Below are 72,089 nucleotides of genomic sequence, written 5' to 3'. Positions count from 1 at the left end.
AAAAATCAATCCATCTGATTGTTTGATTGGGTTGGCCTGTCCATTTGACTGAAACCATGGTGTTTCAACATGAGAAGTGGTGGGTTTGGGGGTTAGTAGGGAACTCCAAATCAGAATCTACCAGGGAAATTGCTTTTTTTCTTTAAAATACACATGTTCAGGGCTTCCCTGGTAGGGCAGTGGTTAAGAATCCACCTGCCAATGCAGGGGACACGGGTTCGAGCCCTGGTCCGGGAAGCTTCCCACATGCCGCGGAGCAACTAAGTCCGTGAGCCACAACTACTGAGCCCACGTGCCTAGAGCCCGTGCTCCGCAACAAGAGAAGCCACTGCAATGAGAAGCCCGCGCACTGCTATGAAGAGTAGCCCCAGCTTGCCCCAACTAGAGAAAGCCCGCACGCAGCAACGAAGACCCAACACAGCCAAAAATAAATAAATAAAATATATGAATTTATAAAAGAAATAAAATAAAATACACATGTTTAGCCTTCTTCCCTCAGTTTTGGATATGCCTTTGGGGTCCTCAAAAGTCACCGAGGTCATTCTGACAGGCCTCCTGACCCTTGTTGAGATCCTTCGAGTTAAATAACCCCATTCTGGCAATTTGAAAGGCTTAAGATAGTTCCTTGCTCCAGGGGTTTTAATAAAAAAAGAGTGAACCGATGGTTGATTTTCTAAAAGAGAAAACATGAATAATATTGCACTTATCCTAAATGACTGGAAGGATAATTTCTTTTGGGGGGCTTAGGGGGCTTGTGCTTCAGCTCGCATTTTAGGAAGGCATCGACGGTGACAGCACAAACATGAACCTTTGGTTCATCGGCATCCTCTACGTCTACTCTGAACTTGGACTGAAGCTGCTTTCGGGCTGGCTCTGACAGTGAGGGGCTTTCTCTTTGGAATGTTTGTTTTATGATCTAAAAACCAGCCTCACCCGCAGAACAGTAAGTCCCCTGTATGACAAGGCTGTGTGCCATCCAGGGATTTACGAATGGCTAAGCTGCATTATGAACAGAGATTTATGATCAACTTCCCAGTCAATTAAAATTCCAGATATGACTAAGGCAGAATTCAATTAAGGTTAATTGGAGCTTCTGAAAACTGCTTTTCCAAAGGGAAACCATGATGGGATTGTGATTCCTAGTGGGTTTCGATCAGTTTTAAATAACTTTCCGTGCCTTTCTTTTCTTGGCAAAAAGATGCCTCTTCTCCCTGCTGCCCCGTTCCTGCTATTATCATTCGATTTAGATGTTGATTTCTCTGTCATAAGTTATCAAGGTGACTTATTTGATTTTGGCTTTGTCTTTTTCTTAAAAACAAAAAACCCCAGAAAAACAAAACAGAACTCCCAAGGCTCTCAGCAGACCAGAACCCTTCACAAAATCGCAACCTGCACTGGGGCGGAACCCACCGTGGTCCGACATGAAAGAAATACAGTCATTTGGAAGATTGTGACAACATTTCAGAAGCAATTCTCCAAACTGGAAAAATAACCCATTTCTTTTCCTTTGTCATTAAGGTGGATGTACAGGTTCTCAAACATTGTCAACGATGGGGGGAAATGTAGCCAGGGTGGGGTGGTGTGTGGAAAACAGGTGCGGGCCAGAATTACGATGCAAGTCAGACTTTTCCATTCTACCCGAAATTTTATTTTCTTGTCGTCAAGGGCTACTGTGACAGTTCTTAGCACAGTTGATTGAGCTGGGAAAACACATGGGACGGGACCTTAGTCACCGAATGCAGAGCATGTATTCTGTAGCTCGTAGAGCCAAGTGGAGCAAGGCGTGAATAGTAATTTCAGCAGTTTGTTTTCTCAGAGTTTCCAACCTATTGTTCATCACTGGAGATTAATAGCACCGAGCTAAAGAGACATTTTCTTTCTGAAAAGAAGAAGTGGAAATGTGTGAGTGGGGGGAGACATCGCAACCGCTCAGATGTTTCGTTGTTCATGGGTTCTTCCAACTAGCAGAGCTGTGCACTTGCCACGGCAGCTAGGAGCCCGTCAGATGCTGCCTCCTTCTTGAATTAGCAACTCTTTCCAAGTTTCACACACCAGTGCCTCCCCCTGTACGGGTGCTCACCGGGGCACACATACTGGGGACAATTTTGTCCGGAGCGTGACTTTGGAAATGGCCTTGCTTAGGAGGGCAGAGGAAGGAGTTAGGTGAGGCCAGTAGTAAAGGCTGTTGATTTGTGTAATTTCCCTCTTTGTGCATTTCAGCTGATGGTCAAACAATGCCGTGGACAGGCTGTGGCAGGTGGCAATGAACAGGTCTGTGTGGTGTCACCTGTTTTAAAAGAGCTTCTTCCCAGTGCCTCTTCTATTTGTATGTGAGGATAGTGTCCAGATTGCTTCTGCCCCCTCGTAGGAAGGGCCCACATTGGAATTGTTTTCTAGGGATGGTCTCATTGGCACATGTTCCAATGCACTGCTTTTCTCTACAGACAAAGCATGGCTTAGGAAGGAAGGTCCCTATTTACAACCTTATCTTTGCCAATTTCCTCTTCCCTTTCTTTATCTTTTCTTTTTTTTTTAAAAAATAGCATTATTGGAGTATACTTGCTTTACAGTGTTGTGTTAGTTTCTGCTTTATAACAAAGTGAATCAGCTATATGCATACGTATATCCCCATATCCCCTCCCTCTTGCGTCTCCCTCCCACCCTCCCTATCCCACCCCTCTAGGTGGTCGCAAAGCACCGAGCTGATCTCCCTGTGCTATGCAGCTGCTTCCCACTAGCTATTTATTTTACACTGGGTAGTGTATATATGTCCATGCCACTCTCTCACTTCAGCCCAGCTTACCCTTCCCCCTCCCCGTGTCCTCAAGTCCATTCTCTACATCTGTGTCTTTATTCCTGTCCTGCCCCTAGGTTCATCAGACTTTTTTTTTTTTTAGACTCCATATATATGTGTTAGCATACGGTATTTGTTTTTCTCTTTCTGACTTATTTCACTCTCTATGACAGTCTCTAGGTCCATCCACGTCTCTACAAATGACCCAGTTTCGTTTCTTTTTATGGGTGAGTAATAGTCCATTGTATATATGTAGCACATCTTCTTTATCTATTCATCTGTCGATGGACATTTAGGTTGCTTCTATGTCCTGCCTATTGTAAACAGTGCTGCAGTGAACGTTGTGGTACATGACACTTTTTGAATTATGGTTTTCTCAGGGTATATGCCCAGCAGTGGGATTGCTGGTTCGTATGGTAGTTCTATTTGTAGTTTTTTAAGGAACCTCCATACTGTTCTCCACATGGGCTATATCAATTTACATTCCCACCAACAGTGCAAGAGGGTTCCCTTTTCTCCACACCCTCTCCAGCATTTATTGTTTGTAGATATTTTGATGATGGCCATTCTGACCAGTGTGAGGTGATAACCTCATTGTAGTTTTGATTTGCATTTCTCTAATGATTAGTGATGTTGAGCATCCTTTCATGTGTTTGTTGGCAATCTGTATATCTTCTTTGGAGAAATGTCTATTTAGGTCTTCTGCCCATTTTTGTATTTGTTTGTTTGTTTTTTTGATATTGAGCTGCATGAGCTTCTTGTAAATTTTGGAGATTAATTCTTTGTCAGTTGCTTCGTTTGCAAATATTTTCTCCCATTCTGAGGGTTGTCTTTTGGTCTTTTTTATGGTTTCTTTTGCTGTGCAAAAGCTTTTAAGTTTCATTAGGTCCCATTTGTTTATTTTTGTTTTTATTTCCATTTCTCTAGGAGGTGGGTCCAAAAGGATCTTGCTGTGATTTATGTCATAGAGTGTTCTGCCTATGTTTTCCTCTAAGAGTTTTATAGTGTCTGGCCTTATATTTAGGTCTTTAATCCATTTTGAGTTTATTTTGGTGTATGGTGTTAGGAAGTGTTCTAATTTCATTCTTTTACATGTAGCTGTCCAGTTTTCCCAGCACCACTTATTGAAGAGGCTGTCTTTTCTCCATTGTATACTCTTGCCTCCTTTATCAAAGATAAGGTGACCATATATGTGAGGGTTTATCTTTGGGCTTTCTGTCCTGTTCCATTGATCTTCCCTTTCTTTTTAAAGGCAGACTGGAAAAGGAGAGACTGGAAAAACGAGAGGTTCTAAAATGGTAGAGAGGTTTAGGGGAAAAAGTTTCTGTAATCAGAAATCTGGGGTGTAATTATACAATCGCCAGAAGAAAGAAACATGAAACAAGTCTCTGGAGTAAGTTTACTAATGAATTCTCTCTGTTCCTTATGAAAAAGAGCCACATTTGTAAAATTAAAAGTCAATGCCTCTTTGATGAGAGGATTTGCAGGCTCCGCTGTCCTTTTTTCAAATATCGTGTGCTTGGAAAGAGAGCGAGGAATCGAGACCTCTAGTCCAGGGCACTGGAGCAGAGCCAGCAGCTGGCTGCCTGCCCCCATCTCGGGGCTGTGGGAGCCTTTTTCAGAAAGAACTTGATCGGTGCTACGTACATGGATGTTTTGAGGAATGTGGCCTTGTCTAGACAACTTCAGAATCCCCAGTCAATTCAGAGGAGAAAAACACTTTTTTTTTTTGTTTTATTTTTATTTATTAAAAAAAATTTTTTTTATTGAAGTAGAGTTGATTTACAATGCTGTGCCAATGTCTGCTGTACAGCAAAGTGCATCAGTTATCCACATAGAGACATTCGTTTCTTAAAAATATTCTTTTCCATTATGGTTTATCACACTATATTGAATATAGTTCCCCGTGCTATACATTAGGACCTTGTTGTTTATCTATTCTAAATGTAATAATTTGCATCTACCAACCCCAAACTTCCACTCCATCCCTCTCCCTCCCCTCCTCCCCCTTGGCAACCACATGTCTGTTCTCTATGTCTGTGAGTCTGTTTCTGTTTCATAGATAGGTCATTTGTCTCATATTTTAGATTCCACATATAAATGACATCATATGGTATTTGTCTTTCTCTTTCTGACATAATTTGCTTAGTAAGGTAATCTCTAGGTCCATCCATGTTGCTGCAAATGGCGATGTTTCATTCTTTTTCATGGCTGAGTAGTATTCCATTGTATATATGTACCACATCTTCTTTATCCATTCCTCTGTTGATGGACATTTAGGTTGTTTCCATGTCTTGGCTATTGTGAACAGTGTTGCTATGAACATAGGGGTGCATGTATCTTTTTGAATTATAGTTTTTTCCGGGTATATTCCCAGGAGTGGGATTGCTGGATCATATGGTAGCTCTATTTTTAGTTTTCTGAGGAACCTCCATACTGTTCTCCATAGTGGCTGCACCAACTTATATTCCCACCAACAGTGTAGGAGGGTTCCCTCAGAGGAGAAAAACATTTGAGCTATACTAGTCTTCTGGCACGGTGTAGCCCAAACGAGTGGGTGACTGGATTTTTCAGTCACCCACTTTGGGGGCCACACTGACTTTGTGGGTATTGTGAGTATGTGTTCCAGCTGACACGATGTGCAGGGTCACCAGCCACCAAGTGTCACAGCGCAGGAGGCCATTGTCCATGTGGTGGGAGGGTCTCCACTGAAAACACTTAGAATTTGAGAGGAGGCCAAGAAACAGCTACTTCATAGACCTGGCAAGTTACCTGAAATTCATCCTTTCTAGCTCCTCTTTTGGGTCACATGATAAATGCCACCAATTAGCAGTCACCCTAGCAAACCAGAAAGAGGGTGTGGGCGTGTTGGGGGGTTGGGGGCAGTTTGCTGCAGCCAGCGCCTACAGCCAGAGAGAGCCAGCTGTTCAGTTTTCTGGAAATTTGTGAGCTGGCTGTTAAACACAGGTGTCATTTATAAGAATTAAATTATATAAACATATTTCAATAAATTATTATTAGAAACAAAGATAATACTCAGTACTCACACTTTCCTAATTATTTTACTACATTTAACAATGGTCTGTGCCTCGAGGCTCTTTGCACCTGTTGTATCTGTGTGGTGGAAATGCTGGGTAACCACGTGCTGGTGTCTGTCTCTTTCAAACTAGCCCCTCCTGCCCCGCCCCCTTCAGTGATGTCATGTTGGTTGCTCAAAATGAGCCACGGTGGCAGAATTTACACCACTGAAAATGGCAAATCTGACAAATCAGGGTTTTTTCTGTTTTAGAGAGTGGATTGATGAACAATTACTGGTACAGCACTCTGTGTGTGTGTGTGTGTGTGTGTGTGTGTGTGTGAAAGAGAGAGAGAGAGAGAGAGAGAGGGAGGGAGAGAGGGAGTTGGGGGCGGTGGTGGCACTAAGACTTGTGTGCTGGGTAAGCAAAATGTTCATTTTTAAGTTGAGGGAGTGTGTTAGTCAGCTCTTGCTGCTGTAACAAGAATACCATAGGCAGAGTGGCTTAAACAACCAACTTATTTCTCATAGTTCTGGAGAAGTTCTGGGAAGTCCAAGATCACAGTGCCAGCATGGTTGTGTTCTGGTGAGGACCATCTTCCTGGTTTCCTCGTGTGGCAGGGGAGAGAATGAGAGAGAGAGAGAGACAGAGAGAAAGAGAGGGAGACAGAGGGAGAGGGAAAGAGAGAGGGAGAGGGAGGGAGGGAGAGCACACCCTCTAGTGTCTCATAAGGGCACTGATGCCATCACAAGGGCTCCACTTTCCTGACCTAATTCAAAGACCCCATCTCTAAATACCATCACACTGGGGACTTGGGTTTCAATGTATAAATTTTGGGAGGACACAAACATTCAATTCATAATAGCAGGCAGGCAGGCTGAGATGGGCTTCCTGGAAGGAGAAGGAAAGCTATCCAGGAGTAGTAGGCTTCCCGGAGAGGAATGGGAGGATCCAGGATGAACCCCCAGATTTTGCAGTTCTGTCTGGGGCAGGTGGGGTAGGAGGGGGCCTCTCAGACCTCTCCTCTGCTTTCTGCCCACGCCCCCCACAAGCCCTCCGCCCCTCCCCAGGTCAGCGTCAGCCAGTGGTCTTTGCCCATACACAACTTCACTACTAGGGGAAACTTCTGATGGACCCTGGACCTGTGGTTCAGGTTATGTTACAGACTGAATGTTTATGTCCTTCCCAACCCCCAAATTCATATGTTGAAGCCCTAAAGCCCGATGTGTTGGCATTGGGAGGTGGGACCTTTGGGAGATTAGGTTTAAATGAGGTCATGAGGGTGGAGCCCCATGATGGGATTAGTGCCCTTAGAAGAACTGGAAGAGGTGGGAGAGCTCCTTCCACGAGGCTGCACTGCGGAAAGAGTGCGTGAGCTCACAGGGAAGAGGTGGCATCTCAAGCCGGGAAGCCAGCTGTTGCTTGACACTGAATCTGCCAGCACCTTGATCTTGGATTTGCCAGACTCCAGAACTAGGAGGAAGAAAGGTCTGTCATTTAAGCCACCCAGTCTGTGGTCTTTTGTTATAGCAGCCTGAGCTAAGACAGATTATAAGCTTAATTTAGTACAAATAGGTTGGGGTGATTTCAAGGTTATTTGTCCACACACAATGAAGGGAGCATGTGAGGATTCTGGGGTGCTTTGCACACCCACTCGAGTTTCAGGAGGATAATGAGAAAGATGCTGTGCTGGGAACCAGGAGGCCTGGGCTTTAAAGGCAGGCGTTGCACTTCTAGCTGTGGAATGAATTTCGGGCAGGAAGCAAACAACCTCTGTTCATTCCTATATTAAAAGGCATATGGGGCTTCCCTGGTGGCGCAGTGGTTGAGAGTCCACCTGCTGATGCAGGGGACACAAGTTCGTGCCCCGGTCCGGGAGGATCCCACATGCCGCGGAGTGGCTGGGCCCGTAAGCCATGGCCACTGAGGCTGCACGTCCGGAGCCTGTGCTCCGTAACGGGAGAGGCCACAACAGTGAGAGGCCCATTTTCCGCAAAAAAAAAAAAAAAAAAAAAAAAAAAAAAAAGGCATATGCTCATTATGGTGCTGTGAGGATCAGAAGGAAGTTTGCTTGAAAATTTATAAACCTGTGCAAATGGAAGGTGTGAGTAGTCCAGGGGCAATTTTTAAATTCACAGGCCCAGTGCTAAAGGAGATTTTCTTTTTTTGGAACCCACTTACCTCTTTTTCCTCATAGCCTTCCTTCTCTTTCCCTAATATTTAATTTTCCTGCTTTAACTCTCTTATTTATTTTGACCTTCTCTCCTCCTTTCTTCCTCACTCTGTTTTTCTCTCCAAGCTTCTTCCCCTCTCTCTTATTTCTCTAAGAATATAATAGGATGACAGTATTTGAGGTTCATTCTCTTGTGTAGAAATATCCATACCGCCTTATATTTGCTTGCTGAAACCTTCCCCTCCTCTCGCAGTCAGGTGTGTGTTACTATGGTGAGGCCCTGGGTGATTTTCTGACTTGGATGCTCCTCACCCTGGGAGTGGGGTGTGGAAATTGCTAGGGGATCTCCTCTGGGGACAGGCAGGCCAATGCTTGTAGCAGTGGCACGGTCGAGGCTTAGAATCCTAGTTTTCCTTGAAGGAAGGATGGCAATTAACCTTGGCAGTGGAGCAGAACTCGCTTGAATTTGTACTTGTAAATCTGCACCTCTCCTTAAGCAAATATGATGGGAAGAATCCAGATTTTCATCAAAAGTAAATTAAAAATGGAGTCTTCACCTTACGAAAGAACTCGCAGGGAGATTTCCTTAGCGAGTGGCTCTTCCTCCCTTGTATTTAAGGCACGTTTTGATTCAGAGAAATTCATTACCGACAGGGCTTTTTCTAGCAGGAGACCCCCTGAAAATGTGAGGTACAACTGGCTTAAGTGACAGCCCAGCTCACAGCTTCACTGTGTTTACCAGCCGGCATTGATCCTTACTTCTTTTAAGCCCAGGTGAGCCTGTTGTTTTCCTTCTGCCCATTGGGGCTTAAGACACTACCAGTTTATTTGGATTCGTGGCTCTGTTATCTCTTCCCTTAGGCAGGGATTTTGGTTTCTGTGATGCGTGAGAAAGTAGGTCACTAATGAAATGCTTCATGCAATGGATAAATGCTCTGCCATCCGAACGGCACCCAAAGGATGTTTACCAAAGAGACAGTCCAGACGGAGAGCGAGAGGCACAGCCAGACTAGGACGCTTTCCAGGAATTGTCCAGAATGTCACTGCAGTGTGGACGTCAGATCTCTGAGCTGCAGGAACTCTGGCCTGGTGGCAAATTCACACAAAACGTCCCAAAGGCAATAGTGATGCTGGTGGATGCACCACCTCCTTTGGGGCAGAGTTTGCCAGAGGTTACCTGGGGGCGAGTGGAGACATTGAAACTGTTTTTACTTTGCGTTCATCTCTGGTACATCCTGCTACCCTCTGATGATCTGGAATGTTGGGCTCCAGGGAGGAGATGCAGATTGAAGTGAGTGATGGAGCTGGGTATGTCCTTTCTACAGAGACCATGATTCCTCTCTAAGATGTTCTCCGTTCATTGCAGTTACCTTCCCCTCACCATATTCGTCTGTATTAGTCTCCCACTGCTGCTCTAACAAATGACCACAAACCAGGCAGCTTAAAACCACAGAAATGTATTCTCTCACCATTCTGGAGGCCAGAAGTCTGCACTCAGTTTCACTGGACTGAGGTCAAGGTATCTGCAGGGCCTTGTTCCCTCCAGAGGCTCTGAGTGGGCATCTGTTAACTTGCCTCTAGCTTCTGATGGCTGCTCAAAGCAGCCACACCACCTGCTTTCTCTGCCTGTGTCACATCTCCCTCTGCCTGTCTCTTATGAGGATACTGTGATGGCATTTAGGGCCTACTGAGATAATCTGGGATAATCTCCCACCTCAAGACCCTTAACTTAATCACATCTGCAAAGTTTTTGCCAAGTAAGGTGACGTTTACAAGTTCTAGGACTTAGGTCCTGACATCTTTGGGGCCATTCTTCAGCTTACTACACCACCTCTCAATTTTTCAGCAATTCTGTGCTTCAGTGTTAGCAGAGCACTGATCATCTGTAATTATTGAGTGGCACTGGAAAGCTCTTCCATGGACTTCCTGCTAACTAAGGACTCTCCGGCCTCGTAGCACACAGGCACGTGCGTGTGTGTGTGTGTGTGCATGTGTGTGTGATAAAATGCCCTGGTAAGGAGGGGCATTTTACCACAGGCATTGCTTCCAATTACCTTTGTGTGATGCTAATAATAAAACTGGGTCAGTGTTTTGTTGGGCAGACCCCTCCCCCCCACCGCTGCCAGCTTGGTACATCACTGCTCTGGCAGCTTCTCAGTAAAGGAACCAGCTCCTACTTTATGGATCACGCTAGGCTCAGAGGGGTGAGAAGATCTGCCCACAGAGCTGAGACCAGCACTCATGGCTCCTCACTCACAGCTCAGGGCCAAGTCCTTGCCTGTTATGTCCCTCCTCAAGCCCCATGACTGGCTTCCACTTACTGAGCTCTGAAGGCTCCAGAGGTCCAGCTTGACCCTCATGCTTCTCTTCTGAGCTGTCATCTTCTGCTCTTTCTTGGGGGCTTTTCTCCTTCCCAATCTAAGTCTGGTTGCAGAGTGGGAGGTTCTTTCTCTACTTTCCTGTTTCCTGGGGCAGGTGGAACATCTGGTCCAAGGGCCTCCAGGCTGCTCACCAGGGGAAAAGAAAGCCACAGAGATGTAGCAAAGATTCCAGGCATCTTACACCATTCTTACGGCCGTGAGTCACGATCCATAGTTCCGTGTTCCTTCTCTTAAATTGTGTGGGAAGTCCCTCTGGGATGTTCTTGGATGTCCTTCTCACTTTACCTGGCCAGTTTTAGCTACCCAGGTCTGATTAGGCTGGAGACTGCCTAAACCACTCAGACAGATGGGGCTGGCAGATCCTTCTAGTCTTCCTTCCTAATCTTTCTAGGTGTGGGACTCTTAGGCTGGCCCTCGGTTTCCTGGGATGGCTCTTGGGAACTTCTGTGCACAGTTACTTTGCACAGGCCGTGTGTTCCTCTGGTGAGCCCCTGAAATCATATGTACAGAGTCACGTAGAGGCCACTCTCCCTTGCTCTTTGGATTATATCCCAAGCCCCAAAGTAGTCGCTGACAAGCTGGGGTAAAATACTGACTCACTTTTCCTAGGCCAGAGAAGGCCCCTGTGGCCTTTGACACCGAAGGAGGCCAGGTGGCCGTCATGACCCATTTGCCCTTCTGTGTGCTCCCCTACCCCTATCCTGGGCCATTCCTAGGATGGAGACAGATCTCAGCAGGGAACACCCCCAGGCTGTCTTCACTCTAAGATATGCACAAATACAAAAAGAAACTGCCCATATTTACTGCCGCTGACCCCGATGAAAGCTCCAAGCTGTAGCCCCTGAGGCTCCATGAATATTTTAAACTTTGATTCATCCATGTGGACACTCCTCTTTGGAGAGCATGGGGCGGAGCACACGCTACCTTGCAGCCCATCTTTCTGTACAGATTTCCAGGTACCTCTCCCCCTCCCTCCCTCCCTCCCTCCCGTGGTGACCTTGCGGGCTCTAGTCCAGATAACTCTCGCTTTCCTTTCTCCTCTGGAGAAGTGTGACATGTCCTAAATTGGCTCTTAAAACTCCTTTAAGATTTTATGTGGAATCTAGAAAAATGGTAGAGATGAACTTATCAGCAAAGCAGAAATGGAGATAAAGACATAGAGAATAATCTTATGGTTACCAAGGGGGAAGGGGGGGTGGGAGGAATTGGGAGATTGGGGTTGACATAGACACACTACTATGTATAAAAGAGATAACTAATGAGAACCTACTGTTTAGCACAGGGAACCCACCTCAATGCTCTGTGTTGACCTAAATTGGAAGGAAATCCAAAGAAGAGTGGAAATATGTATACGTATGGCCGATTCACTTTACTGTACAGCAGAAACTAACACAACACTGTAAAGCAATTATACTCCAGTAAAAATTTAAAAAAGAAAAAAAAAAAAGATTTTCTCGTTTAGCCTTCCAGGAAGACCCTGGCCCCTGGAAGGCCTCCTCTCTCCTGCTTTCTCCGCTCTCTTGCATTTGCCAGCTGTTCCTCACGGGCCAGTCCTTAAGGCTGATTTGATGTTGGTTGAATGCCGGCATCTTTTTCCGCTACTTTAAGCCCACGGTCCACCCTCTGACACAGCCCGCCCCCCCCACCGGGAGAACCCGTCTTGCTTGACGGGAACCTGCATCCTTTAGGTCTTCTCTCTCCTTCCAGCTCCTGGGACTTTCTCTTCACAACAAGCTCCTGTGCTCCCCAGATGGGCTTCTGGTTCATAGCTCTGCATGGAGCTCAGTGGAAGCATCCAGATCGCCCCAGCTCAGGTTATTGTGGGTTAGGACCCCCTCTTGTGTTACTTTCCCCTCCGTTTTCTTCTATCTCTGCTCCCCCCCCTTCCCCCTGCCCTCAACGGAGCAGTCTTTTACAAGCGCGTCTTTAAAAAAGAAAATACTTCAAAATACGGAGACAATAAAAGACATAAAACCTGCCGAGGGACGAGGAGGTTATTTCCACACATGCGTTTTCTGACAATTTTGGCAAAGCTGCTTCCCAAACATCTGCATTAAATATTCCCCAACACAGGTGTGTGCTTAATGAAGTCTTGGAGTAAATAACACAGAATTGCAGTCACCAGGCGGCTTGGGACTAGACAGGCCCTCTACCTGGGTTCACTTCTTGGGACTCCAGGGTGCAGGAGGCCCTGGGACCTGGGCTCCGGGGCTGCACGGGGATAGATTTACTTTTGCTCAGAAGCACTGGGGAGGCAGCCCGGCCTCAGGCCTTCGAAAGAGACAACGCTAGCTTTTTAATAGCAGCACAGCCCTGAATATCAACTTGCTCTTAATTTAGCCACTGTGCTATCATTCTTCTGCTCCACAGATGAGAAAAACGAGGCAGGGAACAGTCAAAGTTTACCTCCTAAGTACCTCTGTCCCCTCGTCCTCAAGATGAAGAGGATGGACTAAAGTTTCTCCTTATTCTCAAACGGTCTGATTCTGTGAAATCACTCCTTCCAAATTTATACACTCTTGCTGATGAGTGCGGCTGCCTCTCTAATTTCCGAGGGATGTGAAGGGTTTTCTAGCAATCTGCAGGCTGAACTGAATGCGCCTTTGTGCTTTCCATCACGGTCTAAAAGAAAATCTTTGGAATTGTAGCAGGAAAAAAAAAAAAAAAAAAACACCATCTGAAAAAGTCTCAGAAAAAGAAAAGTGCTTTCATGGTAGCCTCTGTTGCACAAAAGGAAAAAGAGCTTGACATTTTCCCAGGAGTGAATGAGCAGGTGCAGCAATTGTAAGGGTTAATGGCAAGGTCTCCCAAGAGCTCTGGGATAAGGATGGGATCATGACTGAACTTCTCAATGAGCTTTTTAAGGGATGATGCACTGGCTGGGACCTAGGATGCCATTATATTTCTCGGGTGGGGAACAAAAAGGCTGTTTTAATGCATCTCCTGTTCTACTCCCCTCTTTGGTAGCCTGTGGATCTACGTATGTACGTATGTACGTATCTCTCTCTGTCAATCCATATATTATACGTATATATCCACCCATCCATCGGTCTGTCCATCTATCCATCCATCTGCCTTTCTTTCCCTTGATCTCACCTGCTTGCTCTGACTCTGCCTCTTCTCATTTTTGTCTCGTCAGGCTGAAATTACTTGTCTTCCCAGTAAGGATGAATAATGAAGTAGCGTTTTCCCACCCGCAGTATGTCAATCTTTCTCCTGAGTGGACTGTTCAGATAATTTTCATTGAATTAAAATTCCAAGTCTGCCCTGAAAGTTGAAGCATACATCTTTAATGCTTCCTAAGGGTTTTCAGAAATTCCACTACAGCTGATCATAGCTGCTGATGGTGGGGCGCCTCTTCTCTGAAGGATCCCCGAGGCCTTTTAGTATGATCATCAAGGAGGTGTCCCCAGGTGCCTGTTGGCAGTAAGGGCCGACATCTTCCCATTCAAATCCTCTTTGTCTCCTGAGGTGTGGATGGAATTTGGAGGCTGCAGAATCCCATGGAGGATGTGTTAATGCCCTTTCTTCCTTAAGGAGCTTGAGGTCTTGGAAAGAAGACACGCATTTCCTGAGAACAAACAGAGTCATGAAGTCTACAAAAAGAATTTTTAAAGAGCACGTCATCTCTTCCAGGTCCCCGGACCTGCTCATTTGACTTGCTGGAATGTAGTGACCATAGCTGGCATCGATTGAGAGCGTAGACATTGTTACAAGTGTTGTACACGCATGAACACACTTAATTCCCACAATAACCCAATGGGGCAGATACTATTAATAGCCTTATTTTACAGGAAGGGGGTTAATGAGGTAACTGATATCTTTTGGATGGTGTGGCACACATTCTGTCATGGGATTAAAGAGACAAGGGAATCCAAAAAGTGAATTTCTGTCCTACCCACATTTAAAATTCCCTACTGGCAGGCAAAAATCATTTTAAAATAATTTTAAAAATAGGGCAATAAGGATAAATAGGGCAGGGAAAAAATAGAGCAACTGTGGCTAGATTCCTGGTCTGCTGGGGTGGACGTGAGTAGGGATACAGGACACCATCTTGAGATCATCCTCGGCCTCTGGTCGGCTGTTGAGCACATCTGTAAGACAGGTGGGTCGCTTCAACTCTGTGTCATGGCCATTCTGAGCCCCACGGGGCTGATGATGCTTTTTCTCCATCTCTAGTCATGCTCTTCCCGCTGGGGGTGCAGACTCACTGGATGCAATAGAATCTGGGTTTCCATCTATGCCTGACTTGTGCTGCCCTTTACTCTGCAAGTTTCTTGGCTCCTGAGGGGTGGAGAGGGCAGAAGGAAAAGGGAGCTCTAAGGAGCAGCTGCCCACGCCTCTGATCTGTTTACCTCTGTTTACCTCTGCGTCTGTTGGCAGGTGCAGGGTTGAGGAGGGTGAGGGGACCGAACCCAAGTCGCTCCTTCTGCAAGGCTGGTGGGATCTCCGCCACATTCCATCAACGCTGTAGGCGGCTAGTTGCCATCCTTCTGGACAGGACCATGACTGCCTATGCTTTCCAAAAGGCTAAACTTGGCTTCTGTTTTTAAGCCTTTAAACCAGAGTGTGGAGAAAGCAGGTCCCTTCGGTGCAAGATATTGACAGCTTATCTAAGTTTAGAGGCCATGAAGGTGTGATTTTGTATATATCCGTTCCTGATGCCAGTTCACACCGCAGAACTCAGCACAAGCCCTGAGCATTTTCGTGCTGCTCCCTCGCTGTGCATGCGTACGTGCGCGCGCGCGCACACACACACACACACACACAAACACACACACACACTCACGCCCTGTGCGTTCCAGACAGGCTGCTTCAAGCAGGTGACTAAGAAGAGACAACGAAAGCATTATACCAGTTGCTTTGCAAATGGCTCCTTTCAAAATGCCCTTGAGATCTGGGTGCAACTCTCTTTCTGGAATCTATGGGGAAATGCCATGTACCCAGCACAGTGTTCTGAGGCACAACAGTTCCTGTGTCGGCCAACTGTGCCCTCTGCCAAGCCTGTTTAGAGTAAGAGCTTTCACTGCCAGAGCCTCTCACGCTTCTCAAATTCAGGACAGAGCCACTAGATGGCGCTAAAGGTCCGTGAAACTTTTTTTTAGTAGGCCCTTGAATCTGTAATTCCGCCCTTAGCTGAAGAATCCTTGTAGAAGAGAGAGACCTTGATCATAAATCCCATACGCAATAACAGGTTCATAATGCATCCTAGTGACTACACGTTGTATTTCTTTTTCTCCCTGAGAAATAAAATTTCTCTTTCAATGGAGAAGGATGTTTCTTAACATCTAACATGTGCTAATGTTAAATCTCTTTCCTAGGAAGCCTGCAAACTAAGCCTTTAATGTGCACTGACCAAGACATCTGGGCAATGTCTGCGGCGGGATGCCGATTGATACCTTGAGGGACTGAGAACACATAAGACACAGTCTTGGCAGCCTGGATAGAGAGGGTTATTTTTCCCCTAAAAAATGAACATTTGACTTGTCAAAAACGTTTTCTCATTGATCCACTGAGACAGAATCTGCAGGTTAGAGAGACAAGTTTACGGAAAATCTCCTTCATCTTTGGAAGGGAAGTTAAGGGAAAAGAAGAGACTAATTTCTTCCGTTTAAAAAGTATTTACCTATTTGAGGGTGAGTTTAAGAATATAATATTGAAAAAAAAAAGAATATAATATTGGTGGGACAGAAATACATTTCTTTTTTTCCCTGACTCTTCCATCCCATGGCCTTCCACGTTACCTGGGTAAGAGGAATGACAGAACATTAAAAAAATGCCAAATGAGAGAATCAACAGCAGAATCTATATGAAAACAGAGCGCAATACATTCACCAACATCTCAATTTATTCTTAATATCAGTCCTTTTGTTAGCAGTGCCATGCAGCAAAAAGGGCTGGAATTCCCTGATTATGATGCACCTTTTGGTAGCTTATTGGTGAAGTCTTTACGTGTCGATTGTTTGTCATGTGCACAATGTGAGATTAGGTAAAAACCAAAACCCAAACTGAAAAACCCACACACTTGAAACCAAATTTGGTGTTGCATTGCAATTTCTTTGAAATCTCTACCTGTCAGAGAGTCCCAGTTAAGTCTCTAAATTGCTTTCTGGGGTCTGCACTAGAAGGGCAGGCGCCTTGCGTCTCTCTTTCCTTCTTGCGTGCCCAGCACCTGGCCTCACGTCTGGCACATGTGTGGGGTCTAACCTACTTGCTCCGGGAAAGAAGGGCATGAAGGACTGGCTGTGGGCCCAGCACGGAGAGTACATGTTAATTTCTATATTTTGTACGTGGCCCATTCTGAAATCTGCCTATTTCAGACTGACCCCTCCAGAGGCAGAGACTTACCTAGAGACCTTGCAAGCTTATGGTTGGAAAAAGTAGGATCAAAACCACCGCACTGGGACTTCCCTGGTGGCGCAGTGGTTAAGAATCTGCCTGCCAATGCAGGGGACACAGGTTTGAGCCCTGGTCCTGGAAGACCCCACATGCCACAGAGCGACTAAGCCCGTGCGTCACAACTACTGAGCCTGCACTCTAGAGCCCGTGAGCCACAACTACTGAGCCCACAAGCCACAAGTACTGAAGCCTGTGCGCCTAGAGCCCGTGCTCTGCAACAAGAGAAGCCACCACAATGAGAAGCCTGCGCATTGCAATAAAGAGTAGCCCTTGTTCACTGCAACTGGAGAAAGCCCATGTGCAGCAACGAAGACCCAATGCAGCCAAAAATAAATAAATGGATAAATTATTAAAAAAATAAAACCCACTGCACCTCCATGACAAAAATGGGGACCATCTGCTGCCTTTCAGAGAAATCAAACCAAGATTCTCACAGTTCAGTGTGGCACAGTTATTATTATTATTTTTATTGAAGTATAGCTGATTTACAATGTGTTAGTTTCAGGTGTACATCAAAGTGATTCAGTTATATATATATATTCTTTTTCATATTCTTTTCCATTGTGGTTCATTATAGGATATTGAGTACAGTTCCCTGTGCTATACAATAGGACCTTGTTGTTTAAAAATATGGAATGCTGCAAGAATTTGCATGTCATCCTTGTGCAGGGACCATGCTAATCTTGTCTGTATCGTTCCAATTTTAGTATATGTGCTGCTGAAGTGAGCACTGGCACAATTATTTTTAACAGGTTTGTTCGTTTTTATTACTATGTATCATAAATAAGAGGCATTTACTCTGTCACTGTTTTTCTTCTCCAGAGTTGGATGATGTCTTCCTGGCTTCCACAATGCTAAATAGCCATCTCACATTTAGTGCCGGCCTGTGTGGCCATTTGTAAAAGGGATGTCCACGGACAATAAGGCACATGTTCATTTAGACCCTGAGATAAACAAAACAGGAACTCTTAATGAGGTGAGAGAAGTGTTTCTGCTCCCGTTGACAGGCTATTTTTGTCAAACTTCATTTTCAGAAATAGAACAATATAGGAAGCAGATGCATGTGTTCTAGGTTTTGAGTTCCTCTTCATTACTTCAGAAGACTTCTCCCCTCCCCTCCCCTCCCCTCCCCTCCCCTCTTCTCCCCTCCCCTCCCCTCCCCTCCCCTCCCCTCTCCTCTCCTCCCCTCCCCTCCCCTCCTCCTCTCCCTTCTATGCTCTCCTCCTCCAGACAAAGAGGTAGGTCTCTTTCTTTCCCTTCAAGATGAGATAAATCATGGTCTCTGATCTTTAAATGAGGAACAGTTGTGTCTCCTTTGGCTGCATCCCCATTCGGTGATGGAGAATCACAGGTCAAGGCTGGGGGACATACCATCTACCTCCCAACAACTGGGCCCCAGAAGCTGGGATGTGACCACAGCAGGACCAGAAACTGCTACCTCTTCCCAGCTGCTGAGGCCACAGACCCAGCAGTGAGGGAGCAGAAATGGCCTCCAGCTTTTCCCTTAGACAGTCTGTTGGCTGTCACACTCAGGAAGCAAACTGAATTCAGTGCAGATCACATTTCAGCTGCTCTTTCTTCTGGGAGTTCCTCATTCTGGTCAGAATGTAAGGATGTAGCTTCAGGGAACGCTTTTCTTTGTGGTCCCTGAGGTCCCCTTCTGCTCTGGTGCAGCACCTCACCTATCACACAAAGGGTTTTGCTGGAGACTCAGCAGCATAGTTCTCTCCAAAGATATGGCTTTATCAATATCGTCATCCAAACCCCTCACAAAATTCTTCCTCATTTTTGCCCTGTTTTCACATCCTTATCAGGATCCAGGGGCCAGGAATTGTGAAAGGGGTTCTGGGATCATCTCCGTGAATTCTGTTGAGACAGGTCTGTCCCAATCATCTTGATATCAGATACCATTTTTTTTTTTTTGGCACCTCAGTTGAAACGGAGGCAGAAAGAGTCTCTTTCTAATATCTCATTCCTTCAGGACTGAATGAGATCCTGTTAGTGAAAACCAAATGTGAAGAGATCTCTGTCAGCTATAACATTACTTATGAACATCATCATTCTCTGCTAATCTGATAACAGAGTCTTCTTACAACCACTACCAGAAAATAGGAAAAAACCCTTTCCAGCGTGACAGTGTACATTCTGGAAACAATGTTTAGGTTCCAGGGTAATTAGTGAGTGATAATCTCTGGTAGGGGAGCAGCTAATTTCCAATCCTGTATCCGAGGTAGTGGGCAGTGGCCATGTGCTAAGATTGTGCGGTGAATACTAACCGTCCTCAAAAACACTGCCCCGATTCAAGTGGGCTGAGGGCAAACAGTGGCACATCAGGTGATGGTAAAACAGTGCTGTTTTTTTCAAGAGCCAAAGAGAAATTCAGTTAGCATTTAATATCTAAGGGAATGAAAGTGGGGGAGGGATGAGTATTCCAGGGATGGGCATGCAAATGGAAAGGAGAGGGACTCCACAAGGCGTGTGTGTATGTGTGTCTGTGTGTTGTGTGTGTGATTTGTGTGTGTGTGTAGCATGTGGGTTGTGTGTGTATGTGTGTGTGTGATTTGTGTGTATGTGGTGTGTGTTGTGTATGTGGTGTGTGTGTGTCATGTGGGTTGTGTGTGTATATGTGTATGAGTGTGTGGTGTGTGTGTGTATGGTGTGTGTATGTGCACACATGCTTGTGTACCTGTAGCTGGGGAAAGGTGCCTTCAGAGCATTATCTAGACACCTAACTGCCCTGTGAGAAAGTTGATGGAAGGAAGGTCTTAAGAGCTGATTCTGAGTTAAGGTTTGATAAATAGTGAATGTTGAATCATGTTGAATTCTGGCATAATATAGATGCCAGGGGTTTTCCCCAGGAGGTGGGCGTGGGGCAGTGCTTGGTAGACTTGGGGGCATGTCACGTCAAGGCGGACGCCACTGGGTGACAAACCACCCTTGGCCATGGGTAGACCTTACAGTGGGGCAAGGAGAAGAGAACTCAGCTATTGTCAGCCTCCTGAACTCTGGGGAACTTGCCAGACCTCCTCCCATGGGGCTACAGCTTCTCCTTGTCACTGTCTGAGTCCCTGGTCATGTCTCTGCGTCTTCCCCCGGCCCCTGGAGCTTTTCCTCCCAGTCTCTCTCAGCCTTAAACCTTTGCTCTGTTAGCATGTGCCAGATCTTCCTGCCCTAAATCGATTACTTGCGACATTCTTCTTGTTCTGTTGTGTGCGACTCACACCAGGGTACCAGTAAAGGGTTTTGGTCAGTCTAGTTAGAGGGAGAAACACACTGATTAATAACTTGAAATACCCTCACATGGATAATTTAGGAGTGAAAGCCTTCACAATACCATGCCTTAGAGAAAACCCCTGTTTCCATCTGCCATGTATTCTTCCATATTCTTCCAGGCACCTAATGACATGGGCAAAGAAGATGTGCAATCATGTCTGTGTTATTTACAAAAATGGGATCTTACTACATGGACTCTTCTGCGTCGTAGTTTTTTCACTTAACACATCCTGGACATCTTTCCAAATTGTGAGCCGTAGATCAACCTCAGAGTCTCTAGGGGGCGGACGAGGATGTTATTTTGGGAAAACTGCTCAGGCAATCCTGGAGCTAATCCTCCCCACCCCAGGCTGCTGCCCTGCGACCCCTCTGTGATGAATACCCTCACTCCTTTGCTTGGTGCCCACAGAGGCTGTGCTTGATGCCTTATCAGCATGCTCATTGTCCCTTTTCTCATTTAAAAAGTGTCCTCTAGCTTCTTTCAAAATCTCTCTCCCTTCCTCCCTCCCTCCCTCCCCATTTCCTTCCTTCCTTCCTTCCTCCCTCCCTCCCTCCTCCCACCGTTTCTTTCTTTCCTTCTTTCTTTCCCCCTTTCCCTTCCTTCCTTCCTTCCTTCCTTTCTTTCTTTCTTTCTCTCTTTGCAATTAAAAAGCTAGTGAATATAACAGATATCATTAATGTGGAAAAGAACCACAGAAGGGCTGTTCTCTAGCTTTCCTTTCCTGCAGCTGGAACCCTAATGAGCTTTGATCACCTTGAGGGAAGAGGACACATATTAAAAATGCCCAGCGTCTCTGAATGCTGCGGTGCTGCCAGGCTGGGGAGAAGCCTGGGAGGAGGGGCCCCTGCAGGGACGCTGGGGACAGAGCTGAGGCTCCTCTGATTCCTTGGAAAAATAACATTTCTCTTCTGTCACTGCCATTAGGTTGCACACAAGATGCATCTGTGCTTTTGTCTAAAGCATAGAAGGAGAGCAGGCACATAGAGCCAGAGCAGCTCCGGTTTGCCTGTGGTTTCACCGCACCACGAATGCAGCTGGCTTCCCCGTCCTCCGCCAAGACCTGTTGCCTGATGGCTGGTATTTTTGCCTGTAATCACCGGCCTTATAGTTCGAGGCTGGGGGTAGTGCCTCTAACTCTGCAACTCACGTGACATCTGTTACAGACCTCACGGGCAGGGGCACCATTAGAATTTCAGCTTTTCCCTGAAACGAGGGACCTAGTTCAGCAAATGACTCTCTAACTTCAATAGTCTGTCTGTCTGATCAATAAGGAAACATTTTTGACAAGTTTGATGTTCAGTTTTGAGGAGGAAAATGACCTCCTTGAGCTGGGAGAGGAAGGATTTGTGTGCCAGGGCAAGAAGACCTTGGCTTCCACCCTGAGCTTGTGGAAGGAGATTTTAGGGTAGTGCGCACTTGGCTTCTTTTTGCCTCTGTGACAACTTCTATCAGGACCATTTTTTTTTTCTTCTTAAGCTCAAATATCAAAGCTAGTAGCAAACATTACAAACCATGACACCAGCAATCACAAAGAAGAAAAAACAAGCTTCTTGGAAGGGTAAACATCCTTTGATTTTCTTAGGGACACGTTTAGATTATGAGGTTTCAGAAGGAGTTATTCTGACCCTTGAATGGGATTTCCATTCGGGAGGAGGTTAATTCCCTGTCTTACCTCCCTCTGTCTAGTGTTTTACTTTGTGACTCTTTCTTCTCATCTTACCCATGAGGAATTTGAGGTACCGATAGGCTTGGTAAGTCTCCAGGAGCAAGTGGCATTTGAAACCTTTGTCCAACTGCATATTAAGATAGAGTCTCTGTTAATCTCAATTTTCCCATTCCTACTGGGTTTGAGATCAGAAGATAGTGTAGATGCCCAGGAGAATTCCAGCACAGAGGCAAGAAACCCACCGAGGTTTGGGAGTGCTACCTTGCAGGGGCAGTGGGGCCTGGCCCTACCTTCACCTGGTAGTTCCTGGTACAAAGAACTCAGGTTTGATGCCCTGGATGGGCTGTCCTACTTTTTGCTCTTTTTTTTTTTTTTTTCTTTTGGCCATGCTGCATGGCATGTGGGATCTTAGTTCCCCGACCAGGGATTGAACCCGGCCCCCTGCATTGGAAGGTGGAGTCTTAACCACTGGACCACCAGGGAAGTCCTCCTACTTCCTGCTCTCTGGGTGCTTGGGATGCAGGACAGCCAACCACGGTCAGATAGAATCTTAACTGTGGGCTTCCAACTAAATGGGATGTGCCCAAGGTGTTTTTTTCACTCCCAGAAGACATAGAAGGGAGTTTGGGAGGAATCCATATGCTGCTCAGAAGTCTACACTTCCGATAGGTTTGGAGGAAGCGCCTTCTATCTTGGGGGCAGGCCAATTCCAACTCTGAGGCAGATATATTGAAATGATTGACCAGGAGTATGGATACCTATTCAGGGTCTGAAAAAGAAAAACAGGGCTTAACAACTAAGAAACTAATTGAACCTTGTTAGAAATCAATGCATTAAATGGAATTGAACTGGTAGATGAAGCCCCAGCCAATCCGGGCCTGGGGTTTGGGCACCTTCGTTTATCAGCTCTGAGTTTAGCTTTGTTCAATGATAATCTGATAGCCGTTCTGCATGCTGATTGGCTGCGGGCGGTTCTCTTCTACAATGAGAAACTAATCAATCATGTTACAGGCTTTTGTCTTGGGGAAGGTATTTAGATTTCAGCCAGCTGGTAAGCTGCCTCAAGGCCACTTGCTTGACTGAAAAATAAAGCATCAGTCTCCTTCCCCTTTGCAAGGAGAGGGGAGGAAGTATTGACTTGTGTGATAATTTTAGGTGGATGATTAAACTTGGCCTCTTAGGCTCCAGCTGAAAATTCAATTCAGATGATTGGTTTTTCTTTGCATATACCATTGAGCAATCCTGTGTGCTGCCATGGCTAATGGTGCTGACTGTCCTACAGAATCCCCAGACACTGTCTATTTCATGTGGCTCCGGGCTACCAGAACAGAACGAGGAAATGCACTCTTACCACGTAAGTTAAGAATAAGACTCTTATGCACGCATGTGCAGAGAGGCTCTCCAAGTAACAGAATTGCTCTGCTGGAGAAAATAGGGACAGTGATGATTTCTCTGATGATAGTTTATAAAATATACCAGTTTCCTCTGGTGCATTTCAAATTTACAGGGCAATTGGTCATGCGTCTGGCATCATTTGGCTGAAACATCACAATCTCAGATGCCAAAGGAGCGAACGGGTTCCATGTGTAAGAGCTGGCCCCAAGTCAGAGGGAGGTTCTTGACTCTCTCATTCCCCACATCAAATCCATCAGCAAATCCTGCTATTCTCTCTCCATGACATTTCTCCCAACTTGCTTCTCCGCATCTTCACAAAGTACCACCCAGTAAAAACCTCCATCATCTCTCACCTGGACGACTGCCATCACCTCCTAAGTGGTCCTCCTCCTTCCATTTTTGCCTTCCAAAATCCATTCCCCTCGCAACAGCTAGGGTACTCTTTTAAAAAAAACAACTAGGTCACGAATCCCCCTTGATTAAAAACTTCTAATAGCTGCCCGTCATACTTAGGTCAAAATGAAGCTCTCCAGTGGAGTCCTGAGGACCTTAGGAGATCTGGCCTCTGCCCACCTGTCTGACCTCATCTCATACCTCTCTCTTCTCCCTTGCCCTGCTCTTGCTGTGTCTAGAAAACGTCAAGTTCCCTTCCATCTTAGGGCCTTTTCACTAGGTGTTTCCTGTGCCTGGAATATTCTTCCCCTAGCCAAGATCTTCACGAATATCATCATATTTATTCTGGCTTCAGCGACTAATGCAAACTAAAGTTGTCTAGTCCTTTTGTATTACATTATCCTGTTTTGTCTTTGAAATAGCACTAACCACTACCATACATGTTTTTCCTTGTGTATTTGTTTATTACCTGTCTCCTTTACTAGAATGTAAGATCTATTACCATACTGACTTTGTTGTATTCAGTTTTGTAAATAGCAGGTGCCCAATAAATGGTTAGCTTGTAAATGAATGAGCAAAGCCTGGCAAAGAAGAGATTTTCCTAAGTGATACAGGAACAGGATGCTTTAGGTGTAGTCCTATCAAGAGTTAGGGGATGAGGCTGACTAGCTTTTTGCTGGTTTATTTTTGATCTATATTCTGAGCTTCTAAGTTATCAGATATTTTCTGAGACCCAATGTCTGTGATGATGTTAAATGTACTCAAACAATGACAACCTCTTATCTTGAGGAGGTAAGAGATTGACCTCATTCTCAGCTGATCTGATCAACTGAAAAGCAAAATGTACCATTAATTTTACGTTCCATTATACGTGACATTTTTGTCTTGCTAAAGGTTAGGGGCCAATAGGAGAATTGGAGAAGCTCGCTAACCAATGTATCTTTATTCACATTTGGAATTAATCAGCCCTGGGGACAGTTTTGTACTCACCCTGAGTTGAGGTCTAGGTCTTATTTTTCCAGGAAGGACTGGTGTCTATGCTGTGTCCTCAAGTGTCTAAAATATCTTATTCATGCATAAACAAAGGGCAGGCATGATTCAGACAGGATGAATCCCTGAACCTCACAGACAGGAGAAAAATGTGGAGTCGTGATACTTAAAACATTTCTCAGCCTCTGTTGCCAGTGCCGGTACCCACTTCAGCACATTTCTGAAATGAACTCTGCTAAGGATAGGTCAGTGACACCATAAAAAAGAATTTTGCAATTAAAAAGGCTGAGAGGGTTCACTGGTAAGATGGCTTTTTCTTTTCTTTTTTAAAAAACAAGTCACTTAAAGAAGTAAACTCAACAGAAGTATTTCCTTACATCAGTTTTACCATCAGTCAAAATGAAGGCATCCAGGCTGAGAAGAGCCACCATTTGAGAAACTCTAAAGGGCAGTTTTTTAGAATTCAGCCTTTGCTTGGTAAGCCATTTTTAATGTAATGAAGGCATCTGTATGGTGACTTCAGTGGGCCTTAAAGTTTGATAATCTACGGAGAAAGATAATAGGATTAGGAAATAAGATATAGATAAAACAGCTCATTGGAAAAGTGCTACCTTTTATGAACATCTATAAGCTTTACTATTTTAATTTACCAGGTGGATGGAAGTGATTTAACATATTATAATAAAGGAAAACAATCACTTCCACCAAATCACATAATATTCAATATACATTTACTACTTTTGACACATCTGGGTCTCAGAATTTAGATCTTACTAGCTGTTTTTTTTTTTTTAAAGATTTGTTTATTTATTTGGCTGCACTGGGTCTTAGTTGTGGCACGTGGGATCTTTAGTTGTGGCATGCGAACTCTTAGTTGTGCTTGTGGGATCTAGTTCCTCAACCAGGGATCAAACCCGGGCCCCCTGCATTGGGAGTGCAGAGTCTTAGCCATTGGACCACCAAGGAAGTCCCACTAGCTGTTTAATAAATTAGCCAAAATCCCCCAAATCAGCGACAATGAAATGAATGAAAAAGGAGCAAGAGGGTCATTCGTGTCTGGGGTCCGCTTGGTGCTCTAAGAGGAAGCAGCTATTTTCCCGAACTACCCTGTGATGATAAGTGACCATAGGAGTTGACGTGAGTTCAGCCTCTCTCTTGAATGGAAAGAAATTAAGATCCATAATGAGAGATTATCCCAAGGGAGGAGTTTTAAATCAGACAGTTGACGGGTTCTTTCCGATAGTTTGCCATTACCAGGACCACACACATACACACAGAGCAAAAATGACCACAGAACTCTGTGAGGGGACAGAACAGGAAGTTTAGAGAGTATTTGAGCTGGAAGATCTCAGAGAGCGTCCAGCCTGAATTCCCTATTATGCCAACAAGGGAACTGAGACCTGAAAGGGTTAAACGATGTGCGAAGTGCCACACAGATAATGACGAAGTGAGGGCTGGTACCTGAGTGTGGTGAACCATAGTCTTTCTAGACAGAATGGAAAATTAGAAAAAAGCCCCATTATTTCTAATGCTGATTATACTGTGTCTTCAATGTCCTTCTGCTACAAGGTGGCATATGTTTGAAGGAGCTATGATGTCTGCATTTGAACACAGGATCTCTTACTCTTAGCTGTCTGATCTTAGGTAAATTATTTAACCACTCTGGGTTCCTGTTCCCTGATCTTTGGAAAGTACAAACATAGGCAGTGGTGAAATTTAAAAGCAGTATATGCGAAAGCTAGTGTAGAGTAAGAAAGGTAGCTGTTCTTATTACATTAGAGGAAACGTTGTTTGCTAGTTGAGAGAGTGGGCACTGGAGTCAGGCTGACAGGCTTCGATTCTACCTCCACTTCCTAGTTCTGGGACCTCCTTAGTTCTTTAAGCTTTGAGTCCTTTCACTTTTTAATTTTTATTTGGTTGCGCTGGGTCTTAGTTTCGGCAGGTGGGTCTTAGTTGCGGTAGGCGGGCTCCTTAGTTGCGGCAAGTGGGATCTAGTTCCCTGACCAGGGATTGAACCCGGGCCCCCTGGGTTGGGAGCACGGAGACTGAACCCCTGCGCCACCAGGGAGGTCCCAAGTCCTTCACTTTTAAAAAGGAGAAAACAAAATACTTACTTGATAGAACTCTTGTGGAGAGTTAATAATATACTTCATGGTATGTGTGTAACTGCATTGCATGTTGTAAAATTTGATAAACATTGGCCATTATGATAATTATCTTAAATTTTGCCACAAAGGATATAGGGCTAGAGTCAGTAGACTTTTTAAAGGATGAAATAATTAATATCTTGGGCTTTGCATGCCATTTAAGGGCTCTGTTGCAAATACTCAACTCTGCCCTTTGTAGCAAGAAAGGAGCCATAGACAACATGGAAATGAATATGCACGGCTGTGTTCCAATAAAACTTTATTTACAAAAACAGGCAGTGGGCTGGACTTGGCTTGTGGGCCATACTTTGCTAACTCCTGATAAAGGGCAATTAAGAACTCCTGCTCTATGGTTTCCGGAGGAAGGCATCTGTTGATACAGGTAAAGGAGCAGATATAGTTTTTCATGGAAAGAAGAACTAAATAAGTCCCCTTTAGACACATGTTTCCTATCTTCAGACCCTGTTCATGGCAGCATTTACAAATAGTAGGGCAAGAGTCTCTTTTTTGCCCTCTGCCCGAAGCTTGCTTTCTCCCAGCAGACACGGCCTGTCAGGCTCATAAAGAGACAAAGAACCTAAGAATCACCTCACAGTCAGATCCGCAATACACCCAGTTTCTATGCGGTCCTTAGATTTCATGTCATGATGTCAGCATACAAGATGATAGATATTACTTCCAAACGCTGTGTGGTTCTGATATTGGCATGATTTGCACAGTTCACTCGGGGTCTTCAATTTTTCTTCCCCTGCTATTCGTGGAAGAGCAGGTGGTTTATACTTTGCTTTGAGTCCTAGGACCCTTCATGAGAAGGTCTTCAGAGACAAGGTATTTTTGGCTTTGACATCACGCTGTGATCTTTCTTCTGTTGTTCCTGAACCCAGCAAGTGGAAGGTCAGTTGCTCCCTTTCTGGAGATGATTAAAGGTGGCACTTTGCTCCAGAGTGGAGGTGTAATCTTATTAATCTGGTACCAGAGTACATCTTTCAGGCAGAAAAAAGAGAAATTTAATCTTGGCTATTTTCACATGCAGTATCAAGACAATTTATTTCCTATCCACTGATCTAGGTTCTGGGACTGTAGGAAAGAAGCATCTTGGGCAGCTGCAAAAATTAGGGAATGAACTCTGCTAAATAAACATTCAGTGGCTTTATATAATACAAAGCACAGTGAATGCCAACAATAGTCTAAATAATAGTGAGCTAATCATTAGGGTGAGGCTTCAATACTTTCTCAATGATCCAGGGTTAAGTGTTCCCCACAGAGCATGTGTGCAAAGGAAGCTATTTATGGGAAAAAGGATCAGGTCCTTGTGGTCTCAGCAGAAACCTATGACCAATATTTCCTAGTTAGTGTTGAGGGAAGGCAGTTAAAAAAATACCACGATGTTTAGGAGAAAAGGAAAATTTTCTCATATTTCTTTTCCATTATGGTTTATTACAGGATATTGAATGTAGTTCCCTGTGTTTGCTCATATTTCTTAAAAAAATTTTTTTTTTAAAATTTATTTATTTTATTTATTTATTTTTGGCTGCATTGGGTCTTCGTTGCTGTGCACAGGCTTTCTCTAGTTGTGGTGAACGGGGGCTTCTCTTGTTGCAGAGCATGGGCTCTAGGCATGCGGCTTCAGTAGTTGTGGCATGTGGGCTCAGTAGTTGGGGCTCACGGGCTCTAGAGTGCAGACTCAGTAGTTGTGGCACACGGGCTTAGTTGCTCCGCGGCATGTGGGATCTTCCCGGACCAGGGCTCGAACCCGTGTCCCCTGCATTGGCAGGAGGATTCTTAACCACGGTTAAGGGAAGCCCACCAGGGAAGCCCTCTCTCATATTTCTTTTTTTTATTAGTTTTTGCTTTATAACAAAGTGAATCAGTCATACATATACATCTGTTCCCACATCCCTTCTCTCTTGCATCTCCCTCCCTCCTCTCTCATATTTCTGACATTAAAACATATTATTTCAGGACGTTCATAGACAGATATTGATAATTAACTTTCCAGAATCCTCCTTACTGTAGACCTTTGACTCTCTTGGGGGTGGGGCATCACATTTGTCATCTGTAATCAGAGTTCTGGGGAGTTAGTAGGATATTACCTTGCCAGTTCTCAATTACGGAAATTTTTATATTGTTTTCATTATGTGACCAGTGTTTCTGTAGGTATTTTTTTAATTTAAAAATTTTTTATTTATTTGATTGTTCCGGGTCTTAGTTGTGGCAGGCAGACTCCTTAGTTGCGGCTCACTGGTTCCTTAGTTGTGGCACACAGGCTCCTCAGTTGTAGCATGAGAACTCAGTTGCGGCATGCACATGGGATCTAGTTCCCTGACCAGGGATTGAACCTGGGCCCCCTGCATTGTGAGCGGAGTCTTTTTTTTTTTTTTCGCGGTACGCGAGCCGCTCACTGTTGTGGCCTCTCCTGTTGCGGAGCACAGGCTCTGGACGCGCAGGCTTAGCGGCCATGGCTCATGGGCCCAGCTGCTCCGCGGCATGTGGGATCTTCCCGGACCGGGGCACGAACCCGTGTCCCCTGCATCGGCAGGCGTACTCTCAACCACTGCGCCACCAGGGAAGCCCGGGAGTGGGGTCTTAACCACTGCACCACAAGGGAAGTCTCTCTACAGGTATTAAAATATATTTATTTTCTTGGGCATGATTTTATTTTTGTCTATCCAGACAACAGAGTTGTCATGCCTTCAAAATGGACTCATTTTATATTCTTCAATGTGCTTTCTGATTTCTGATGTAATGTCTAATTATCTATTAAATTAATTTTGTATTAATGGTAATGAATTAATGTGCAATCTTTTCAAAAGACATTTACTTTTCAAACAGAGGATTCTGTGAGAAATAGGACTTTAACCCAGAGAGCTGACTCTTCAATCACATATTTGGTGTGGAGGAGATCTCTGTGTAGGGAGGTGGTGAAGACAGAGGGGTTGGAGAGCTCTACCTCATACTCTCTGAAGCCCTCAGACATATTGCTGCTGCTCAGCTTTGAATAAAGCCAAGTGCTGCAATGCAGACAGGGTTGAGGCAGAGGGGAACAGACAATGTTGGGGAGCTCAGAAAAAGGGTTTCCTCCATCACATCAGACATATCCAAAAAGTCCAAAGGATTAGGAGTCCTTATAGACTATTAGACTTGGCAAAAAGGTTGGATTTGATGATCCTGAAGAGTCGTTTCAGTGGTGTGCTGGGTGGGAAAGCTGTCTTTTAGATGTTTGAAGAGAGAATGTATGAAGGTAAGGGAGATTTGGCAGTTAAAGACTGGATGAAACTAAGGCAATATTTTCAGGCAGTAGCAAGGCCAAGTCATGGAAACAACATGAGGAGAAACGATGCTCCTGGCAGCCTTGCTGGTGGCACCACAAGTTCATGGAAGAGCAGGTGCTGGAACCCACAGCACCTGATACCCAGCCTTGGGATGATTTTTCCACAGAAGAGGAACATGAGCATGTTTGATGACAGAAGGAAAGGACCGGTGGAAGCTTGTTGAGGATGCTGGAGGGGCATTCCTTTTTTTTTTTAAAAACAAATCTATTTATTTATTTATTTATTTATTTATTTATTTATTTATTTATTTAGGGCTGCGTTGGGTCTTCGTTGCTGCACACGAGCTTTCTTTAGTTGCGGTGAGTGGGGGCTGCTCTTCGTTGTGGTGCACGGGCTTCTCATTGTCGTGGCTTCTCTTGTTGTGGAGTGCGGGCTCTAGGCGCACGGGCTTCAGTAGTTGTGGCACGTGGGCTCAGTAGTTGTGGCTTGCAGGCTGTAGAGCTCAGGCTCAGTAGTTGTGGTGCATAGGCTTAGTTGCTCTGCGGCATGTGGGATCTTCCTGGACCAGGGCTTGAACTCGTGTCCCCTGCACTGGCAGGCGGATTCTTAACCACTGCGCACCAGGGAAGCCCTGGGGCAGTGGTTTTTGAACAAAAGACACCTCTTCTTTCTGAAGGCTGAGAGGGAAGACCAAAAGGTGGATAAAGAAATAAGGGAATGGATGGACGACCAATGCCAGGTTGTCATGCTCCTCAGAAGAATCCATATTAATGGTAAATGAAACCTCTCTCTCTTCACACACACACACACACACACACACACACACACACACGCTAACAAATAGTGAACAATGGAAATTTAATGATTCTTACTTGGGCTGATTCTTCTCCTTTTCAAGGAGTAAATCTTCAAATGATTGCTATGACTCGCCATCATGGATTTAGGTAGGGAGAGAAAATTGTTCTCATTTTCCTGTTTAAGTCTCTTTTAAATTAGGACTATTTTGATGCAATTCTTTGCCTATAGAATGTAGATTATGGTGGAGCTGGCTATAGTTCATGGAGACATGAGATCACCATCCTCCTTCCCTTCCTTTCTTTCTCTTACAAACTGATTTCTAAGTGTTGGCCACATCCCAAGACTAGGATCTATAAAATAGCCTTAACGATTTTACCAGACTAGTAACCATTACAAGATACCTCTTGAAGGTAGTATAATACAAATAATAGAAAATCTACCAGCTCTATGCTAGAATCAAGCTTGGGGGCCCAGTGGACAGCATGTACACTTTGTAAATTTTCTTCCAATGCTATTTGGGTTTAGCTTGTTAGGAAATGCTAGGGGAAAAATAATGAGTGCTTTACAATCACCGTAAAAAGACCCAGATTCCTTTAATTTCACATTTCTTGTGATGACAAGCCTTCCTTCCTGCTCTACCTTCTGATTCCCACCTGCAGTTCAGGACTGAGAGCTCAGAGCTAAGATGATCCTCCTCCTGTATTTATAATCTCAGGATAAACCATAGATGCTAGAAATGAATGCATAAGTTCATGTTTATCCAAAATTCAAACATCCAGAGAGCTCATATTAGCAACGTGTATTTCTAAAAGTGCTGGGCAGTGATGAACAGTTTTCATAATTGTCACCCAAGGCTTAGAATAATCCTGAGAGGCCGTCTGGATTATCAAAGAGAGGTGCCTTTTTATTCAGTCTTAGTATTCGATTTCTTTCATTTGATTTTCTAATTTGCTGAAAACAGAGGATGGTTTATGAAACCTCAGCCAGAATATTTGATTAGCAGGGGGCACTGAACGTCTAGCTATTTTTTCTGAATGGGAACAAAGGGAAAGCAAATCCTGCCTTATTCTCTTCCCTGAAGAGGCCACAGGGATGGTGAGAAAGTCCCTTCTTTAAAGTAAAGCTGCTTGTGAAAAGAGAAAGGACTTGTCTCGCCTACCTTGCTAGCCACCTGCGTTCAATCACAAAAGGAGACATCACCACACAAGGGTTAATTCTTAACACCTGACTGCTCCACAAGACACTGCTAGTGAGTCTAGCCAGCGAATCTAGCTGCTTCCCTGGTCTAATTACCCACTGAACACTGGGGTGGGAACCCGCTCGGCAGGAGGCCCTGCCCTACCTGCTTGAACGCTTAGGCTGGAACACGCCTGGTTTTTAATCCTATACACAGCCCAGTCTTCTGCTAGTTGTTATTTTCCTTCCTCACCTCTGGACACTTCGGCACATTCTCTGGCAACATCATCACAGGAGAACTCGGCTTTGACAGAACCTCTTTGAAATGATTTTTTTTTTTTTCCTGTTCTGGCTTGCACTTGAATAATTCTCCATCAACAGCACATCTGATTGAGTTGGCATCACAAACCCTTTTGTATGCTATTTGTTTTCTTCAAGAAATATTAAATTCTGAATAAAATTGGAATAGCTACCTGGTAATGATCTCATTATATATAAATACCAAAGTGCTCAAGGGGGGACATAATGACTCCCAGGCTCAGGTATGCGGTGAATACATATTACCTTGCAAGTGTCCGCCCACAGCAGCCCTCCTCCACGCTGCCACCACCACGCACGCATCCCTTTCAGCCTCAGGTTCAAGTTGCAGAGAACGAATGGCTGATTGAAGATGGGAATAGGGTTTTTTTCTTTTCCCCTTCATGACATATGTTAGGAGATGAAAGGAACCCGGGCCGTGTGTTTACTTCTCATTTGGGAGCTTCACATGTTCTGATTGGTCAGGAAGACAAAAAAGGGCAGAAGGAGAGACATTTGGTGCTGGCTGCAAACCACATCCATTCCCAATGTGAAGTTGCTTCGTTTGGTGAGGATAATTGTGATGAGGCAGGTACGGACGCTACTCAAAGATGGTTAAAAATCCCAGGCCCGTCACTCAGTTTGAGTTCTTAGGTAGCAAAGAACACACACAGATGGTGGCAGTCGGAGTGGGGCGTGGGGTGGGAGAGACCCTCTTAATGTGGGAGTTTACTGGTGCTTAGCCCCAGTCATGTTTTCTGGCTGCCAAGGCGTAAGCGCATGAGTTTAGCACATCACAGAGGGCCACGTGTAGGGTTCCGTTCCCGATATGGGCTAAGCAAACCTGGACAATTTTTACCCCCTGTGATTAGCATCAAGAAAAGCAGTTGGGTAGGGGAGATGGTAGACCCCATTGCTCTCAACGCCCGCCTCAGGTTCTAAAGGGGCATTTGTCTAAAGGAAGATTGCCATCTGCCATCTTAGACCAGAAAGAGAGTGGTGGTGGTGGAGAAGTACCTGGCTGTTTCCTCCGGCATGAGGTTATAAAACTGATATTTTCTTTCTGACATCCATATTAGGGACTATCAAAAATACAGAATAATACTATAAGCATAAGTCTTTGGCAAAAGGATGGCATGAATGGCAAAGATATTTTGCCCATAGTTAAAAGTCTTTCATGCAATGTACATGGTATGTTGTAGAGCAGTGACAACAAATTCCTGTTGACTGAGGGTTATGGCCATAAAATCTAAAGAAGGGAGTGTTAGGCAGATTAGACAGGGGCCTGTGTGGCCGGAGGGGAGCCCCTGGTATCGGGTGGGACCATTCTCACTGTACAGAGGATCAGGACAAACGTTCTCGGCCACAACTGTATCCATACTGTACGCATGCTGTTTGATACACTTCTAAGTTTTTCCTTAGTTCATTATGTGTTGACATTTGTAATGTCTTAGCCTCAGGGAAAGAATCTTCCTTCTCTCCTTCCAGTGCCACAGCTACTGTTGGGATCTGAGAGAACGTTCCCCCACTTGTGCTCTGATTTCCTTGGGTGATGGCAATGGAGGGTGAATTCAATTGTTTGCAGAAATTGAGCATTGGGACCCCAACTTCTTGTAGTTTTCCTGTTACTTGTGGAAGGATCTAAGAGAAATAAATCCCCATTTCAGTAATTCCGTATCCCCTCCAATACCCAGGCATATCTCGGGATGCCTCCATTTTGATGATGATGATGATAAAGAAATGACCGTTCTTTGAGAGTTTAACACATGCCAAGCACAGTGCTGCCTGCTTTACACACTTTATCTCATTTCTGGGAGGTGGATACTAGTATGTCATTTGCAAAATGATCTTACAGATAATAATAGTTTGATGTCTAACGGGAGAAGGACTGGTTTGTGGCGACACATACTTGGAGGCTGTGGAGGCCTCCTGTGGAAGCAGGAGGGGAGATGGGTTACACAGAAGAGAAATCTCTGAAGGAATCGCTTATTTTCTCAATCCCTTTGCATTTAGTTGACCAGTTTTCATGATGATTTCAGTATTCAGCCTCCGTTGTTTGTGATACCACAGAAATACGAGGCACATTCCCTGCCTACAGGGCACCTATAATCTAGTAGGTGGATAAGAGGAGAATGTGAAAACACCAACACGTGGAACAGATTTGGGTTTGGCCTCTCATCTCCTATTAGCTAGCCTTTGTGGGCCTAAGCTGCTGCCACTTCTTCCCTTTTTTTGGTCATGCCATGCGGCTTGTGGTATTTCAGTTCCCCAACCAAGGATGGAACCCAGGCCCTGGCAAGTGAAAGAGCCAAGTCCTAACCACTGGACCACCAGGGAATTCCTGACCTACGCTTTTTTTTTAAAAAAACTAAATGATTGGACTAGATAAGAAGTTTGCAAACTTTTTTTCTATAAAAGGCCAGATATAAATATTTTAGTCTCTTGGGGCCCTACAGTCTTTGTCTGACTACTCAACGCTGCCATCATAGCATGAAAGTGGCCGAGGACAGTGTGTAACAAATAGACATGGTTGTATTCAAACAAAGTTTTGTTTATAAGAACACCTGTAAATAAAAATCAGGTGGGCTGGATTTAGCCCATGGCTGACCCCTGGACCAGTTGATGGCTATCAGCCCTTTCTGGCTAGAAAATGCAATCGTTTCTTCACCTTCCACATTGACTTCAGCCTTGGAGTGTGGAGACATTTCTTTGGCTTTTCTCTTCTTGAGGAGGAGTATATGAAAAATGGCAATAAAAGTGGTCCTGGAGAGGCACCAGGAGGGATTCCCAGCAATGTTTTGATTGAAATCGCAATGGGAGGAAGCCATTAAAAGAGGTGGGGAGAAAGGTCCCATTAATCAGAGACGGGCAATGCTGTTTTAGTTGGAGATCTGGCTATCAGCTCAGCAGGAACACAAGGAAGACAAGATGGGGTAGGCTGGAAAATTGGCTTTTCCAGAGGCAGAATGCTAAAGAATTCTTTTCAGAACAAAATTTTCATGCAATTCCTTATATAAAGCTTAAAATCCAAGGCATTGTCAATAATGAAATTTTGCTTGTGTTGGGAAACACAATCTAGCATAGCAACGTAACAATCTTAACAAAGGACTCTAACAATCCTAACAGTCTAACACAGTCTAAACGTAGATTTCATTTTTGTTGCAAATACCTATATATCTCCATTTGAAAACTTTCTCATGTGGTTTTGCCATATATTTGAATAACTGGGGTTTCCAAGACATTTAAACAGATGCACGGTCATAGGACTCTTCCTGTTGCAAGTGACAGAAACACCTTGTTCAATTTGACCTAAAACATGGGATATGTGGGCTCAGAATACAGCGCAGTTCAGAGGGATGCTGGCTTCCTCTGGGGGAAGTGTCTGATCCAGAATGTCACACGAGGTCATTCGTTTCTTTTTCATTTCTTCTTTCCTTGTGTATCAGCCTCATCTGCAGGTGGACTCCTTTCTGGGTAATAGGATGCTATCCCAAGACTCACTTTCCTATATGACCAAATACAACAAAGGAACAAGAGCTTCTTTTTTGTCGAAAGCGATAGCACAGTCTCCTTGGCCCTGATTGGGCCATGTGCCCATTTCTAAACCAACTCCTGTGGCCTTAGCCAGTTAGGGCCCACTACACAGCTAATGGTAAAGGGGAGGTTCCCCAAAGGAGAGTTGGATTACATCTATTGGACAGAGGTGGATGATTTTGGGTAACCACCAGCAGATGTCCAGTGTAGTGATACATTATAATTTTCAAAACACTTTCATGGAAACTATCTCATTTGATTTTACAACAGTTACATGGGAATACGTTTGTCAGGTATTATTATTTCCATTTTCAGATGAGAACACTAGGGCTTAAATCATATGACTTGTTCAAAGTCACATAGGTGGTGAAAGATGTTGTATTACATTTTTTCCCTCATGCTGTGATGTTTGACCACTGAACAACAGAACTATTACCTCTTTTGTTTTGGACTAGATACCTATTAATATCATCTAAAATAGAATTAGCATTTTGGGGCAGCCATATCACACTGGCTTATACTGATTCTATAGCAAAGTAAGAATCTCACTGGTTTTTCCACATGATTGCTGGTAAAATGTACCTAAAATGGCTTTTTGAACCTAAGTGCAGGGCTACCTTTATTCCTGTGATATCTTATATTAAATTTTCCCCATTGCCAGCCTGGCAAGGATTTTTGAGTCATGTGGAATCCGAAATATTAACTGTCTCTTCCAGCTTTGTGCCATCTTCAAGTTTAACAAATAGCCACTTCTATTTCATCTTTTAAATAATTGCTGAAATGGTTGAACAATATATGTAACATTGACTAATGACTGACTTTAATCTGGAATGCAATCTCCAGGTGACACGTCACAGGACCCTACCTTTGGATTTGTTCAATATTTTTATAACTGATATGGCTGGAGGCTTAACTGACATGTTAGAAAGGTCAGGGCTTCCCTGGTGGCGCAGTGGTTGAGAGTCTGCCTGCCGATGCAGGGGACGCGGGTTCGTGCCCCGGTCTGGGAAGATCCCACATGCTGCGGAGCGGCTGGGCCCGTGAGCCATGGCCGCTGAGCCTGCGCATCCAGAGCCTGTGCTCCGCAACGGGAGAGGCCACAACAGTAAGAGGCCCGCGTACCGCAAAAAAAAAAAAAAAAAAAAAAAGAAAGGTCAGTCACATCACAGATGGAATATATCTTCTCATTTGACCTCTTGTCCCATATTTCTCATATGAGCAACGTTTTGATCGAGGACATCACCGTTTGAAATGAAAAGCCAAATGATTGACTTGGAGTCAGTGGTGACTATGATTTCGTGAAACCCCCGTATCATTTATCCTGGATAGAGTCAGGAAAATTGTGGCCATTCAGTTAATGTTACAATCCAGAAATGAAAATAAGAAGGTAATCACAGTGGTGATCAAGCATCACCATCTGAGAAAATTTAGGAAGAAACAGACAGTACGTATTCCCCTAGTAACCTAATTTTATTTTTTTCAGATTAGAAAATTGAAATTCTGGAACTCACATGGAAGTGATACCAAGAATTCGGCCAGAAATATTATCTAGGACTCAGCTTCTCAGGCACGCACGTGGCAGGTGGGTTGTAGGCTCATCTGGTGGCAGGGATGGCAGTGAGGCTTTTACCCAAACGTGCTCCATCTTATAGCTTTGACTGGGGGTTAGTTCGAAGCACTTTGAAGAAGGATGAGAGATTTTTATGAATACTAGAAATAATTTTATCCATTATTATAATCATTTAAACAAGTTTGAGAAACATCACTGTGCAGCTTAATTTCTCTAAAAAGACCCCTTTTAGGATTGGTCTCAGCCCTAGAGCTGGAGGCGTGCTTCTTGAGCACCCCTTGGAAGGTCCGGGGGAGGCGCCCTTGTCACTTTCGCCCTGGTCACTTTCTCCCTGAGGACCGATTCCACCGCCAAAAGCTTTGCAGCCCCTGTGTCCCAGCTGATGACCATCTTCTCCCAGACAATGACTGGAACACAGATGTTCCTGCTCTGCCTTCTCCCATCTCTGCTTCCTCTTCCCCACCCTGAGAGCTTGTAGAAACGCCACCCTCACGCAGGTATTTCCTAGAGAAATTTTGCTTTCAAACTAATGGATGGGTTTCATGGAAGATGAACAAAAGAGATTCCCTTCTCTTCTTTCACAAAAGCGATTCTCTTCTCTTCTTTCCCGTTAAGTGATTAGCCTTGAGATCTGGAAAATACCGTTTCTGTTTAAAAGGAGAAATATTTAGAGAGCAAGCTTCACCTTTTCCCAGCTGCTCTCAGAAAACGAGAAAACAGTCGCTTGTTCTCTTGTTCAGGGCTCTGACCCGCCCTCTCCCCTCACAGCGGCCCCCCTTCCCCATCACACTCTTTCCTCAGCTACAAGCACAGGATATTGAGGTGCTAATAAGCTCGAAAATGTTCCAGTCTTGTGTTAAGCCTCAGCCACATTGCACTGCTCAAAAGAGGTTAAATGCTTGTGTGAACCTGTGGTTTCCACACCCGGCCAGGCAGCCCTAAGCCGGGCTGATCCGGCCTCGCCTGGGCCTCTCTCCACAAGAGACTCGTGGTGCGGCGGGATGATTGAGGTGACCTCAGCCTCCCCAGCAGCTGCTGACTTGCACTTGGAAATTCAATCCTCTCAAGGTAATTCCTCAGCTTAGGAGAAACTTCCAGCAATGAATTCTGACTTTGATGCAGGGCAAAGGCAGGCTCCCTGGCTTCCGCAGGCAGACGTCAGGCCTGGGATGGGTGAGGAGCGTTGTGTTATCAAAGCAGTTTTACAAGTAGTACTTTTGTGGGCTCATTAGGAGGTTTCTAGCAATTTCTAGAACACCATTCTGAATCTTCTTTCCCTTCGGAGGTTTTCTGCATCCCAAATGACTTGGGCTCATCTGGCCACCCCATAGGCTACAAGGTGGCCTGGCTTCGAATGTCAGAGTAAAACTACGCTTCTGTTTCTTCTCGGCTGGAGCATCCCTCACTGCTTAGAGTGGCACTTTGGCATTAACATTGGAGGCCGAACTAATTGTAGAAGGAGATATGGGGGAACCATTTGCTATGGTACCTCGGTCACCTCCTGCAGGCTGGTGGATGTGGGCATCTTGGCAAAAACAGATGGGGTACCAGGTTCAGAGAAATTCTCCTCAATGCAGAGAAGTGGCCCAGAGATTCTGAAATAACCATCTGCTTTTAAGATTTCGGGGATCATTTTTCTCAGGCGGTGACAATTTCCCTTTCTTTTTCTTCCTCACTCTCCAAAGCTGCTCTCATCCCCAAGAGCAGGAAGTCCCCAGTGGTGGATGCAGGGACTCTGCTGTGACATTCCTCTTCCTCCTCGAGGGGCAGCTTTGTTGTGGGAAGATCTGAATGTCCTTGTTTTCCCCTAAAGCTTCAGCTCCGAGTTTCAGGATGTGATTTGGCAAGTGCCAAATCCAATCATCCCTGAACCCTTGATCATCTTTTATGCCCCGTAGAAGTATGTTTTTATTCATCCATTTCTTCAGGAGGTAAGAAATAAAGCTCTTCCATTCTAGGCATAAATTAGCATTTATAACAATGCAGTGCAAAAAAATGTAATTTAAATAGAACTGATTAGAATTTTGATAGGGCACCTAGGAACCTCTAAACAAATGCTGATCAGGTAATGAGTGGAACAAGTCATTTATTTCATTGGTTCACTTCTCCGTTCGATGATTGGGTCACAGTTTCCTAAACATCTACGGCGACTGTTCATTAATGATTCACTTCTCGCTCAGTAATTGTCCGATTTAACTACAAACCGTGAGCTTATAGGCAAAGCCACAGAAGACAGCAGAGGGAAAAAGGAACAACCTAGATAAAAGTATATTTTCTTTTTGTAATAACGTTCGCTAATTCAGGGACTCAGAGAGAGGGTTAGCTATTGTTAGACTTTGGCCTTTGTCTCATCTACATGCAGTGGACTAAATTGCTCACCACTTGTTAAGCGGGGATGTTTAAGCTCCAGAGTGCCGGGCTTTGCAAATGAGGCTGTACAAGTTGGCATTCAGCCTGTCTTTGTGGGTAGAGCCTCACCTTTGGGTCAGTGAGCAACGTGCCATAAGTGGGACAGAGAAGATTCAGGATGCTATCACCCTGAATCACATGTTTTTCTTCAGGTGCCTCATCTTGGAAAATGTTCTGAATCAATCTGAAAGGTTCATTTGCAGGGTTTTTCTCCTTTGATATTTCGGAGGTTTTTCTTTTATTAAGAAGATGAAAATGTTTCCCTCTTATTTCATGAGTTCGACTCACATTCAGGAAATTCTGGGTGCGGTGGCTTCCCCAGTATATCATTACATTCCATGTTTTGCTTTACTTTTTTTTTTTCTGTGTATTCACTTTTATAAAACTATTCTTACAGCCATTTTAACTATAGTATTACTACTATTATTACATGGGTGGCAAGATCTTATTTCACAGGCTACCCATTATTTAGAACAATACAATATAAACATACGCAAAAATTCTTGGTATTTGTCAATGTGCAATATTTGTACACTTCTGGGTTTCTCTGTACAACGTCTTAGACTCTAGAATATAAAGGTTGCTGGTCCTGATCCCTTGCAGAGTGAGTGCAGCAGCGGTGGCTCGACGGGCTCCCGACGCAGCCCTGGACCCCGCACGGTGGCGCCTGCGGTCCCCGGTCAGCAGCAGCAGCGGCGGCGGCAGCGGAGCGCGCTCATCATACGGGGCCATTAACTGCCGCATCGCCCGGCATGCTCGGCTGCTCAGTCCTCTGCTCTGGGCTGCTGCTGCGGGGCCGGGGGGCTGCAGACTTCCCCTCTGCCGTCTCCAGGCTCTCCTCCACATCTTTACAAGCAGCATCTTGAGAGGTAGACAGTTTTCCTTCCTCACTTTTGAAGACCGCAGTTTCTGTCTTGGCATCCACAGTGAGGCTCAGAGTTTCCTTCACGCCGCCATTCATCACTGTCTCAGTTACCTTGTCTGTACTTTCTGCATCCTCCTCTCCGTCAGAGCTGCCTTCCACGGCCACGCTGCCTGGCGCTTCCGGCTGCACTGCCAGTGCAGCTACACTGGAAGCCAGCGGGCCCACTGGCTCCGTGCTGGTCTCCATTTCCACTGGAGAACTGCTCCTTAAAGAGTCTTTTGTACTCAGGGAAGACGCGAACTCGGAAAACGAAGCCCAGCCCGTCTCCTTAGTCGGCACCGGCTCCTCTGCGCTCCAGACGTCAGAGCCCACAGAGTCTAAGGGAGCCCCGAGCGCTGTCTCCATGGGGACATCAAAGCTGGCTGACCAGCTGGGCGGTTCATTCAGGTCTACCTCTATTTTATCCTCTGTGTTGGCACTACTGGATTCAAACAAGTCTTGTTTTGCTCCATCTTCTTCTTCAGAGTCTGTACTCTCCTCACTGTCTGTACTCCCCGAGCTTGATCGTCTTTGGGATTCTGGTGTAAATGCAATGTGTTTTTCCTCCTAGATATCTTCCTCATCAGAGCCACCATCATCAAACTGCTGTATTCTTTCCTTACAACATGCTTCAAACAAGGCAACATTTCCACTTTCATTTGTATTGAGAGTAAAGTTGACGTCTGATACCCGATCAAAAGAAACATTGCCAATGTCATCTTGATCTGCAAACTTCTCATCGTTGAAGCCAAACTGGTCAATAAAATTGGACGTCATTTGTTGCATCTGATAATCAGAAAAGGCTAGATCTACCGTGTTCCTCTTGTTAGTTTCTCCTAAGGAGCTTGTGCAGAACATCTCCCATCGCTCCCTGACTTCGTCTGGAAGATCTTTGATGAGCTGCTGTACTAAGGCGCTGTTGGGGCCCTTATCAGTGCTGTGCACGATGCAGTTGGCTATCCTTGTCAGGTGTCCCATGTAGCCATGCCGTCTTCCTCCTTCGGCTTGTTTCTTCTCGTTCATTTCCCAGGCGTCAAGTATTCGTTCTATCAATTGACATTTTTTTTTTTTTTTTTTTTTTTTATTTTACAAATTTAATCAGTTATACATATACATATGTTCCCATATCCCCTCCCTTTTGCGTCTCCCTCCCACCCTCCCTATCCCACCCCTCCAGGCGGTCACAAAGAACCGAGCTGATCTCCCTGTGCTATGCGGCTGCTTCCCACTAGCTATCTACCTTACGTTTGGTAGTGTATATATGTCCATGCCGCTCTTTCACTTTGTCACAGCTTACCCTTCCCCCTCCCCATATCCTCAAGTCCATGCTCTAGTAGGTCTGTGTCTTTATTCCTGTCTTACCCCTATGTTCTTGATGACATTTTTTTTTTAAATTCCATATATATGTGTCAGCATACAGTATTTGTCTTTCTCTTTCTGACTTACTTCACTCTGTATGACAGACTCTAGGTCCATCCACCTCATTACAAATAGCTCAATTTCATTTCTTTTTATGGCTGAGTAATATTCCATTGTATATATGTGCCACATCTTCTTTATCCATTCATCCGATGATGGACACTTAGGTTGTTTCCATCTCCGGGCTATTGTAAATAGGGCTGCTATGAACATTTTGGTACATGTCTCTTTTTGAATTATGGTTTTCTCAGGGTATATGCCCAGTAGTGGGATTGCTGGGTCATATGGTAGTTCTATTTGTAGTTTTTTAAGGAACCTCCATACTGTTCTCCATAGTGGCTGTACCAATTCACATTCCCACCAGCAGTGCAAGAGTGTTCCCTTTTTTCCACACCCTCTCCAGCATTTATTGTTTCTAGATTTTTTGATGATGGCCATTCTGACTGGTGTGAGATGATATCTCATTGTAGTTTTGATTTGCATTTCTCTAATGAGTAAAGATGTTGAGCATCCTTTCATGTGTTTGTTGGCTGTCTGTATATCTTCTGTGGAGAAATGTCTATTTAGGTCTTCTGCCCATTTTTGGATTGGGTTGTTTGTTTTTTTGCTATTGAGCTGCATGAGCTGCTTATAAATTTTGGAGATTAATCCTTTGTCAGTTGCTTCATTTGCAAATATTTTCTCCCATTCTGAGGGTTGTCTTTTGGTCTTGTTTATGGTTTCCTTTGCTGTGCAAAAGCTTTGAAGTTTCATTAGGTCCCATGTGTTTATTTTTGTCTTTATTTCCATTTCTCTAGGAGATGGGTCAAAAAGGATCTTGCTGTGATTTATGTCATAGAGTGTTCTGCCTATGTTTTCCTCTAGGAGTTTGATAGTGTCTGGCCTTACATTTAGGTCTTTAATCCATTTTGAGCTTATTTTTGTGTATGGTGTTAGGGAGTGATCTAATCTCATACTTTTACATGTCCCTGTCCAGTTTTCCCAGCACCACTTATTGAAGAGACTGTCCTTTCTCCACTGTACATTCCTGCCTCCTTTATCAAAGATAAGGTGACCATATGTCCGTGGGTTTATCTCTGGGCTTTCTATCCTGTTCCATTGATCTATCTTTCTGTTTTTGTGCCAGTACCATACTGTCTTGATTACTGTAGCTTTGTAGTATAGTCTGAAGTCAGGGAGCCTGATTCCTCCAGCTCCATTTTTCGTTCTCAAGATTGCTTTGGCTATTCGGGGTCTTTTGTGTTTCCATACAAATTGTGAAATTTTTTGTTCTAGTTCTGTGAAAAATGCCATTGGTAGTTTGATAGGTATTGCATTGAATCTGTAGATTGCTTTGGGTAGTAGAGTCATTTTCACAATGTTGATTCTTCCAATCCAAGAACATGGTACATCTCTCCATCTATTTGTATCATCTTTAATTTCTTTCATCAGTGTCTTATAATTTTCTGCATACAGGTCTTTTGTCTCCTTAGGTAGGTTTATTCCTAGATATTTTATTCTTTTTGTTGCAATGGTAAATGGGAGTGTTTCCTTGATTTCACTTTCAGATTTTTCATCATTAGTATATAGAAATGCCAGAGATTTCTGTGCATTAATTTTGTATCCTGCAACTTTACCAAATTCATTGATTAGCTCTAGTAGTTTTCTGGTAGCATCTTTAGGATTCTCTATGTATAGTATCATGTCATCTGCAAACAGTGACAGCTTTACTTCTTCTTTTCCGATTTGGATTCCTTTTATTTCCTTTTCTTCTCTGATTGCTGTGGCTAAAACTTCCAAAACTATGTTGAATAAGAGTGGTGAGAGTGGGCAACCTTGTCTTGTTCCTGATCTTAGTGGAAATGGTTTCAGTTTTTCACCATTGAGGACGATGCTGGCTGTGGGTTTGTCATATATGGCCTTTATTATGTTGAGTAAAGTTCCCTCTATGCCTACTTTCTGCAGGGTTTTTATCATAAATGGGTGTTGAATTTTGTCAAAAGCTTTCTCTGCATCTATTGAGATGATCATATGGTTTTTCTCCTTCAGCTTGTTAATATGGTGTATCACATTGATTGATTTGCGTATATTGAAGAATCCTTGCATTCCTGGAATAAACCCCACTTGATCATGGTGTATGATCCTTTTAATGTGCTGTTGGACTCTGTTTGCTAGTATTTTGTTGAGGATTTTTGCATCTATGTTCATCAGTGATATTGGCCTGTAGTTTTCTTTCTTTGTGACATCCTTGTCTGGTTTTGGTATCAAGGTGATGGTGGCCTCGTAGAATGAGTTTGGGAGTGTTCCTCCCTCTGCTATATTTTGGAAGAGTTTGAGAAGGATAGGTGTTAGCTCTTCTCTAAATGCTTGATAGAATTCGCCTGTGAAGCCATCTGGTCCTGGGCTTTTGTTTGTTGGAAGATTTTTAATCACAGTTTCAATTTCAGTGCTTGTGATTGGTCTATTCATATTTTCTATTTCTTCCTGAGTCAGTCTTGGCAGGCTGTGCATTTCTAAGAATTTGTCCATTTCTTCCAGGTTGTCCATTTTATTGGCATAGAGTTGCTTATAGTAATCTCTCATGATCTTTTGTATTTCTGCAGTGTCAGTTGTTACTTCTCCTTTTTCATTTCTAATTCTATTGATTTGAGTCTTCTCCCTTTTTTTCTTGATGAGTCTGGCTAATGGTTTATCAATTTTGTTTATCTTCTCAAAGAACCAGCTTTTAGTTTTATTGATCTTTGCTATCGTTTCCTTCATTTCTTTTTCATTTATTTCTGATCTGATTTTTATGATTTCTTTCCTTCTGCTAACTTTGGGATGTTTTTGTTCTTCTTTCTCTAATTGCTTTAGGTGCAAGGTTAGGTTGTTTATTCGAGATATTTCCTGTTTCTTAAGGTGTGATTGTATTGCCATAAACTTCCCTCTTAGAACTGCTTTTGCTGCATCCCATAGGTTTTGGGTCGTCGTGTCTCCATTGTCATTTGTTTCTAGGTATTTTTTAATTTCCTCTTTGATTTCTTCAGTGATCACTTCGTTATTAAGTAGTGTATTGTTTAGCCTCCATGTGTTTGTATGTTTTACAGCTTTTTTCCTGTAATTGATATCTAGTCTCATAGCATTGTGGTCGGAAAAGATACTTGATACAATTTCAATTTTCTTAAATTTACCAAGGCTTGATTTGTGACCCAAGATATGATCTATCCTGGAGAATGTTCCATGAGCACTTGAGAAAAATGTGTATTCTGTTGTTTTTGGATGGAATGTCCTATAAATATCAATTAAGTCCATCTTGTTTAATGTATCATTTAAAGCTTGTGTTTCCTTATTTATTTTCATTTTGGATGACCTGTCCATTGGTGAAAGTGGGGTGTTAAAGTCCCCTACTATGATTGTGTTACTGTCGATTTCTCCTTTTATGGCTGTTAATATTTCCCTTATGTATTGAGGTGCTCCTATGTTTGGTGCATAAATATTTACAATTGTTATATCTTCTTCTTGGATTGATCCCTTGATCATTATGTAGTGTCCTTGTTTGTCTCTTCTAGTAGTCTTTATTTTAAAGTCTATTTTGTCTGATATGAGAATTGCTACTCCAGCTTTCTTTTGGTTTCCATTTGCATGGAATATCTTTTTCCATCCCCTTACTTTCAGTCTGTATGTATCTCTAGGTCTGAAGTGGGTCTCTTGTAGACAGCATATATATGGGTCTTGTTTTTGTATCCATTCAGCCAGTCTGTGTCTTTTGGTGGGAGCATTTAGTCCATTTACATTTAAGGTAATTATTGATATGTATGTTCCTATTCCCATTTTCTTAATTGTTTTGGGTTCGTTATTGTAGTTCTTTTCCTTCTGTTGTGTTTCTTGCCTAGAGAAGTTCCTTTAGCATTTGTTGTAAAGCTGGTTTGGTGGTGCTGAACTCTCTCAGCTTTTGCTTGTCTGTAAAGGTTTTAATTTCTCCATCAAATCTGAATGAGATCCTTGCTGGGTAGAGTAATCTTGGTTGCAGGTTTTTCTCCTTCATCACTTTAAGTATGTCCTGCCACTCCCTTCTGGCTTGTAGAGTTTCTGCTGAGAGATCAGCTGTTATCCTGATGGGGATTCCCTTGTGTGTTATTTGTTGTTTTTCCCTTGCTGCTTTTAATATGATTTCTTTGTGTTTAATTTTTGACAGTTTGATTAATATGTGTCTTGGTGTATTTCTCCTTGGATTTATTCTGTATGGGACTCTCTGTGCCTCCTGGACTTGATTAACTATTTCCTTTCCCATATTAGGGAAGTTTTCAACTATAATCTCTTCAAATATTTTCTCAGTCCCTTTCTTTTTCTCTTCTTCTTCTGGAACCCCTATAATTCGAATGTTGGTGCGTTTAATGTTGTCCCAGAGGTCTCTGAGACTGTCCTCTGTTCTTTTCATTCTTTTTTCTTTATTTTGCTGTGCAGCAGTTATTTCCACTATTTTATCTTCCACCTCACTTATCCGTTCTTCTGCCTCAGTTATTCTGCTATTGATCCCATCTAGAGTATTTTTTATTTCATTTATTGTGTTTTTAATCGATGCTTGATTCGTCTTTAGTTCTTCTAGGTCCTTGTTAACTGTTTCTTGCATTTTGTCTATTCTATTTCCAAGATTTTGGATCATCTTTACCATCATTATTCTGAATTCTTTTTCAGATAGACTGCCTATTACCTCTTCATTTGTTAGGTCTGGTGGGTTTTTATCTTGCTCCTTCTCCTGCTGTGTGTTTTTCTGTCTTCTCATTTTGCTTATGTTACTGTGTTTGGGGTCTCCTCTTTGCAGGCTGCAGGTTCGTAGTTCCCGTTGTTTTTGGTGTCTGTCCCCAGTGGCTAAGGTTGGTTTAGTGGGTTGTGTAGGCTTCTTGGTGGAGGGGACTACTGCCTGTGTTCTGGTGGATGAGGCTGGATCTTGTCTTTCTGGTGGGCAGGTCCACGTCTGGTGGTGTGTTTTGGGGTGTTTGCGGACTTTTTATGATTTGAGGCAGCCTCTCTGCTAATGGGTGGTGTTGTGTTCCTGTCTTGCTAGTTGTTTGGCATAGGGTGTCCAGCACTGTAGCTTGCTGGTCGTTGAGTGAAGCTGGGTGCTGGTGTTGAGATGGAGATCTCTGGAAGATTTTCGCCGTTTGATATTATGTGGAGCTGGGAGGTCTCTTGTGGACCAGTGTCCTGAAGTTCGCTCTCCCACCTCAGAGGCACAGCACTGACTCCTGGCTCCTCAATTTGGGATGATTTGTTGTCTATTCATGTATTCCACAGATGCAGGGTACATGAAGTTGATTGTGGAGCTTTAATCCGCTGCTTCTGAGGCTGCTGGGAGAGGTTTCCCTTTCTCTTCTTTGTTCTCACAGCTCCTGGGTCTCAGCTTTAGATTTGGCCCCGCCTCTGCGTGTAGGTCGCCGGAGGGCGTCTGTTCTTCGCTCAGACAGGACAGGGTTAAAGGAGCAGCCTCTTCGGGGACTCTGGCTCACTCAGGCCGGGCGGGAGGGAGGGGCACGGAGTGCGGGGCGTGCCTGCAGCGGCAGAGGTCGGCGTGATGTTGCACCAGCCCGGGGCGCGCCGTGCGTTCTCCCAGGGAAGCCGCCCCTGGATCCCGGGACCCCGGCAGTGGCAGGCTGCACAGGCTCCCGGAAGGGCGGTGTGGACAGTGTCCTGCGCTCGCACACAGGCTTCTTGGAGGCGGCAGCAGCAGCCCCAGCGTCCCACGCCCGTCTCTGGGCTCCGCGCTTTTAGCCGCGACTCGCGCCCGTCTCTGGAGCTCCTTTACTCGGCGCTCTTAATCCCCTCTCCTCGCGCACCAGGAAACCAAGAGGGAAGAAAAAGTCTCCTGCCTCTTCGGCAGCTCCAGAGTTTTCCCGGACTCCCTCCCGGCTAGCTGTGGCACATTAGCCCCCTTCAGGCTGAGTTCTCGCCGCCAGTCCCAGTCCTCTCCCTGTGCTCTGACCGAAGCCCGAGCCTCAGCTCCAGCGCCGCCCGCCCTGGCGGGGGAGCAGACAAGCCTCTCGGGCTGGTGAGTGCCGCTCGGCACCGCTCCTCTCTGCGGGAATCTCTCTGCTTTGCCCTACCCAGGTATGTGGGGAGTTTCTTGCCTTTTGGGAGGTCTGGGGTCTTCTGCCAGCGTTCAGTAGTTGTTCTGTAGGAGTTGTTGCACGTGTAGCTGTATTTCTGGTGTATCTGTGGGGAGGAAGGTGATCTCCGCGTCTTACTCTTCCGCCATCTTACCCGGAAGTCCCTTCAATTGACATTTTTGAAAGAGATGTTTCAATAACAAATTGTCACCAGTGGCGTCTTGATCAGTAATTGTGCTATTTTCTGTGTTTTCAAAAGGACTTGCAAGAATCAGTGCAATACAGATTTCCACTTGTGTGTGTAAAAAGTTATTCCATGTGTATTTGAAGAACATGTCCAATATGACCCCAATGCTATTCAGCTCCATAAGGTCCCCGTTGATACTGCTGGTATTTGTTTGGAGGAGGCTGGATATCAACCTAATCACATTCAACCGGGTGTTGCCCACGGGAGGGTCCAGCACGCCCCACATAGTCTTCATCACACTTTTCTTGGGTGACTCAAGCAGGAGTTCATGAAACGATCCAAGTCTTCCTCGGATGGCTTCTAGAACGCTCTTGTTGACTGAACAAGCTGAATGACTCATGCCTGGTGGGCAGATCTCTATATGGCCTTCAAATGTTGGTCGCTGTGTCTCAAGTAAAGCCAACAATATCTGGACTGCGCTGACTATGGACGATTCATTCTTCTCCTTGTGGAAAATATTTGATAGGAGCTGCTCTATAATTTCTTGCTTTTCTAGAGTGGCAAGCAGGGGGTCTGGTTCTGTACTGTTCTGAATTTGTAACATCTGGTCTCTGCTCAGGTGAACAATTTCACAAAGTGACTGTGATGCATTTGAATGCCGATCTTCTTCTTGCGATGGATGAACTATTTCCACAAGCCTCTGGATAATTTTCTCCTCATTTAACCAATTCAGCACGTCCTGCCTGGGCTGTGGGGGCCCAATGCATGTCAGGAGCCTGAGCAACAAGTCCATGATGGCCGATGTTGCTATGTGCTTCATAATAAGGTCCACAAAGTCACGATTCTTCTTTAGGAAATCCACAATCTGTTCTGGTTTTCTGCTGATAAGAATACTTAGCACCTTGCTGAAGAAACTGGCAAGTAGTGGGTTCAAGGGGGAATCGTTTAGGAGGAAGCTATACAATTTCATTAGCAAGGATTCATCTTCTCCCAGTCTATCATTCATTTGGGAGACATCAGAAGTGAGCAACTCACAAGATATATTTGGATACTTGTATCTGATCTTTTCATCCATGTCTTGAGGTGGTTCTTCAATAATGAATGAGACTAAATCTTCGAGACATTCTGCTTTTAACAGGAACTCTATAAGTTTGCAGTTCTGAGCTATACATTCCTGTAAAACATCTTCCTCATCCATCAACTCCTTCAGTGTTACATCTTCTCTTTCTAGAAGTGTGTCTATGTGGGATGATGAGTGAAGATCAAATTTCCAAAACATGCTGCTCTTTCAAACCAAGTTTAAAAATTAAAAGAAATGTTTTCTTTTCTGTGGCTCCTTGCCCATTACAGGTTATCCTGGCAACGGTTGTCTTCCAATTTACTGCATTAGCAGATTAGCAGAATAAAGTGGAGTGGTCGACATGAAACAGAAGTTCCCCTGGAGGAAGGGAAATATCCAACTCTAGCCCCCTCTAACCTTCCGCATGAGGAAAGGGAAGTACACAACTCCAGGCCACTCTAGCCATCCTGTACCACCGAGAAAATTACACGAAGCTCCGAGGTTGAAATGTCAGGACACACAGGTACATCCAAGGACTCATTCCGTCCACCTGGAGGTGCCTGTGACTCGCCGCTAGTTGCGCTCAGGCGGGAAACGCGCTCACCGACACCATCAGCGAAGCGCCCAAAATCTGCTTTACTTATTGATTATCTTCACTGGTAGTTAAAATTAGTTTATCAGCCCTCTTGTCTTGGTATAATCTTGGTATTAGTAGGATGTCATTTGCTAGAATGCAGGTTAGAAATGAAATCCCAAGAAAGGCAATAAGTTAAACAATTGTTCCCCCCCAAGTCAGAACAAAGCATTGTTTTAAAGGAAGAATCATCAGTTTATTATAGTTTTTTTAAAAATGTTTATTTATTTATTTATTTGGCTGTATAGGGTCTTAGTTGCAGCACGCGAGATCTTCATTGCAGCGCGCAGGCTACTCTCTAGTTGTGGTGTGCGGGCTGTCGAGTGTGCGGGCTCCGTAGTTGCGGCACGCGGGCTCTAGAGCATGCAGGCTTAGCTGCCCCATGGCATGTGGGATCTTAGTTCCACGACCAGGGATCGAACCGGCGTCCCCTGCATTGGAAGGCGGATTCTTAACCGCTGGACCACCAGGGAAGTCCCTTTATTATAGTTTTAATGTTGCCCTCCTTGTCCTGGGTGTTTTGTGGGTGAAGAACCTCCAGGGGTGAGGCTCTACAAAGTGGAGCGTGCTTTGAATGAGCACCTGATATCTGGGGCAGGTGGGAGAACAGGGCTAGCATGGTCCTATGGTCTGGCAGGTTAATGGTTGGCATAGCGATTTGTGTGAGTGGCACTTGTCTTTCTTCCTGCTGCAGCCTGAAAAGAGAATGTCTTCCTTCCTTTGGGTCTTGACTGGGTACAAAGCAAGCATCTAAGGCGGTACCCAGTGGAGGAGGCATCTACACTGCTCATCGTTACAGAGTTAATAAAGCTGGGGTCTAGGTGAAACCCACATGCTGGCAGTGGAGTGACAAGCATGTGTAGAGAATTTCTGTCGTTGAAAACAACAGTAAATATCTCTGGGATAGAGTGTTGCCCAAACTTACTGTATCCCTGGGGAAGAAAAAGTAAAAGTTTGATATTGCTGGAAGAATTTATAGCAGCCTGGCTCTATGTTTGCAGAATTCAACCGTCCTCTGAATACCTGTTTCTTTGAATAGGTGTCAGACCATTTTACAGCTGAGTAAACTAAGGCAAAGAGAGGTGAAGAGATTTGCCATACTCACAAAATAATTCTGAGGTCTAGGAGAAATGAGAACCAATGGTCCACTGCAAAGCGATTTAAAACCACCCAGACCTATGTGTATCCCTGTGCTTTTCTTTTAAAATAAAGTAAAAAAGGAATTACGTGTACTATTAGAGATGGCTGGTACTGTTTTCGACAGTGATGATTTTGGTTCTCATGAACTTTGCTATTTAGAGATATGCTAAGAGAACTTACTACCTTGGAACAAGCAAATGGCAAACAAATAAAATATTGTGTTTGGGGTAATTTATTTTCTCTGGCTTTGTTAACTGAGCAGTTAACTGGATTATTTCCCTAATGTGAACAGAAACTCTATTCATATTAAAACAATTAATTGGACAGGTGTTGTAGGGTGAACATTTACTCTCTTATTTTTTTCCCCTCCTCCTGTCATCTCTCCTTCCCCCCATGTCTGGCTTTCTCAGAGAGAGCAATTTCAACTGCATAATGTCTAATGTGAAGAATGGAAGCTCTCAAAAATCATAGCAAGGAACTATAGCCACACATTTATTCTCAGCAGATCTTTGCATATCTTTGGATTTTTATGTTTTGCTTACTTTCCAATGACTGAGTTCCATGCTATAACATCGCTGTTATTTTGGTGGGTGGATTAGAGCTTATTGTCTCTCACAGCAGCCTTCGGCTGCCCTGGGTGAGACCTCCACAGCTTGCTTACCTTATCATAATATTGGAAAGCAATTTCTCTTGACTGCTGTGAACCGACACTGGAATTCTGAAATGCTGCCACAGTCATTAAGTGATTTCCAATTAGTTAATTGGTTTCACAGCCTGCTTCTTTCTAAACTGTACCTTAAATGAAAAGTGGAACCATTCATTTTTTTTTTTTTTTTTTTTTTTTTTTTTTTGCTGTACACGGGCCTCTCACTGTTGCGGCCTCTCCCGTTGCGGAGCACAGGCTCCGGACGCGCAGGCTCAGTGTCCATGGCTCACGGGCCCAGCCACTCCGCGGCATGTGGGATCCTCCCAGGCCGGGGCACGAACCCATGTCCCCTGCATCAGCAGGCAGACTCTCAACCACTGTGCCACCAGGGAAGCCCGAACCATTCATTTTTGAAAGGGAAAAATATCCTGGGGACTTTGGGTTTTAAGATCCTAAAACGAAGCATACTTTGGAAGAAACGTCACTGAAAACACCAGTCCTGCAAACAGAAAATATTATTATTATTATTATTACAGAAAAGAACAGACGGTCTCTCCTGGCCTTGCCAAATGGTCGAGGGTTTATTTTGCCCACTTTAACTTTGAATCAAAGGAAGTGAGGTAGATTATCAGAGAGCAGCACGGAACATGGAGAGTTTCGAGATCAACATGGATTCTTCTCTAGGGAAGCTTCCTGGGCCTCTGTGTTGGGTCTTCAGGGCCATATCTGCTGTGCTGCTCTAGGATGCTACTAACCCTCACTGAGCAGTAGGGCAAAGTCCTTGCGAATGGTTCATCAAGAAGCTGCTTTTTGGAAAGGGAACTCTATATGGTTAGGTATGTGGACTGACAGAAGGAATGGGGTGAAAGAAGGTGAGAGGTTTACGTAGAGTATCTCTAGTCAACACGTGTTATTAATGGTGGGGGCCATAAACAGGATTTTTGAGCAATAACTGATTTGCACAGTAGAATAAATATTTATTCAGTAGGGTAGATACGGTAATAATTACCCACTAGGGTAAATCAGTCATCTACTTTCCCTGATAGAGAGAACTTTGCTTTAATAGTAGATAGAATGCATAAAATATGAATGCAAAATTTCCTCTCTGTTAATTAGACAAAAATGCAGTCAATCAAATAAGAAGCATCGGAGTCTAGCGGTCAAAAGCATGGACTCTGGAGACAGACTATCTGGGTGGAAATCCTGATTGTCACTTTCTAGTTGTGTGACTTGGGGCAAGTTGCTTGACCTCTCTGTGCTTGTTTCCGGGGAAATGGAGGAGAGGAGTAATACCATCCTCACAGGGTTGTTATGAAGGGTGAACATGAAGGGTTAAAATTCATCAATCCCTTAGAATCGGGTTTGAAACATAGTTTGTTAAAGAAACCAAATTTTATCGTATGCCATGTTTTGAAAGATCCATCTTTTGATTTCTCCATTGAAAAAAACCCTCTCCTCTTCTGGGTAATCACCCATGAGAACAGTACTCAAAGGAGGGCAAGAGCTGAGATGCTGGCCGTCCCTTGGGTTGGTCAGTCCATCTGTCGGTCAGCTATGTTCCCTGCCATTGGCTCTTTAAGACAATTTCTTTCCCGCAAATCAGTCAGCCTGACCTTTTTGTTAAAGAAGACTGTTTATGTTAGAGAAGTAGATTAAATTGGAATAGCAAAGGGGGCAGTGACTGGAATACTGGGTCAGAAAGAGGCAAAGAACTTCAGTGTGTGCAAGTGTATATGTGTGTGTGTGTGTGCGTGTGTGTCTGTATCAAAGACAGAGACAAGAGAGACATGGTGTCAGAGAAAGACAGAGAGGGACACACAGACACATTCACACAGACAGAGAGACAGAGAGACACAGACAGAGACAGAGAGAACATGTGGAGAGCAACAGAAAATCTTCAGTGAGTGGGAGACCATGCACAGGGAAAGTCAGCACTTTGCTGAGAAGGAATTGAGAGATGTGAGGAATACTGAAGGCCAAGAAGGGAGCTGAGGACAGAAAGCCCTGACTGGCGATTGTGCCTTTCTGTCTGCTTTAGAAGCAGTTGGTTCATCATTTCAGCAGCCTGGAGTCCTTTAGTAATGACTTTATGGATTAAAATTTAAAACCAAATTAGATGTGTTTACAAAACAGCACTCACACTGAACTGATAGCAAGCTGCTGAAGTTGGGCTCACAATTGTGCCAGAGCCCGGGGTATGCTGTTCTGGTAGATGGTCCTGGTGCTTGTTGAAGTGGGTAAGACCACAGCCCCCCTTTCTTCTGTGTCACTTCCTGCCCTGCCTAAAGATAGCACTTTCAGGTGATATGCTGGCAGGCACAAGTAACACATTTACAGGCACATGTTGCCTGGCCTTGATAGTAACACTGGTAGAAATTTGTCTGCTTTTTAAAAAAATTATTTTTAAGTTTCCTCGTGCAGCCTGTTCATTCCAGTCGAAACAATGGTTTGACAAATACTAAGTCCAGAATCTCATAATGATACAGGAGTTTTGAGACCGTGTGTTTTTTTTTTTTTTTTTTTTGTTAGAGTTTTATTTATTTATTTTTTTTGCTTTATAACAAATTTAATCAGTTATACATATACATATGTTCCCATATCCCCTCCCTTTTGCGTCTCCCTCCCACCCTCCCTATCCCACCCCTCCAGGCGGTCACAAAGCACCGAGCTGATCTCCTTGTGCTATGCAGCTGCTTCCCACTAGCTATCTACCTTACGTTTGGTAGTGTATATATGTCCATGCCTCTCTTTCACTTTGTCACAGCTTACCCTTCCCCCTCCCCATATCCTCAAGTCCATTCTCTAGTAGGAGACCGTGTGGGTTTTTTTGAATTTTATTTTATTTATTTTTTTATACAGCAGGTTCTTATTAGTCATCCATTTTATACACATCAGTGTATACATGTCAATCCCAACAGCCCAATTCATCACACCACCCCCCACACTCCCCACCACTTTCCCCCCTTGGTGTCCATACGTTTGTTCTCTACATCTCTGTCTCTATTTCTGCCCGGTAAACCAGTTCATCTGTACCATTTTTCTAGGTTCCGCATATATGTGTTAACATACAATATTTGTTTTTCTCTTTCTGACTTACTTCACTCTGTATTGCAGTCTCTAGATCCGTCCACGTCTCTACAAATGACCCAATTTCGTTCCTTTTTATGGCTGAGTAATATTCCATTGTATATATGTACCACATCTTCTTTATCCATTTGTCTGTCGATGGGCATTTAGGTTGCTTCCATGACCTGACTGTTGTAAATAGTGCTGCAATGAACATTGGGGTGCATGTATCTTTTTGAATTATGGTTTTCTCTGGGTATATGCCCAGTAGTGGGATTGCTGGATCATATGCTAATTCTATTTTTAGTTTTTATAGGAACCTCCATACTGTTCTCCATAGTGGCTGTATCCATTTACATTCCCACCAACAGTGCAAGAGGGTTCCCTTTTCTCCACACCCTCTCTAGCATTTGTTGTCTGTAGATTTTCTGATGATGCCCATTCTAACTGGTGTGAGGTGATACCTCATTGTAGTTTTGATTTGCATTTCTCTAATAATTAGTCATGTTGAGCAGCTTTTCATGTGCTTCTTGGCCATCTGTATGTTTTCTTTGCAGAAATGTCTATTTGGGTCTTCTGCCCATTTTTGGATTGGGTTGTTTGTTTTTTTAATATTGAGCTGCACAAGCTGTTTATATATTTTGTAGATTAATCCTTTGTCCATTGATTCGTTTGCAAATATTTTCTCCCTTTCTGAGGGTTGTCTTTTCGTCCTGTTTATGGTTTCCTTTGCTGTGCAAAAGCTTTGAAGTTTCATTAGGTCCCAGTTGTTTATTTTTGTTTTTACTTCCATTATTCTAAGAGGAGGAGGATCAAAAAATATCTTGCTCTGATTTATGTCAAAGAGTGTTCTTCCTATGTTTTCCTCTAAGAGTTTTATAGTGTCTGGTCTTACATTTAGGTCTTTAATCCATTTTGAGTTTATTTTTGTGTATGGTGTTAGGGAGTGTTCTAATCTCATTCTTTTACATGCAGTTGTCCAGTTTTCCCAGCACCACTTATTGAACAGACTGTCTTTTCTCCATTGTATATTCTTGCCTCCTTTGTCATAGATTAGCTGACTATAGGTGCATGGGTTTATCTCTGGGCTTTCTATCTTGTTCCATTGATCTGTATTTCTGTTTTTGTTTTTTTTTTTTTTTTTTTTTTTTTTTTTTAATTTTTTTTATTTTACAAATTTAATCAGTTATACATATACATATGTTCCCATATCCCCTCCCTTTTGCGTCTCCCTCCCACCCTCCCTATCCCACCCCTCCAGGCGGTCACAAAGAACCGAGCTGATCTCCCTGTGCTATGCGGCTGCTTCCCACTAGCTCTCTACCTTACATTTGGTAGTGTATATATGTCCATGCCGCTCTTTCACTTTGTCACAGCTTACCCTTCCCCCTCCCCATATCCTCAAGTCCATGCTCTAGTAGGTCTGTGTCTTTATTCCTGTCTTACCCCTATGTTCTTGATGACATTTTTTTCTTAAATTCCATATATATGTGTCAGCATACAGTATTTGTCTTTCTCTTTCTGACTTACTTCACTCTGTATGACAGACTCTAGGTCCATCCACCTCATTACAAATAGCTCAATTTCATTTCTTTTTATGGCTGAGTAATATTCCATTGTATATATGTGCCACATCTTCTTTACCCATTCATCCGATGATGGACACTTAGGTTGTTTCCATCTCCAGGCTATTGTAAATAGGGCTGCTATGAACATTTTGGTACATGTCTCTTTTTGAATTATGGTTTTCTCAGGGTATATGCCCAGTAGTGGGATTGCTGGGTCATATGGTAGATCTATTTGTAGTTTTTTAAGGAACCTCCATACTGTTCTCCATAGTGGCTGTACCAATTCACATTCCCACCAGCAGTGCAAGAGTGTTCCCTTTTTTCCACACCCTCTCCAGCATTTATTGTTTCTAGATTTTTTGATGATGGCCATTCTGACTGGTGTGAGATGATATCTCATTGTAGTTTTGATTTGCATTTCTCTAATGAGTAAAGATGTTGAGCATCCTTTCATGTGTTTGTTGGCTGTCTGTATATCTTCTGTGGAGAAATGTCTATTTAGGTCTTCTGCCCATTTTTGGATTGGGTTGTTTGTTTTTTTGCTATTGAGCTGCATGAGCTGCTTATAAATTTTGGAGATTAATCCTTTGTCAGTTGCTTCATTTGCAAATATTTTCTCCCATTCTGAGGGTTGTCTTTTGGTCTTGTTTATGGTTTCCTTTGCTGTGCAAAAGCTTTTAAGTTTCATTAGGTCCCATGTGTTTATTTTTGTCTTTATTTCCATTTCTCTAGGAGATGGGTCAGAAAGGATCTTGCTGTGATTTATGTCATAGAGTGTTCTGCCTATGTTTTCCTCTAGGAGTTTGATAGTGTCTGGCCTTACATTTAGGTCTTTAATCCATTTTGAGCTAATTTTTGTGTATGGTGTTAGGGAGTGATCTAATCTCATACTTTTACATGTCCCTGTCCAGTTTTCCCAGCACCACTTATTGAAGAGACTGTCCTTTCTCCACTGTACATTCCTGCCTCCTTTATCAAAGATAAGGTGACCATATGTCCGTGGGTTTATCTCTGGGCTTTCTATCCTGTTCCATTGATCTATCTTTCTGTTTTTGTGCCGGTACCATACTGTCTTGATTACTATAGCTTTGTAGTATAGTCTGAAGTCAGGGAGTCTGATTCCTCCAGCTCTGCTTTTTCCCCTCAAGACTGCTTTGACTTTTCAGGGTCTTTTGTGTTTCCATAGAAATTTAAAGATTTTTTGTTCTAGCTCTGTAAAAAATGCCATTGGTAATTTGATAGGGATTGCATTGAATCTGCAGATTGCTTTGGGTTGTATAGTCATTTTCACAATACTGATTCTTCCAATCCAGTAACATGGTATATCTCTCCATCTGTTGGTATCATCTTTAATTTCTTTCATCAGTGTCTTATAGTTTTCTGCATACAGGTCTTTTGTCTCCCTAGGTAGGTTTATTCCTAGGTATTTTATTCTTTTTGTTTCAATGGTAAATGGGAGTGTTTCCTTAATTTCTCTTTGAGATTTTTCATCATTAGTATATAGGAATGCAAGAGATTTCTGTGCATTAATTTTGTATCCTATAACTTTACCAAATTCATTAATTAGCTCTAGTAATTTTCTGGTGGCATCTTTAGGATTCTCTATGTATAGTATCGTGTCATCTGCAGTGACAGTTTTACTTCTTGTTTTCCAATTGGTATTCCTTTTATTTCTTTTTCTTCTCTGATTGCCATGGCTAGAACTCCCAAAACTATGTTGAATAATAGTGGTGAGAGTGGACATCCTTGTCTTGTTCCTAATCTTAGAGGAAATGCTTTCAGTTTTTCACCATTGAGAATGATGTTTGCTCTGGGTTTGTCGTATATGGCCTTTGTTATGTTGAGGTAGGTTCCCTCTATGCCCACTTTCTGGAGAGTTTTTATCATAAATGGGTGTTGAATTTTGTCAAAAACTTTTTCTGCATCTACTGAGGTGATCATATGGTTTTTCTCCTTCAATTTGTTAATATGGTGTATCACATGGATTGATTTGCATATATTGAAGAATCCTTGCTTCCCTGGGATAAATCCCACTTGATCATGGTGTATGATCCTTTTAATGTGTTGTTGGATTCTGTTTGCTAGTATTTTTGTTGAGGATTTTTGCATCTATATTCATCAGTGATATTGGTCTGTAATTTTCTTTTTTTGTAGTATCTTTGTCTGGTTTTGGTATCAGGGTGATAGTGGCCTCATAGAATGAGTTTGGGAGTGTTCCTTCTTCCGCAATTTTTTGGAAGAGTTTGAGAAGGATGGGTGTTAGCTCTTCTCTAAATGTTTGATAGAATTCACCTGTGAAGCCATCTGGTCCTGGACTTTTGTTTGTTGGAAGATTTTTAATCACAGTTTCAATTTCAGTGCTTGTGATTGGTCTGTTCATATTTTCTATTTCTTCCTGGTTCAGTCTTGGAAGGTTATACCTCTCTAAGAATTTGTCCATTTCTTCCAGGTTGTCCATTTTATTGGCATAGAGTTGCTTGTAGTAGTCTCTTAGGATGCTTTGTATTTCTGCACTGTCTGTTGTAACTTCTCCTTTTTCATTTTTAACTTTATTGATTTGACTCCTCTCCCTCTTTTTCTTGATGAGTCTGGCTAATGGTTATCAATTTTGTTTATCTTCTCAAAGAACCAGCTTTTAGTTTTATTGATCTTTGCTATTGTTTTCTTTGTTTCTATTTCATTTATTTCTGCTCTGATCTTTATGATTTCTTTCCTTCTGCTACCTTTGGGTTTTGTTTGTTCTTCTTTCTCTAGTCCCTTTAGGTGTAAGGTTAGATTGTTTATTTGAAATTTTTCTTGTTTCTTGAGGTAGGCTTATATAGCTATGAACTTCCTTCTTGGAACTGCTTTTGCTGCATCCCTTAGGTTTTGGATCATCGTGTTTTCATTGTCATTTGTCTCTAGGTATTTTTTGATTTCCTCTTTGATTTCTTCAGTGCTCCCATGGTTATCTAGTAACGTATTGTTTAGCCTCCATGTGTTTGTGTTTTCTACATTTTTTCCCTGTAATTGATTTGTAATCTCATAGCTTTGTGGTCAGAAAAGATGCTTGATATGATTTCAGTTTTCTTAAATTTACTGAGGCTTGATTTGTGACCCAAGATGTGATCTATCCTGGAGAATGTTCCATGTGCACTTGAGAACAAAGTTTAATCTGCTGTTTTTGTATGGAATGTCCTATAAATATCAATTAAATCTATCTCATCTATTGTGTCATTTAAAACTTCTGTTTCCGTATTTATTTTCATTTTGGATGATCTGTCCATTGGTGTAAGTGACGTGTTAAAGTTCCCCACTATTATTGTGTTACTGTTGATTTCCTCTTTTATAGCTGTTAGCAGTTGCCATATGTACTGAGGTGCTCCTATGTTGGGTGCATATATATTTATAATTGTTATACTTCTTCTTGGATTGATCCCTTGATCATTATGTAGTGTCCTTCCTTGTGTCTTGTAACATTCTTTATTTTAAAGTCTATTTTATCTGATATGAGTATTGCTACTCCAGCTTTCTTTTGATTTCCATTTGCATGGAATATCTTTTTCCATCCCCTCACTTTCAGTCTGTATGTGTCCCTATGTCTGAAGTGGGTCTCTTGTAACAAGACAGCATATATATGGGTATTGTTTTTGGATCCATTCAGCAAACCTGTGTCCTTTGGTTGGAGCATTTAGTCCATTAATGTTTAAGGTAATTATCGATATGTATGTTCCTATGACCATTTTCTTAATCGTTTTGGGTTTGTTTTTGCAGGTCCTTTTCTTCTCTTGTGTTTCCCACTTAGAGAAGTTCCTTTAGCATTTGTTGTAGAGCTGGTTTGGTGGTGCTGAATTCTCTTAGCTTTTGCTTGTCTGTAAAGCTTTTGATTTCTCCATCAAATCTGAATGAGATCCTTGCCAGGTAGAGTAATCTTGGTTGTAGGTTCTTCCCTTTCATCACTTTAAGTATATCATGCCACTCCCTTCTGGCTTGTAGAGTTTCTGCAGAGAAATCAGCTGTTAACCTTATGGGAGTTCCCTAGTATGTTATTGATCGTTTTTCTGTTGCTGCTTTCAATAATTTTTCTTTGTCTTTAATTTTTGCCAGTTTGATTATTATGTGTCTTGGCATGTTTCTCCTTGAGTTTATCCTGTATGGGACTCTCTGTACTTCCTGGACTTGGGTGGCTATTTCCTTTCCCATGTTAGGGAAAATTTTGACTGTAATCTCTTCAAATATTTTCTCAGGTCCTTTCTCTCTCTCTTCTCCTTCTGGGACCCCTATAATGCAAATGTTGTTGCATTTAATGCTGTCCCAGAGGTCTCTTAGGCTGTCTTCATTTCTTTTCATTGTTTTTTCTTTATTCTGTTCCACAGCAGTGAATTCCACCATTCTGTCTTTCAGGTCACTTATCCATCCTTCTGCCTCAGTTATTCTGCTATTGATTCCTTCTAGTGTATTTTTCATTTAAGTTATTGTATTGTTCATCTTTGCTTGTTTGTTCTTTAATTCTTCTAGGTCTTTTTAAAACATTTCTTGCATCTTCTTGACCTTTGCCTGTATTCTTTTTCCGAGGTCCTGGATCATCTTCACTATCATTATTCTGAATTCTTTTTCTAGAAGGTTGCCTATCTCCACTTCATTTAGTTGTTTTTCTGGGGTTTTATCTTGTTCCTTCATCTGGTACATAGCCCTCTGCCTTTTCATCTTAATATCTTTCTGTGAATGTGGTTTTTGTTCCACAGTCTGCTGGACTGTAATTCTTCTTCCTTCTGCTGTCTGCCCTCTGGTGGATGAGGCTATCTCGAGACCGTGTGCTTTGAAAGCGAAATGTTTTCAGGAACGTCGAGTTCCTCTGCTACCTTCTCCAGCAGCAAACCCTGTTTCTTACCGCATAGTTGTTCCAGAGAGAGGGAGAATCTTTTATTTTAGTTTTCTGCAGTTGAACACAGTTTTTTCTCCTCATATAATTTTCAGAACAGGAGCTGCTCTTTCAAGTTTGCTAATCAGTGTAAAGGCAAGAAGACATCAAAGGGAATGCTTCTTGGTTTGAAGACACAGCAGGGCTTTTTCTTGTAATGAAGTGCGTTGATAATTTTATTTCTGTGGTCCATGAAGCTAGTTATGACTCAATAAATATTAAATCAATCAATCAGCCACATAACCTCTCCCTGCCCTCAAGGCACTGATGATCTGCTGAAACACAATGAGTATCATGTACCTGCATCTTTTAATATTTTTTGACTTTCACTTATGGGGAATAATATCTCACAAATTCCCAACCAGGGAGCCTGAAGAGGTTTGGGTTCCTAAATTCATTTATAAGCCAATGAGAAGATTTTGTTAGAGTTGTTAGCTGAGCCTGAATAATGCTTGTGAAATGGCTCCTTTATGAAAGAGAGCTAAGTGCTAAAATAACATGGGGGCTGAAGAAAGTGTGGCTGCTTGTGATGGTCCACAGGGGTGTGTGCTGTGTCTCCAAGCATAGGGAGAGCAGGGCAAGCACACTGGGATAAGACTGTGCCATCTGTTAATCACAAGATTTAAAACTACAGTTCACTTACATGGGATTCCATGCTAATATGAGTGGCTTTTCCATTTCAGAAGGCAGCAGGAGCCCGCAGCAGAGTCAGTGGGCATCTGAAAGCCTGATTAAATGTGGTGAGGGTATGCATGGAATATTTTAGTCTCTGGATGTTATTTAGATTGAGACAGGAGCATCTTGGGGGAACAGAGATGCATTAAAGCTGCACACGTAACGGATCATCTTTTACTTCCAGAGAGGCTGCATGTTGCTGTGTGGGCTCCAGCGGCCCCCAGGAAAGCTCTTGGCTTCTTCCTGACCTGCGCTAAACCTGCTCTCTGGGCTCAAGACGCATTAGAAATAAACAAAATGCACTTGTTTGAATCGATGCCAGGCATTAAGCGGCTCCTGGGCTTTACATCAGGGTCTCTGGTAGGGGTGGTTATCCTCTGGCTGCGTGTGCTGGGGTTTGAGTGACAGGATATTTATTTATTTATATTGGAGGATAGTTGCTTTACAATGTTGTGTTAGTTTCTGCTGTACAGAAAAGTGAATCAGTTATACGTATACATATAACCACTCTTTTTTAGATTTCCTTCTCATTTAGGTCAACACAGAGCATTGCGTGAAGTTCCCTGTGCTACACAATAGGTTCTCACTAGTTATCTATTTTATGCATAATAGTGCGTATGTGTCAATCCCAATCTCTCAATTCATCCCATCCCCCCATCCCCCCTTGGTAACCGTAAGCCTGTTCTCTACATCTGTGACTCTATTTCTGCTTTGCAAATAAGTTCATCTGTACCATTTTTCTAGATTCCACATGTAAGCGATATTACATGATATTTGTCTCTCTCTGTGTGACTTCACTCTGTATGGCAGTCTCTAGGTTCGTCCACGTCTCTGTAAATGGCACCATTTTGTTCCTTTTTATGGCTGAGTAATATTCCATTGCATATATGTACCACATCTTTATCCATTCCTCTGTAGGTGACAGGAAATTTAAAACTAAATGGGCCAGACATTTAACACCTGGAGGCACTTGGTCTTGTGACTGTTCCTAGGTTCTCAAGCCTTTAGGAAGCTCCTGATCAAATAGGAGGGAGGGTGCCAGCCTCCCTCAATGTTTTATGCCTTCTCACTGCTCTGCCTCTTACCTTGTCCCTTACTTAACTCATTCTTCAAGAGCAGCTAAAATGTCACATTGATCTTCCTTGGTGCCTGCCTTTACTAATGCTTACCCCCCTTCCTGCCCCATCCCCATAAAGCACTTAACAAGCATAGTATCATAGAAAAGCATGGATTTTGTTCCAGATAAGTCTGAGTTTATGTTCCAGGTCTCACAGTTACTAGGTGTGTTTACCTGGTAAGGCTTCTCATCCTTTTATAGCCTTACTTTCCCTTAACTGTAAAGTGGGGATAATGCCACTTACCTTAGGGTTTGTAGGTGCATTAAATGATGCCACCAAGTACAAGGCCAGGTAGAGAATATTCCATTGATCTTTGTTCCTTCATCCTTCATAGTTTGTCCGGCCAACTGTAATTCTTAATCTTTTGGTCATGGATCTGTTGGAGAATCTGATGAAAGTGATGGTCTCTGCTCCCAGGGAAAAAGAAAGATACATGCATAAATTTTCATACAACTTAAGGAAATTCAGCGATCCCTAAGAGTCCAAACAAGGGCCCCTTAAGGATGGTGAACCTGGGACTTCCCTGGTGGTCCAGTGGTTAGGAGTCTGTGCTTCCATTGCAGGGGGCACGGGTTTTATCCCTGGTCAGGGAACAAAGATCCTGCAAGCCGTGAGGCATGGTGAAAAAAAAAAAAGCGTGGTGATCCCTTGGTTAAACCCCTCCTCTACCAAATAGCCACATTTGTAAGACATTTGTGAGGCTGAAAAGAGACCTGGCACTTAGGGAGGGCTGAACAAACACTGGTTAATCTCGCCTCTGCCTAAATTGCAATCACAATATATACCATGCCTGGTGGAAATCTAGCTGTAATTTTTCCTTCTGTTTAATTTTGAGAAGCTGTCATGGACAAGTGACAGAAATACCTCTGAGCGGAGAGTCTGGTCCTTGACTGCCGTGTCTTCCAGCTGGCCTGCCATGCCTGTTTTCAACAAATTTGGCCTTTTCAAAGACCTTCCCTTTCTTATCCCACTCTACCCTGCAGTCTCGTGTGTACTGCTACCCAGCCAGGTGATGTGTTTTGCTGACATCTCTGTCTTCGCTCTCTCTATGGAATGTAGAGCAATTATCCTTTGGTTGGTCCCCTTGTCTGTATTTTGGCAGGCTGCCCTGCCTTCCATGTGATAAGTGTTTTGCAGACGGTGCAGCCCGACCTCTGCCAAGCCTAATGTCACCCTCATCAGATGCTGCCTGGGTCCAGGGGTTACCTCCACCTGCCCCTTCCCTTCTGAGTCTGCTGGTGCAGCTTCCCTTGGCACTACGTTTAAAAGCACAAAACTATGTGCAAGTCTGACTGTGATCCAGTGCCTTGGAACAATGTTAGCAGTGAAAGTGAACCTGGATAATTCAGGCACCTCCGAATGTTTTTCTTACAACCTGCATTGGTTTGTCTGGCTGTGTACAGCAAGTAAATGAACTGGATAATCGCCATATTTCTATTCCACTCCGTGCTGTGTAGCCTGCGCCTCTGGAAACAAAAGTTTTCTCTACAACAAAGTCAATGCTCAAGAACAACGATGACCCCCCCCGGGGGGATGAATCCCTTTGTCAGTGTGTGCCAAGGCATGGCTAATCAAATTGACTCAGAAAGCACCTTTCTCCCATTTGATTTTCACTGGATATTTTCACTGAAGAGCAAGCAACAGGGACAACAGCAACAAAAAACTATAAAAACAACCAACCAAACAAAACCCAAACCAACATCACCTCCCTCCCAAACATCTCTCATTGATGTGCCCCATTCCAACTGTGCAGGTCAGGCTTTATTTATTGTCTGGCTGCATTGCGAATGTCCGCATTGGACTGCTCAGGGATTCTATGGATCACAGTTTCTCAAGCTTTAATGTGCATTCATATCACCTGGAGGTCTTGGTAAAATGCAGATTCCGATTCAGTGGGTCTGGGGAGGGATCAGAGATTCTGCATGTCTAACAAGCTCCCGGGGATGCTGGTGCCACTGGTCCACGGGCGAACCTTGGAGAATCGAGACAGTAGCCTCATCCTGTAAGTCACATGCCCACAAAAGTCAAGCCCATCCCAACACGTGCCAACCTATGTGGCCCGTTAGGTCCTCTCCTTGGCCTGCTCTTCATCACAGCCTGCTTCTATTTCTTACAGCAAATGCAAGTAGAAAAGCTCTGGTCTTGAGAGAAGGGCAAACAAATTTTCATGAAATCAAGGCAGAATCCACCTAAATATAACACATGGCCCTCACAGACACCTCCTTGCCTGTAAGTCCTCATTGGCTTCTTGCTAGTTATTTAAAGTTCTCCGTAGGAAATTGTTCATCACTCAAAATTTAGGACAGCTTAGAAAAGTGCATTGACTGTAAATTTTCAGAGTCTGGAGTACTTGTCACAGCAAAGAGCAAATTCTTGGAGTTTGACTTTAAGACAAGGAAAACTTGAATCACAGCCACTCATTTTTTTTTTTCACTCCTATTAAATATCATTCTTTTTTGGTTTTATGTCTCTTAGAAAACTACCTGAACTCTTTGCTGGAAGGAATCAGATACATTATGTAAACATTTATTCTTTAAACACGGAATGTCTCCTATGTGTGAAAAAATTGTGGTAGTGACTTTGCTTTTGAGTTAATAAAACAAGCCATTAACCTCTGTGAGTTTCTATTTTCACATCTGAATAATGAAGGGCTGGCCTGCATGATCCCGGTTGTCTGGGATCGTGCATTCTAAGCACTGGGATACACTGAAGCAGAACATTCTGCCTGTTTGTGGCTTTTTACTGTCCAACATGAAGGCTTTTCTTAGCTCTTTCTCTTTCATGGCAGAGTGGGGAAGGCACATGTCCTTCTGTGTGTGTCTCTCATGGTTTATAGGGTCATAAGTGAGGAAAGGAGTACGGTTCTTTGTAGGCATGTTGCTTTTTTTGTTCTCTTTTGCATGGAAGAGAATTCCTATCAAAGAAAAATCCCACATAGAATTTCTATATACAAAAGTGAGAAAGGTGAAGGGGTCCGAAGTCCATCTGGGGGCCGACGCTTTGGCCCTTGAGGAGGTTCCAGAGATACCCTAGGTCCCTGCAGGAGATGGATGGAAAACCGTTGCTCTAAACTGAGTTCTCTAAGATCCAAATTCCAAACCACTCAGCTGTTCCTATGTAAATAAAGCTGGAAATGGGAAATCTAATTTAGGAAAACAATGTGTAAGGAAGAGTGTAGAAATCTGAGTGGGCCTAGGTAAATAGAAATAAGGAGGATAGAGAGGCTGTGTCCTCCTTCTTCTTCTTCTTCTTCTTTTTAAAAAATATTTATTTATTTACTTGGCTGCGCCGGGTCTTAGTTGCAGCACTCAGGATCTTCGTTGCTGCCTGTGGGATCCTCGTTGCGGCATGTGGGCTCTTGGTTGCAGCATGTGGGATCTAGTTCCCTGACCAGGGATCAAACCCAGGCCCCCTGCATTGGGAGCGCAGAGTCTTAGCCATTGGACTGCCAGGGAAGTCCCTAGGCTGTGTCCTTCTGAGGACGGTGAGGGAAAGAGGTGCCACCTGGCCACTGTGTGTAAAGCTGACCAGACTAGGTCTTAACAGCTCATGGTTCTTCCCATGCAAGGGGTGGATGTGAGTTTTGTAATGGAGAGCCTGGCTTTTGGACTTGTTCTTGAAACAGGAATGAGGGGCAGGCAGGGACTGAGAGAGAGAGAGAGAGAGAGAGAGAGAGAGAGAGAGAGAGAGAGAGAATCTGAATGAGAGAGAGAATGAATGAGAGAGAGAGAGAGAGAGATGTAGCCAGCCTGCACTCCCTGGGTCTGGTGGGCAGAAAATGAAGCAGAGCCGCTGGGAGCCCATGATGGATGGCGTGGAGGGGCCTTTCCTGTCCTTGTAGTCTGTCCATTTACATTGAGTTGGTTTGAAAGTCCCAATCTGCAAACCACAGGGGCTGAGTTTAGACTCTCAGTCAAGTATCTGCTTTCATTGCCTTTGGTGTCTGCGAAATGCATAACCACTGAGTGAGAAGAGTAATCCTGTTTTTTTTTTGTTGTTTTTTTTCTTTGCCGTACGCGGGCCTCTCACTGCGGTGGCCTCTCCCGTTGCAGAGCACAGGCTCCGGACGCCCAGGCTCAGCGCCCATGGCTCACGGGCCCAGCCGCTCCATGGCATGTGGGATCCTCCCGGACCGGGGCACGAACCCGTGTCCCCTGCATCAGCAGGCGGACTCTCAACCACTGCGCCACTAGGGAAGCCCCCATAATCCTAGTTTTGACTTAGGCCAGTGGAGCATAAGTCCTACTATAGCCTTCGGGCAAATGGCTTTTTATTTCATCTGTATATAAGGTAAAAAAACCTCATATATGTGTGTGTGTGTGTGTTTGTGTGTGTGTGTGTGTATGTATATATATGTGTGTATGTATGTATTTTTTTTCCTTTTCTTACAGGATGACTAAAAGTGAAGTGTTCCTTTCCTGTTGTTGCGAAGGCTACTGTCTAGTTGAGTTGCTTCTCTAGAGGAACAGTTGGTGTCATTAACTTTTTCTCCATACTGTGTGAGCTGTGGAACACGAAACTGACTTGATTGATCACATTGCCACTTCAAAACGGAGGCAGGTAGGTGTGTGGGTTGATGAACCACTTCGGAGAGTTAGTGCCTTTGCGTAGTTATCACAGAATTGCCCCTCGGTGGATGGATTACATTTTGGATCGGCCTGTGTGTGAGGGGCTGGGTAAAATCAGGATGGAAGGAGAGAGGTGGGGCGAAACTAAAGGGAGAAGGTGACTCTGCCTCAGCCACGCGGCAGCCATAATTGCGAGATGGGCTATGTTTGGGTGCTTGTCTGAAGGTGGGGTATGATGTGTGCCTGGGGGCAGAACCAGGATGGAAAAGGGATTGAAAATCCTGTTACATAAGGAAGAGATCAAAGACCGAGTGTATTTAATGGCAAAAGAGAAATTCTACTTTTGGGTGTGTCCTATTTTTTGTCTTCAATTCTTAGAAGGCTGTTGAAGGGAGGGGTATGGAATCTCCTGTATGGCTTCCGAGGAAAAATTGGAGCCTCTTTGGCTCCATTTGAGGTGAAATGTTTAAATGGAATGGTTAGCTGCTAATGGAAGTGGATTTCTCCTCAGGCCGCCATTCAAGCCAATGCCTTAAGGGAAGTGCGTGATCTGGGACATAGTTGGCTTGGTTGACCTCTAGAGGTGCTTAGAAGGCTGTCAGACAGAGTCCATCACATTTCATAATTTTCTCCCCGTCTCCAATAACAACTCATGAACAATTTCTGGCCTTGCTGAAACTAGATACCCTGCCATGGACAGAGTCTAGTTTCCTGTGGAAGTGGAGTGGTACACAATTGGCTTTTTTTCCCTTTAAGAAATAAGAAGATTAAAAATCTCAGTTTCTGGGGGTTTCCCTGGTGGCGCAGTGGTTAAGAATCCACCTGCCAATGCAGGGGACACGGGTTCGAGCCCCAGTCTGGGAAGGTCCCACATGCCGCAGAGCAACTAAGCCCGTGTGCCACAACTACTGAGCCTGTGCTCTAGAGCCCGTGCTCTGCAACAAGAGAAGCCACCGCAACGAGAAGCCCGTGCACTGCTACAAAGAGCAGCCCCCGCTCGCCGCAACTAGAGAAAGCTTGTGCATAGCAACGAAGACCCAACACAGCCAAAAAAAAAAAAAAAATCTCGGTTTCTGTGTCCTTGTGGTACAGGAGAAAGAACAGAACATGGAATCTAGAGTGGGATCCTAACTTAAACATTTTCTTACTGTGTGATCTTGGGCAAAGTTTCAGATTTTTGATTTGTAAATTGGAGCTAATGCTATTACCTTGGCATGATTGTTAGAAGCATTAAGTGAGATGATATTGGTACAGTGCCCAAGACAGGGCTTGGTACACAGTAGTCACTCAATAAATGGATTTATTTCCATTTATTTCCTTTAGTCTCCCAGACAGCTAAAATAGAACAGTTGGACTGTAAGAAAAGTAAACTACAGGCCAATATCCCTGATGAATATGGATGCAAAGATTCTCAACAAAACGGCATTCAACAGCACATTAAAGGGATTATACACCATGGTCAAGTGGGGTTCACTCTTGAGATGCAGAGACAGTTCCACACATGCAAATCAGTAAATGTGATTCATCACATTAATAGGATGAAAGATGAAAGTCATAGGATCATCTTTCTGAGATAACTGGCCATGAGGCTGCTCAGCATGTGCTCAGACTTACTTAAGGTGAATGCAGGGCATGGATCCAAGACCCATGGGAGGGACAGATGAATGGTGGGGTGGAGGGATGGGGTGGCAGAGTGCTGGATGCCAGTGTGTGGGTAGTTCAGCCTAGAGCAGGGATCTCCTTTTGCGGTCCCATTTGCCTCAGAGCAGCATGTGTGTGTGTGTGTGTGTGTGTGTGTGTGTGTGTGTGTGCATGCATGCGCACGCATATGTTTTTCTTCTGCTTCTCCTAGGCTCAATCCATCTATTGCATAATTCCTCTAGTCCAGTGTTTCTCAAACTCCAATGTGCGTACAAATCTCCTGGGGATCTTGAGAAAATGCAGATACCAGTTCAACATATCGGTGGAAGGGCGTGAGATTTTGCATTTCTCACAAGCTCCCAGGCAGTGCTGAAGATGCTGGTGTATGGACTGCACTTTGGGTGGAAAGGTGTTAGTTCGTGACAGTGCTGCCTGTAGAAAGCCTCTGAAGCCATCTCTAGTTGGGTGATGACTTTGGAGCCTGCCTCTCCGATCCTGCCGGGATTCCTGGAGAAAGCTTCCTTATCATTGTCTTTTTTTTTTCTGCTAAGACCTATTATTTATGAGTACTATCTAGGTATCTCTTTTCCTCCAAAGATGAGGTCTACCCACAATCTATAAAGCCCATATTTGGGCTTCTTATAGCAACACATCTTTTTCTCAGAGTGGTGCTAACACTGCTGGTGGTGAAGCCCTAGGTACAAACCTGTTTTAGGAAAGAAATTCATCTTGTTAGAGGGAGCTGAGTACTTACAAGGCAGATAACATTCTGCAGCTTGCTGAATTGATGAAGAGAAGCACCGGGATTCAGACTTAACCTATCTTTCATTCTTTGAATGAAGTCTATCTTCTGAATTACATGAGCCGTGCAAAGCAGGGAAAGAGAGCAATGGTTCTAGAAACAAAAACAGAGTTCTTATCTTTTAATACAGGAGAGAATGCCTCGGGATATTATTATTTGTGATTTATGGGGTGCATAGCAATATGACCAGTGTCTCACCACAGCAGACAGAGGACTCTGAACCTCTGCCTTTGATGAACTCTTATAGCTTCCCAGGGGCAATTTTCCACTGTAGAATAGCTGCTGCATCACAAAATTTTGGCTTAAAAAAATCATACTGAATGAGCTGCTAGGAAACTTGGTTTCTGTTTTCAGTCTTACTGCTGACTTATTCTGACTTTGTCCAAACTCCTTCAATCTTCTGATCTGTTAGTAAATATTGCTATCAAATATTTGCTTTTGACATACCTTGAGATGTTTATTAGCTAAATTAGTCTCAAGTATTTGTGAAAACTTGCTTTTCCTTCTGAAGATATATCAGATTTCCCTGACAAGGGCAAACTGTGTAAATGAATAAAACCAACTAAACAAACAAAACAGAGAAGACAGCCAGATCATCCTTTGTAAGAAAGGAGGAGAAGAGAAGACAAATTTCCTCCCCCCTCCTTTCCTCCTTTCTTCTGACTTTTAAAAAACTTTATTTTGATATAATTTCAGATTTATAGAAAAGTTTCAAGAATAGTATAAAGACTGCACAAATGTTAACATTTTTACCACATTTGCTCTCATTCTCTCTCTCTTTCTATCTATATCTATATATCTGTGTTTTGTTCTGACCCAATTGAGAATACGTGGAAGACAAAGTAGATGCCCATTTATGCTTAAATACTGCAGTGAGTATACTGAGGATGTACTTACTCACAGTATAGTTATGAAAATCAAGAATTAAACTGACAACACTATTAAATCTATGGGCTTTATTCAGATTTTGTCAATTGCCTTAATATGTCCTTTATAGTAAGACAAAAAATAATCTTTGGTCCAGATCCAAACCAGGCTCATGTGTTATATGTAATTGTCCTGTTTCTTTTCTCATTAACCTAGAGCATCAACTCAATCTTTCTTTCTTTCATAGTGAAGCTAAATTCTTTTTTTAAATTGAAATACAGTTGAAATACAATATTGTGTTAGTTTCAGGTGTGTACTACATAATGATTTGACAGTTGCATACATTATGAAATGATCCCCACGATAAGTCTAGTCTGTCCCCATATAAAATTATTATAATATTATTGACCATGTTTCTTGTGCTGTATATTATATTCCTGTGGCTTATTTATTATATACCTGGAGTTTGTACCTCTTAATCCCCTTCACCTATTTCACCCACCCCCAGACCTCCCTCCTTTCTGACAACCACCTGCTTGTTCTCTGTATCTATGACTCTGTTTTCATTTTGCTTTGTTTGTTTTGCTTTTTAGATTCCACATTTAAGTGAGATCATGCAGTATTTATACTTCCCTGTGTGATTTATTTCACTTAGCCTAATACTCTTTTGATCCATGCTTACTATTGCAAATGGCTAGATTTCTTTTTTTAATGGCTGAGTAATATTCCATTGTGTATATATGTGTGTGTGTATGTGTATATATATGTATGTATATATATGTATACATATATATATATATGCATACACACATATATGCATATCTTCCTTGTCCATTTGTCTGTTGATGGACACTTAAGTTGCTTCTGTATCTTGGATATTATAAATAATGCTGCAATGAACATTGGAGTGCCCATATCTTTTCAAATTAGAGTTTTTGTTTTCTTTGTGTAAATACCCAGAAGTGAAATTGCTGGATCATATGGCAGTTCTATTTTTAATTTTTTGAGGAACCTCCATTCTGTTTTCTATAATGGCTACACCAATTTACAATCCCACCAACAGTGCAAGGGTTCCCTTTTCTCCACATCCTTGCCAAGACTTGTTATTTATTGTCTTTTTGAAGATAGCCATTCTGACAGGTGTGAG

General features: G+C 43.4%; 1 non-coding gene and 1 pseudogene across 1 annotated transcript; both read right to left on the bottom strand.

Moving 5' to 3' along the window:
* Positions 1-17,388: 17,388 nt before the first annotated feature.
* LOC132501351 (U6 spliceosomal RNA) lies at positions 17,389-17,495 on the bottom strand. Its single transcript, XR_009534224.1, has one exon. It is a non-coding gene; the product is annotated as a U6 spliceosomal RNA (small nuclear RNA).
* A 22,559-nt stretch (positions 17,496-40,054) lies between these two features.
* Positions 40,055-49,872, bottom strand: LOC132494820 (serine/threonine-protein phosphatase 6 regulatory subunit 3-like; annotated as a pseudogene).
* Positions 49,873-72,089: the final 22,217 nt, after the last annotated feature.

Source organism: Mesoplodon densirostris, chromosome 1, assembly GCF_025265405.1.
Source record: "Mesoplodon densirostris isolate mMesDen1 chromosome 1, mMesDen1 primary haplotype, whole genome shotgun sequence".
Lineage (NCBI taxonomy): Eukaryota > Metazoa > Chordata > Mammalia > Artiodactyla > Ziphiidae > Mesoplodon > Mesoplodon densirostris.
The sequence above is the reverse complement of the archived record's forward strand: the minus strand, read 5'-3'. Positions and strand labels throughout refer to the sequence as shown.